Source organism: Carassius auratus, chromosome 37 (genome assembly GCF_003368295.1).
Source record: "Carassius auratus strain Wakin chromosome 37, ASM336829v1, whole genome shotgun sequence".
NCBI classification, from domain to species: Eukaryota; Metazoa; Chordata; class Actinopteri; order Cypriniformes; family Cyprinidae; genus Carassius; species Carassius auratus.
In genome coordinates, this window is record NC_039279.1 from 532,281 (window position 1) to 595,428 (window position 63,148).

The window sequence follows — 63,148 nt, forward strand, 5'->3', positions numbered from 1 at the left end:
AAAAGTCAGAATTGCGAATTTTTATATCGCGAATAATAGAAAAAAATCGGAATTGCAAGTATTTTGTGAGTTATAAAGTCAGAATTGTGACATACTCGCAATTCGAAGGAAAAAGTCAGAAATGCGAATTTTTATATCGCGAATAATAGACAAAAAATCTGAATTGCGAGTATTTTGTGAGATATAAAGTCAGAATTGCGAATTTATATTGTGAGTTAAAAATTCATAGTTGTGCATTTTTATGTTGCGAGTAATAGTCATAATTGCGAGATATAAACTCAGAGTTTTACGACGTAAACCAGCAATTCTGAGAAAAAAAGTATGAATTGCGAGTTTATATTGTGGGACATAAAGTCAGAGTTGTGGGATATAAAGTCAGAATTTTGAGTTATAAGGTCGGAATTGCAAAGTCTAAATTCTCTGAACTTTATATCTTGCAATTCAGATAAAAAAAAGACTTGTGAGAAAAGAAAAAGAATTGTGAGATAAATAGTCGCAGTCACCTTGTTTTATTTTTTAATCAATGGCGGAAACTGTCTTCCATAGAATAGAGACCTGAGCCATCAAGATCCAAATAAAGCCTTCTGAAGGCATACACTAGCTTTGCGTTATTTACATTTTAATTAAAACTTATGCAGACTCATCTTGAAATGTTCTAATGCGCACAATTAGCCCCATTGAATGGCAAGAGCTCATTATTACAATTACAAGAGCTGCATTGAAAGTTGTGATTTGTGGGTTTAAGTAGCTCCATTAAAGTGATTACCAGCAGTTGATAATGAATTGTGTATGTTTGTGTTTTGCAGTTTTGGTGTGTTTTGTGTTCAGTGCTCTGGGCGTCACCGCCGGCGCTCACAGGCTCTGGAGCCACAGATCATATAAAGCATCATTACCTCTCCGGATCTTTCTCGCCTTCGCAAACTCCATGGCCTTCCAGGTAACAAACATATCTGAAGGAATACTCTGTCATGATTGCATGCGTCAGTATAGAGTATAATTAAAAAAGAAAATAATTTCAGTTTAACGTTCATTTTATCTGAAGAAATGTTTTTCTTAGTTTTAGCATACTTTAACAACCCATTTGACTGTTAGCGAAACTGTAGAAGTTGTAAATAGTGGTTAATCCCTTTCTATAAAGTTTTGTTACTTATGCATTTGATTGTCATTTCTGTGTATTCGCTGCTTCACAAAAAAAAAAAGAAACGTTATATCTTTGATTGGAAGATTTTTATGGAAGCTCGTTTTGCCACTGAATAAAAAATAAAAAGGTAATTGCAACTTTTTATCACGCAATTTTAAGAAGTCACACTTGCGAGTTATAAAGTGAGAATTGTGAGAAACTCGCAATTGCAAGAAAATTGTGTTTTGTTTTAGTTCGTATCGCACAATTCTCAGAAAAGAAGTCAGAATTGCTAGAAAAAAACTTGCCATTGAGAGAAAAAAACTCAAAATCGCAATTACCTTTTTTTATTTTGGGGTTGAAACAGGCTTTCGTAGATGTTTGTGTTAAAGATGTAGTATTTAGTTTGTGCACAACTAGTGGCACAAAGCAGAATTGCAGTCGTTTTTTTTCTTTTAATTAGTGGTCTATAAATGGCACACTTCTCCTGATCTCTCTGTAGAATGACATTTTCGAATGGTCTCGTGATCACCGCGTTCACCACAAATACTCCGAGACGGACGCCGACCCTCACAACGCCGTGCGAGGCTTCTTCTTCTCTCACATCGGCTGGCTCCTGGTGCGCAAGCATCCGGACGTCATCGAGAAGGGACACAAGCTGGAGCTCGGAGACCTGAAGGCCGATAAAGTCGTCATGTTCCAGAGAAGGCAAGTCTGAAATCACTTCATATGTGACACTGGACCACAAAACCAAGTCATAAGTCTCAATTTTTCCAGATTGAGATTAATGCATGGTTTGAAAGCTGAAGAAATATGCTTATCATTGATGTATGGTTTATTAGGATAGGACAGTATTTGTCTGAGATACAACTCAAATTTGAAAACCTGGAATCTGAGGGAGCAAAAAAATAAAAATATTGAGAAAATCATCTTTAAAGTTGTTCAAATGAAGTTCTTATCAATGCGTATTAGTGCTAAAAAAAATGTTTTGAGATCTCTATGCTAGTAAATTGACAAAATATCTTCATGGAACATGATCTTTTGGCTAGAGTAAACCGTTTTAACTGAGTTTGATTGAACTGTCTCAGGTTCTACAAGTCGTCTGTTCTGCTGATGTGCTTCTTCGTGCCGACGGTCGTGCCGTGGTACTTTTGGGGCGAGTCTCTGTGGGTGGCGTATTTCGTCCCTGCCCTCCTCAGGTACGCTCTTGTGCTCAACGCCACCTGGCTGGTCAACAGCGCCGCGCACATGTGGGGAAACCGGCCCTACGACGTCAAAATCAACCCCCGGGAGAACCGATTCGTGGCCTTCAGCGCTATAGGTACGTCTGAGATACAGCGAGGGTTTCAGGCTTTTACACCCACAGCATCAACACAACTCAAGAACTGCTTGAACTACCTATGAGTTCACAATAAATATATGGTCAAGGAGCTGAAATGTGTTTTTGGGACAGTTAAGCACTCTTACATAGCTATACGTGTTTTGAACGCATAGGAAATCAACCATCGTCTTGCCCTTGTTGCATTTGTTTGTTTTTTTTGTGATGTGATAGGACCGTTTTTGATCGTTTTGTGATTAGCTGAGCACAAAAAAATTATCTCTCTCTTGACCTTGAGTTTGCAGTAATGCAAAATATTTTTATTGTAAAAAAAAAAAAAATAATACAATATTGAAAAATACAAAGAAAAATTATATAAAAAAAAAAAAAAAAAATATATATATATATATATATATATATATATATATATATATATATATATATATATATATATATATATATATATATATATATATATGTGTGTGTGTGTCTTTCTTTTCTTTTTTTTTGGTGGGGGGGTGGTAAAATGACCTTACTTGCCATAAACTAACATTGAAAATTTTATAAAAACTATATTTTTGTTATGAAAAATACATTTATAATATATGTATATGTTTGACCACATTAGAGGTTATATTTATATTATATATATATATATATATATATATATATATATATATATATATATATATATATATATATACACATTATAAATTATATATACACATTATAAATTATATTTTGAAATACATATATATTTACTAAATATTAGAAATTATATGATTATTATATTTAGAATATATATTTTTGTAATATGCAAAAAGGTATGAATTTATATTTCATGATATCATGACGTAATTTTGGAGGAAAATTGGCTTAATTGTCCTAAAAATCTGTCATGGGAAAGTAAAATAAATAAATACTTAACTGGCAAAATATAGTTTAATATAAAGTAGAAATACAACAATTATTGTTTTGATATATAAACATTTTATATATATAAACTGTTTAAAAGTATAAATAGAAAAAATAATTTGTTATAGTTTGCATTTGCATGGATTGATGAATTCTCCTGTTTTCATTTCCCAGGTGAAGGCTTTCATAACTATCACCACACGTTTCCCTTCGACTACGCCACCAGCGAGTTCGGCTGCAAGCTCAACCTGACCACCTGCTTCATAGACCTCATGTGTTTCCTGGGTCTGGCCCGAGAGCCCAAGCGTGTGTCCCGAGAGGCCGTGCTCGCTCGAGTCCAGCGCACCGGAGACGGCTGTCACAGGAGTGGCTAACCACCGCCCTCCGTTCATCCCAACGAGCCGCACACCGGAAAACAGAAGGACGTCCGCTCCTCCGGCGACGGAGAGTCTCGACGCTGCTTCCGCTCTACCTTCACGTCAGATGCGAAATGTTGTGTTTCCCAGTCTAGCCTGTGAAGCTTTAATACGGGGATCTGACCTGTTTGTGTAGCTCTTATTCCGGCTTCCTCTTCTCGACAGCAGCTGTAGATATTTTCGAGTCCAGTCTGAGCTCACGTAGATGATGTGATGTTCACTCAATGCAGTGCCCAAAAACCCTGTAGCCCTCCCAGTCCTTTATTGTGCGCGTCTTACCAAATCTAACAGTGCAGTTAGGTAGAATTTAATTAAAGATGCACATCTATTTAATATTGAACAGATGCACCTTAACTGCATCCGGACTACATAGAGTTCTGATGCAGATATAGTTTAAAATTTAATAATATTGCCAATCTATTTTGTTGCCATACTTGCACAAATGGTTCATTCGGAGAATTGCGTGAATAGTTTGGAATCTGTAGTCATGATTCGTGATTTTTGGTGAATTTTTGACCACACGGCACAAATGCGACAAACAGCTGTGAAACGTGAGTTCAATTTGATGTCTAATCTGTAAACACACTTACTTGAGTAACACTGAATTACATTTAACAGAAGGAATCTGTCGCTGGATTGAATGGTTGAGCTTGTGTGAGAATGACGGCGTGCATTGATTCCTGATCGAATGTGGAGTTTGGTTTTGTATTGTAATTAATGGTGCAACACCATGCTTATCTTTCAAGTCCCAATTTAATGTTAATAAATCTTATAAATACGTCTGTGAGCATGCTGTGTTAATACAGAACTCTTTTCTACTGCAGAATAATACAGACGGATTGAATCTGTGGATTCACAGTAATTATAATAATTCATGTGTGTTATGAAGCCAAAAGCCATTGTGTTGCATGCAATCCGAATTGGTGCAAACTGAGGTTTTTTTGCTCTAGTTCAATCTGTATGTTTAATCAAACATAATGTATTTTCAGAGTGCTATTTTTCCATGTTTGGATTTCATTTCACAAGTTGCTTGTAATTAAACTGTTTGGTAACTTTAAAAGTATTTGGATTGCATTTTCTTTGAAGACTTTATACTGTAAATCTCTCTCACCCGGGACACAGATCGCCTTATTTCTGACACTTGTGAGTCAAGATGCCAAAAATGCAGTTGTGATATTTCTCATGCTGCTTGGAAAGAAGCCTTCGGCTCTTAAAACTAAAGTGATGTTCCTGTTAGAGATAACAGTCAGTATAAACACTTGTTTAGTTATCATTTACTACAAAATAAAGTCTCAAGCAAAGATCTTGAGTGTTCTGCACTTCATTTCTGCCATTTTTCTCAGTTCAGGGACATTTTAAAATAATTCAAGCACATCTTCCTAATCTTTGAAACATATCACAATTTGTATCATTCAATTCTAAAAAAAAAATAAAATCTAAATTGCTAGATCTACAGCCCTGATTGGAATGTTTTCCTGCTGTTAAAGACGGTGCATTTTTTGCACAGCTCATAATCATGAACTTCATGTCTGTACTTGTGTCTGATTCTCTCTGGAAGCTTCTCTCTGTTTCTGTCAGAAGCGCAGTGTTATTATTGGCCGCTGAGACGTTACGTCATCACGGCGGAAGGTTACAGAAGTTCACAACATCGCCGGAATGCCAACAGCAGATCAGCGGCAGCCAATCAGCAGCGCCGTATGACCCCGCCGGACCAATCAGCGATCTCCTTGGATGAACTTATACAACGGCGCCAAAATGAGACACTAACGGTCGCGGTTTCACAGGAGCACATTCATTTAGAATCTTTCGTGTGGAAACTCAGCCGTTGTGTGTCACGGCATGAAAAACAAACCCAGCGGCAACTAGTCAACTAGTAAAACTGAGTTAACCATGAATCAAAGTGCAGTTTTTTTCCTGTTTCTGTCAAAGCGCGAATATTACTGAATTTGCTCATTTATATTTATCTTCATGAATATTATATTCATATATCAATATTTTAAATATACAAATATTATTATAATAATACCATAATATTATTGTTAGTTGTTATTTATTTATAAAAAGATGGTCGGGCTCATCATTTACTAATAAATCAAATCGCGAATTTCATTATGAAATATATCTATGGAGTGAAACGCACGGTATACAGTCTATGATTGAAACGCATGTTGCTTTTAGGTTGATGAGGAATGTTTTCTCGCCCTCTACAGGATAAACTAAAAACCAAAAGAACTTCAAACTGAATTAAACCCTCATGTTCTGTTGAGATTGCCTCCAAATGTTGTTTTTTCCTTCAAAATTAATACCAGAAGTGTTGGAAATAAATCTGTAAAGAAATAGCTGTGACACTGAGCACTTATGAAAGTGGTGTATATTTTTCTTCAAGTGTTTTCAAGCATGTAAGAGCTCAGAATGAACTGTTTTCTGATGCACACGGACACAAAACGGCAAGATTCAGAACCAGAACATGAACACATCTTACCAGGTTAACTGTATTCACTTTCTCTGTTCTGTTAAAGCACCGAAGAATCTCACAAAAGCTGTCCAGGTCATATTTCACCTGTAAATTAAATAAGAATATTTTTAGGAGCATTAATGTTTAATGACAAATGTTTAATTTGGGGATGAAATAAGACCTGGACACTTTCTCTCCAGGTTTCATCGCACTCACTTCAGCAGAATTCAGAGACATTCATCTGTTGAATTTACATGATAATTTACAATCATTGATTCTGCTATTTTTTAGGCTAACTGTTGCATTCAATTCAATGCATTTTAGTGAATTGAATTCAACAGTTTACAGAGGAATTATTTTACAAATGATTTGCCTTTTTAATTCAATGCAATGCAATTTATAAAATAACTCCAAACAATTACAAACGGAGTGCAATAACTTAAATGAATTGGTTCTGCTTGGCCCATTTTTAGGTAAACTTTTTTTTATTAAACTTTTTTTATGAACAATTATGCACAGAAAGTTGTTCTGCTTGAGTAGATTCTTACATTGAGTTAAATGTAACAATTACATACAGTAATTATTTAACAAATGATTTGTACAAATTTATTTTGCTTGTTATAAGGCCTTTTTTATACAAACCTGTGCATCCAATGCAACACAATGGTTTTACCAACAATTATTGAAGAAGTCTTTCTGCATGCATTTCATTACACAGTTCTTACATTTTCACACTGAATTAAATGTAACAGTTAGCACAAATAAGTTCTGCTTGGTTTAAGGTCTATTTTATTCAATGCAATTTATGCAAAAAAAAATAATGAACAATTATAAAGTTGAATCCCAAAATATTAATAAAATTTTACAAATTGCTTCATTTAATGCAACACAATTATGCATTAACAATTATGCATGGTATTCTCGCTTCGACCTGAATGCAATAATTCACAAAAATTGGTTCTGCTTGTTTTAAGGCCTGTTTTTAGGCAAACCATTGCATTCAATTCAATGCAATTTATGCAATAATATTTATGAATAAATCCTCACAGAAAGTCGTTCTGCTTGTTGTGTGATGAGCAAGGCCTGCTGCATGGAAGAACACCAGTGATGGAAAGCGGGACACATGACAGGTTTATTAGGACGCATTAGAAACTGAAGAGACTGAATAAACGTCCTCAACTCACCGCTTGGTCTCGCAGCTTGTCACACAGTCACCAGACGCTTGGAGGCATCGTCCAGTTTGTGCTTCGTTTGCTGCAAGGGAAGTTAATTTATAAAATATATAAATCCAGATCATTTCACAAGACACATTGGATGTTGTTGCACATCCTGAAAATATTCTGACTCAATATAATGAATTGCATGTTTTGTTTTTAAACAGAATATTGAAATGGTTTTTAAAAATGAAATGATAAATATGAAACGGATTCTGCTTGATTAATTCAGATAAATGTCATGTCCATTAACTTCAGGATTCTAGATGTAACCATCTACAGATAAAATAACCATCATGTATTATTTTTATCCATTCAGTGAAAAGTGGGATGTAGAGAAAGAAAAATAAAATACATCCTTTTACTAATATGCCTTTCACATTGTGGCAGTGTTACTCAAAGACAAAGAAAAGCATTGAAAAAGAATTAAAAAGCTGAGTAACCGAAGAGGAATAAAACTGAGATTAGATTGTTATATTTGCACATCTAATGAAGTAAGTGTAGCTAGACTCAACTAAATAAGATTTGAAACATACCAAAACTAAATCTAAATGTTATTTCACTGCTGTGTTTGGACGGGGGAACATGGGCTGGTTGAGCAGGTTTTGAGAGGGCTTTGTGCTGGAAACTGTTCTGGGATCTGGCAACCCTGACGCTGAAGGCCTTTGATACAACTAACCTGAGGCAAACCTTTGGAAGATTCAGTGACTAGTGCAACAATCCCAGGTTATATAAAGACAGATTGAGAAAGCTCTTGGCAGGTTCGTATGTGATCAGTTTCGTGTGTGTGTGTCTGTGTGTTTGATAGAGTATGTGTGTCTGTTTGTTAGTGTGTGTGTGTGTGTGTGTGTGTATAATGACACGGGTATGACACAGGTATTACAAGGAGAGGGTGACTTATGAGGACATAACCCATGTCCCCATTTTTCAAAACACTTATAAATCATACAGAATGAGTTTTTTTGAGAAAGTAAAAATGCACAAAGTTTCCTGTGAGGGTTAGGGTTAGGTGTAGGGTTGGTGAAGGGACATAGAATATACAGTTTGTACAGAATAAAAACCATTACACCTATGGGATGAACACACTTTACACAAAAACAAACGTGTGTGTGTGTGTGTGTGAGAGAGAGAGTAAGTGTGTCAGTGTGTGTGTGTGTCAGTGTGTGTGTCAGTGTGTGTTAGCGGGTCAGCGGTGGTCAGCTGAAGGTGGTCTTGAGGATCATGTGTTCTGTGGGGGTTTCCTTCTACTCCACCTGCTCGGCATAATGCTGCTGTAAGGACTAACACACACACACACACACACACACACACACACACACACACACACACAGAGAGAGAGTTATGGTGATGAAAACACAAGCTCTAACATCATGACCTCACCTGTATGCTGGGCTCCTGAGGGGCTCCGGGCGGCACCTGGACTCGATCCTGAGGACCGAGATCCTCTGCTGGGAAACCCATCACCAGCGCTGTGACTGGAGCAGGGACACACACACACACACACACTCAGCACCAAGTTTAATGACACTCTGTTCAAGTACTGAACATTCAATCTAACCATGTTTCCACCTGAGAACTGAACAATGAAGCAGCACGACCTGTCCATTTTCATAAACAGTACATTGTGCACTGTTTGCATATTTATTTTTTTTTAAAGTAATTGCAGATAACTTGAGATAAACAAATAGCAGTTATTTTAAACTATAACAAGGAAAATGTGTAATATTTCATGCAAATGTACATTTTACTGGAAACATTTTGTTTTATATTTCTGAGAACACATGTTAATTCAATGTTTTTATGCAATCACAGAATTTCATTCGACAAACAGCAGTTATTTATTTTAATACATAATAAAAAGGTCGATATTTCATTCAAATGCATGCAAATATGTAATTTTACTGGAAAAATTTAACGTTTAGAATTTTTTTTTACATTTTAATATTTAAAATACATTTAATTCAGGTTTTTATGCAACCACAGAACAAACAGCATGCAATATTTTTAATAATTTTACGGACATTATATGTTTTATACTTTGGAGAACATGTAATAAAATTCAGCTTTTTTTTATATGATTCGTGCATGCAATATTTGTAAAAAAAAAAAAAAAAAATTTATTGCAGACAGACCGATGAGGTAAAGTAGAGCTCACTCATCTTATTTCTTATTGAATCTCAGACAGCAGACCATGGCGCTTGCAACATCAAAGTCATGGGTTCCATCCCAGGGAATGCATTAACTATGTATATCTTTAATGCAGTGTAGGTTGTTTTAAGTTAAAGCGCCTACCAAATGCATCAAAGTAAATGTTTATTTGGTAGAAACATGCAGAACGGAGCCAGACTGAGAATCAGCATCAGCATCATGTCAGTGGAAAACAGGTCAGATTGTTCCCTGCTTGATTATTATAAGCAACATCATTATGCAAATGATAAATAAATACCTTTTTTTTGTAATTGTCCTGCGCGTACAGCTGGAGGGTCGTTCCACCCACCCTTAACTGAAGAGACAATATTCATACAATCACAGGGCATCAGTCACAAAAACATCTATGTGCATTTAGATAGAAACACATGCATCCATACAGCAGCACCGACACATATCTGCACACTCAAGTCACACTGATTAATGTCTGACTGATTTAAGTGTCTCTGGAGCTTCTCTTTCTGACTGACTTACACTAACAGTCAAAATTCATCTGTGAATCATGAAAAATAAAATGTATCTCAGTTGTGCAGCACAACTGAATCTCCCGTCCTGAGGATGACAGACGCTTGAAGAGCCTCCACATACTTTTTATAATTTAATTTCTGTAATATTAATCACAATTGCACAGACACTATCGGACGAGAGCTGAACTGGACGATGACATCACTGAATCATCAATGAACTGACTTTATCTGGAACACGACTCGGTTATTGACTTCTTGCATCATTGACAAACTCTTTTCCTGTTTGTCTCTGTAAAGCTGCGCTGACTCAGTGTTGTATAAAGCGCTATACAAATAATGCTGACTTGACAATATTTTTTCCATATCATACGATATCAATATATATGATGATATTAACCTCTTAAATTTACTGTAAATTTAATTAAAAATTAATTTACTTTTAAATTCTAGATTCTGTTTTATTATTTAATATAAATGTATTAAAACTTGCTTGTTGATAATGTTTTTACATGATTAGCATGTTTCTATCATGATCAGCAAGTTCACGAGTTCACCCTTACATCTAATCTGAAGGCAAATAGTAGGCATATTTTGGCGTGCTGTCCTGGGGGAGGGGTCCGGGCCCGGAGCATAGCCCGAACCCAAATAACTCCCCCTATCCCAATTTGGGATAAATAGATTAGAAGTGAGGAGTTGGGGTGGAGGAGGGTTGCCGAAAAACTGTCGTGGGACAGGAGGTAGGAAGACTGGATATATATACGCGTGCGTGCTATAAGATGATTAGCTAAACGAGATGCACCTGTACCAAATTGGATGATTATCTGATCGTGCTTCTCCCGAACTTTGTTAATAAAACCACATTTCACGAGTTCACCCTTACATCTAATCTGAAGGCAAATAGTAGGCATATTTTGGCGTGCTGTCCTGGGGGAGGGGTCCGGGCCCGGAGCATAGCCCGAACCCAAATAACTCCCCAAAAGAAGCTTAAAGCCATAGGACAGCAGCCAGAGAGATAAAATTTAGTTGCCCCCCAAAATATGCGTGTTGGGAAGAAAATGCAGAGCGACCTGGAGAGCCCGTGCAGTGTTCGACGAGAGCTGCGTCTCGCAACGTCTTACCAGCGAGCCCTCCGTGCCGCTTATGGGAGGAGCACAATGCCAGATATCAAGAAATGAGGGACTCTTGCTGCCTCCGAAGGGAGCTGCGGCTCTGCTGCACCGGAAGGGAGAGTCCCTCTTGCGGCTGAGTACGAGGCGCGGTTTGTTGCATCTGATGGAGGGCTCTCACTGCGACTGAAGGGAGCCAGCGACTGTATCCCATCGGGAGGGAGATCCCTGGCCGCCATAGAGTATGCAACATAACTCGGACGGGGGGTTCACACTGCGACCGAAGGGAGCCGTGGGTCTGCTGCACCAGAAGGGAGAGCCCCGTCAGATGCTGAATAGGCAATGAGATTCGAGCCGCGGTTTGGCGCGTCGGATGAAGGGCTCCTAATGCAACCGAAGGGAGCCAGCGGCTGTACCCCATCGGGAGGGAGATCCCTAGCCATCGTGGAGCATGCAACATAACTCAGATGGGGGGTTCACACTGCGACCGAAGGGAGCTGTGGGTCTGCTGCACCGGAAGAGGAGCCCTAGTCCGATGCTGAGAAGGCAAAGAGACGCGACTGTTGGAGGGACTCCCGCTGCATCCGAAGGGAGCTGCGGCTCTGCTGCACCGGAAGGGGGAGTCCCCCATTGCGGGTTTATGGAGGCACGGTTTTTTGCCTCTGAGGGTTCTCCCAGCCTCCGTAGGGGGTTCGCAACTCTGCAGCAGGAGTGCTGCCCCGGAGGGGAGAGCCCTGATTGACGCTAACTAGAATACGACTGTTGGAGGGACTTTTGCTGCGTCCGAAGGGAGCTGCGGCTCTGCTGCACCGGAAAGGCGAGTCCCCCTTGCGATGCGAGGCATGGCTTGATGCGTCTGATGGAGGGCTCTCACTGCGACCGAAGGGAGCCAGCAGCTCTATTTCCCCGGGAGGGAGAACCCTATCCGCCCTTGAGCATGCAACATAACTCAGACGGGGGGTTCACCCTGCGACCGAAGGGAGCCGTGGGTCTGCTGCACCGGAAGGGAGAGCCCCATCAGATGCAGAATAGGCAAGAAGATTCGAGGAATGGTTTGATGCATCGGATGGAGGGCTCCTGCTGCGACCGAAGGGAGCCAGCGGCTGTGTTCCCCCGGGAGGGAGATCCCGGTCCGCCCTTGAGCATGCAACATAACTCAGACGGGGGGTTCACCCTGCGACCGAAGGGAGCCGTGGGTCTGCTGCACCGGTAGGGGAGCCCCGTCCGATACGGAGTAGGCAAGAAAACGCGACTGATGGAGGGACTCTCGCTGCGTCCGAAGGGAGCTGCGGCTCTGCTGCACCGGAAGGGAGAGTCCCCCTTGCGACTGTATAAGCGGCTTAATTTGATGCATCGGATGGAGGGCTGTCACAACGACCGAAGGGGGCCTGTGGCTCTGCTGCACCGGGAGGGATACCCCCATCTGCCGCTGAGCGCGCAGCGCAACTCAATGACAGATGAAAGGCTCACACTGCGACCGAAGGGAGCCACTGCCCAGCTGCACCGGAAGGGAGAGCCCTGTCCGATGCTGAAATAGGCAAGGAGATTGTAACGATGGCTGGAGGGCCCTTACTTTGGCCGAAAAAACGATAACTGAGAGGCTTCTATTATTCAAGTACACAACATGATTTAAGGAGGAATATATAAAAATTTTTTTTTTTTTTTTTAATGTCTGATGAACAACAACCGAGGGCATCTATCGGATTATGTGAGAGGCCCCTTTTGAGCTGCTTAAGATTAGGGCTGAAACGATTCCTCGAGTAACGCGATTACGAAAAATGATGTAGGCAAATTCCTCTGATTCGAAGCCTCTTTTAATTTATTCTAAATCTCACGTCCGGTTCTTTCGCATTTTTTTTTTTTTTTTTTTTTTTGAATGAATTAATCAAAATAGGTAATTGCACTTACATCCGATTCACGAATTAATATCTCTAAATATTAAGACGGAACAGTGTTTAAATGTAAATCCTGCATGTTCTGTGTGTCTCTGTTAATGAATGGAGCAGGAGCGCGACTTCCTTTTTCACACACACACTGAAGCGCGCATTACTCTCGCGGTAATTTCTGCGTCTGCTGTCTCACTAAATGAGGACTTGAACACATGAACAACATCTCCAGAACTGCTCTGACAGTCAGTTCATGAGCATTTGACTTTAAGTAAAACTAGCGTCACATCACATACACAGAACTGAAAAGGTACGTCAACCCGACTAAATAAAGGTCCGGGGTCCTGACATTTTATCCTACCCATCAGATTTACTGTGCATGCGCACATCAGTATAATTAAGCAACAACACATTTTGTTACTCGATTAATTTTTTTTTTTTTTTTTTTTTTTTTTAAACCAGAGTCGTTGATGAAATGAGGGTCCATCGTGAATTTAGATTGGGCGTTCCGGAGTTAGACAAAAGCGAGCCTGATGAGGTTGAATTGGAGAATGGACATAAAATATATATTTTTATTTATTTATTTATTTATTTATTTTTGAGGCTCTTGCGGCAGCGAGAATTGCGGCAGTAGGGAAGGATGGACAGGGCTCCTGCGGGAGCAGACACTGCTATGGCAGTGGTGAAATATAGGTAGAGGCTCCTGCGGGAGCAGACACTGCTGCGGCAGTGGTGAAATATAGGTAGAGGCTCCTGCGGAAGCGGAGACTGCTGCGGCAGTGAGGAAAAAACAGAAAAAGCTCCTGCAGGAGCGGACAATACTGCGGCGGTGGGGAGATACAGAGAAAGCTCCTGCGGAAGGATGGCTGAAGTGAGGATTGACCATTACAGATAGATAGGGCATGTTAGGAGAGTTAGCTATGGTAGATTAGGAGTTTTAGTGAAAGGGGATGAGCTGGCGTTAGAGGGGTTGGCTGAAGAGGGTTCGAGATAGATATATAAATAAATAAAATAATCGGCCTGACCAATAATAGGTCTTGGTACCCTCTGCCTTCTGGCAAATCTGGAGCTGGAGGCCACTGAACAGAAAAATGGTTAGTAGCATGAGGGAGCGGAAGAGTTGAGGGCGCGTTTACGAATGGAGGCGGCCTCACGTTTGCTTCAGCTGCTGTAGCTGTGGGTCGTGGGAAGGGGCTGGGGTGTGTGATGTCTTGAAGAACCTGTGTAGCCTGCACTGCTATTAGAAGTAACAGGATGGAAATACTGAGATGTGCAGGCCCGTGTTGCAAGTAAAAGTAGCTTCATGCTTGCTTTGGCTGCTGTAGTTGTTGGCTGATTTGACAATTGCTCAAACCTTGTCTGAATTAATACAGTCCTGTTGGAAAAGCATCTTTTCCTCTTGTTTTGGCCTTCGGGCCCTTTTAAACAGCCTCCGGAGCAGATAAATTTGGGATGCTGTTTTCCTGTTGTAGTATGGACTGTGAAAATAGAGGCTTTGAAACAATGTAGCATGTTTAGTTTTATAAACCATTGTACCAATAGACATGTCTATAGCAGTAACGTTAATTGCAGTAATTCAAATTCAAGCCGTTTCTAAAGACATTTACTTTGCATGCTTTTCATATAACAGTCCTAAAAAGACGATAGAAAATTTACTCACACTTGTTGTTCTGCAGCCAAACACGAGGCAGTAGCGTGAAAAATTCTGAATAATCATGCCAGTAAATGGTGAAATATGTCCCTAAATAATCGATCCTGCCGGAATAATTGCATGAAACTTATGTCTGTATCATCTCAGTGAGGTTTAAACATGCACAGTAAAGCAAATGTAATGTCTTTAGACATTTCGGTGTGGATGACAACTCTGCAAAAAGCCTTTGCTTCGTGGTTAAAAAGTGGCATCGTCATCGGACAGAGTTAAGTCATAACGCCGTTTAACAAATTTTGGCGTCTTCATAAGCGCATTCTATATATAACGTCTATTTAAATTGTTCAGATGAGCAAATCACGAGGTTTTCTTGCATGATTAGCATTTTAATTGTTTGGTCAGACGGTTCATATATTGATCTATATATTCACGTTCATAAATCGGGGATTAAACGTGGAATTTATCTTTTGTATGCTAAATATGTAAACAATATGTGCACAGTACCTATAACTGCGCTTTACATTTTGCAAGATTGACATGCTAAATGGCTAACTGACCCGGTTTACTCTCATCTTAACAAAATTGATAAGAGTTCCTTGCGTTTACGGACGACATGTATCTGTTTAATCAACTCGACATGTATACCGGTTTAGTCCTTTCGTTCACGAATGAGAGCTCTCGATCTCTGAGACTCATATGAAACTCGCTCATTGTGGATGACAACTCTGAAAAATTCTTCATGAATGAGTGTAAACCGAGAACGATTCGTTCGCCTAGAAGATTCATTCGAAAAAACGATTCTTTCACGAACGATATGCCACTACAACAACGCACGGTCTTCGCCGCTAGTGGAGGCAGCATCGAACTGCGCCACGGCTGAAAAAGCGAGAGAGGTTTACTGCGGGGAGAACTGGAGCACGGCTGCGATCCAGCATTATAATAGAGCCCGGTCCTGGCGAGAAAATCGTGTTGCCGAGTGAGGCGAGCTCAAGGATTTGCACGAGCTTTTGGCCACAACGTGTGGCTTGGCGAGAAGAGCAGCTGACGCGATGACGCTTGTTGGTGTTCGGCGGATAGATATCTTCGTCGGAAGGAAGATTGGGCCTGTGATAAGATGACGGACAGCGCGAACCGAATGCTGACAGAGCGAACCGAATGCTGACAGACGGTCTATGCCAAAAAACTGTCGTGGGACAGGAGGTAGGAAGACTGGATATATATACGCGTGCGTGCTATAAGATGATTAGCTAAACGAGATGCACCTGTACCAAATTGGATGATTATCTGATCGTGCTTCTCCCGAACTTTGTTAATAAAACCACATGTGTTTGCATTATCTACACATTTTGTTAGCATGATTAGCATGTTTCTAATGTGTTTCTAACACCTCGCTTGCATTGGAGACTGGAGTAATGATGCTGAAAATTCATCTTTGATCACAGCAATAAATTGTATTTTAACAGATATTCTCTTAGAAAACACTTATTTTAGATTTTAGATTTTTTACTGTATTTTTGATCAAATAAATGCATCTTTGTTGAGAAAAAGAGATTATTTTAAGAATCTTCCCGACTCAGCAGTGTGCACATCAGCGTTTGAATGACTGGTGTCTATTGTGAGTCTGATTTGATTGACAGGTACACGGAGCTGAAGCAGGGTGTTGTGGGTAAGTGTGTTTGAGGAGTCTAGAGACGGGGCATCTGAGGAGAAACTGCGACCCCGTACAGCCCCTGAACACACATTACAAAACATGGCTAAAATAACTACTGGATTACTGTTTAACATCCACAAATACGTGATGATGTGAACTTCACCGAGGCCACGAGGAAGAAAATCATGTTTGCTGATCATTAGATGATGTGCACATCTTCATCAGAGAGAGAGAGAGAGAGAGAGACTCACCTGTGTGTGTGTTTGTGTCTGTGTGTGTATGAGAGTGTGTTTGTGTATGAGAGTGTGTGTGTTAGTGAGTGTGTGTTAGTGTGTATGAGTGTGTCTGTGTGTGTATGAGAGTGTGTTTGTTTGGGTGGGTGGGTGTGTGTGTTTGTGTGTGTTAGTGTGTTTGTGTGTGTGTTAGTGAGTGTGTATGAGAGTGTGTTTGTTTGGGTGGGTGTGTGTGTTAGTGTGTATGAGAGTGTGTTTGTGTGTGTGTATGAGAGTGTGTTTGTTTGTGTCTGTGTGTGTATGAGAGTGTTTGTGTGTGTGTGTGTGTACGAGAGTGTTTGTTTGTGTGTGTGTTAGTGTGTATGAGAGTGTGTTTGTTTGTGTTAGTGTGTATGAGAGTGTGTTTGTTTGTGTGTGTTAGTGAGTGTGTATGAGAGTGTGTGTGTGTGTGTGTGCTCTTGTTTTTGTGTCATATCAGGACACAACTCTGTATAATGACATGGGTATGACACAGGTATCACAAGGAGAGGGTGATTTATAACAGAACTGAACTAATGTGAACAAAGAATGCTTCCGTGCGCTTTGGGAGATTTTAAACAAACACTTAACACACTTGCAGTTAACCAAATGAAACAATCCATGCTATAAAAGTGTGCACATCGAGAGAAATAAACAGCAGATGTTCATGGTAACAACTTCTTTAACTTGAGCAAACGTTGCTAATGCACATATACATGTGTTAATAAAGTAAATGAAACGAAAACATGCATGTTTTAATGCTAGTGAATAAAAAGAAACGATCCATTCGCAAGCCTCTGCTCATCATGACAGGACCTATGTCATGATGAGCAGAAAAATATGTATTGCAAAATCATTGCTTTTGCGCTGTTTCATTTATGTTTTGCAATTCTTTATTTTTGTTCGGAACACTTCATTTTTTTCTCCCAATTCTTTATTTTCTTTTGCAATTCTTTATTTGTTTGCAAAAAGCACATTTATTTTCCTAAATACTAAAATTTTTGTTAGTAAAACTATTTTCTTTCGCTAAACATTATGTTTTTGCATATATACGGCATTATATTGACTCCATAGGGTCTCATCTGTGTGTGTGTGTGTGTGTGTGTGTTTGTCGGTGCTTTAGCGCCTCCTGCTGGTGCAGACGGCTGCGGTCTCTGCAGGATCTTACCTTGTGACAGTGGCTCTCACATCTGAACATCAGCCTAACACACACACACACACACACACACACACACAGTCACACACACACACACACACATTTCTGTATATAAATATTTCTTTTAAATTATACAGCAGTAATACTACCATAGTGTAAAATACAACTTGAGTATTTAATAATTATTATAATGATTGTAATTATAATAAATTATTTACACATATAATTTGGCTAGATTATAAATTATAACATTTATTCAATAAAAAATTATTTCTATAGCAATAACAATATTTTATTTGATTATAAAACTGAAGGAAATTGCTATAGCAACAATATTACATTGTAACAATAACAACAATATTCAAAATTTAAATGTTTTATTAAATCGTACAAAAATTAAATATCAATAATTCTACTATACTGTATTGTAGCTATAACAATATTTAATATAAATATAAAACATTTAAATCAATAAAGAAATAAATTACTATTGCAATATTAATGGCACTCTAAAATTAAATTAGTATTTAAAAATAATAATGTAAAAACATAAATATAAAAATAATATTTTTTTATTGTTCATTTAAATATTTGTATGTGATGAAACAAAATCTATAATTATATTGTATTGTAAAACTAAATAATAACAATAATAATACAATGTTAATTAATAATAATAAAACATAATACTAATTTATTTTAGTGGAAGACCAAACCAAATTCTATTGTTGACAACAGCTGGCTTATAAGTGCTAGAGGATGCTTGATGCATGTTATAGATCCGACGTCCAGCTCTCCACCAGACACTCGATGTTCCCCGAGCAGAAGAAGAGCTTCTCTGTGCCTCCAGCCTGCAGATGAGTGCCCAGAGTATCTACACACACGCGCACACACACACACACAGAGAGAGAGAGCTGTCAATCACTCCAGACTCTGAGCTCTGATTGGACGAGCTGCATTCAGACTAGATCAGCTGACCAGGAAAAACAACTCATTAATACACATACTCTACTTCCCCAGTCATAAGAAGAACGATAACAGTTCAAAGAATACCAGGACTAATCTTTTTATCTTGTTTAATAATAACAATAATAATTAAAACAACAAAAACAACAACATATCGGCGCTATAAGCTCTACATATATCTACGTTTTAGTTTTTATATCACATTTTAAAATAATTTTTATCCCAAAAATCACTTATAGATTTCCATATCAAACATTATCCGAAAATGATCATTTTGTTCAGTTTCTCAGACTTAATTTTATTTATTTAGCATCTCAAGTAAATGCATCCTGATTTTATGATGTTTAGATATATATGTGTGTGTGTGTGTGTGTGTGTGTGTGTGTGTGTGGGTGTAAAACTGAACTGTGCAGTGGATCACATGAACTAACAACCCAAGAGGAAAAACTGGAAACTCTATTTTTGTGACCATCTGTAAATGGACAAACAGATAATAGTTCAGTTAGAAGCATTTGCTAAATGAATAAATGCTACAAATGTTTTCGCTGTTCTTTTGAACTTTCTGTTCATCTGTGAATCCTGAAAAGTAAAATGTATCACAGCTTCCACAACAATATGAACTGTGTTCAACACTGATAATAATCAGAAATGTTTCTTGAGCAGTAAATCATCATATTTTCATGATTTCTGAAGATCATGTGACTCTGAAGACTGGAGGAATGATGCTGAAAATACAGCGGAGCATCACAGAAATAAATTATACTTTAACAGAGATTCATATTCAAAACAGCTGTTTTACATTAGAATAATATTTCACCTTTTTATGTTATTTTTGGTCAAGTAAATGCAGCCTTGGCGAGCAGAACAGACTCAAATCACGAAAACAGCAGCACTAAACTCATGTATATACAGATATTATGTCTTAGATTCGTATTATATGTAGTCTAAAATTTATTTAGCATCTTTATAAAATAGATGTCTAATAAATGATGTTTCTGTAGAGCAGAAGTATGTTTGTAATCACATTTGTTTATTACCGAGTATCTGTTGTTAGCGTTAGCATTAACTTTCTGTTCTCCGCTTTCCCTCCAAAAACACATAAACAGACTCGATTACACGCAATAAAACAGCACAAGATCCCGAGATGATCTTAAAAGCGTTAGAACACAGTAAGTTTTGTGTGTGTACTTACGGCTATTTGCGATTATTGGGCTGGTTTGTGTGTTGAAGAGAGTTTATCGATGCTCCTCGCGGCGCGCGGCGCTCATGGGGAATGTAGTTCTGGGTGGAGTTGTAGTCCAGTACGGCAGCCGACGGGGGACATCGTTTACTAAACGATAAAGACTCGAAATCTTATCGACGAGGTTTGTATGTTTCTACTAATGCCAACATCGCTTAAAGTAAAAATAATAATAAATAAATTATTCTCTAAAGCTAAATTAGGCCAACATTACCCGTGTAGATTTTCATTCAATATTTAGGATATTTTGGTTCAAAAACGACAAAAATGAAGCTAACTTACATCCAGATTATATACAGTTATACTGTTTGGTGTTTAACACTTAATGGTGTTCTTATGAACTGCATTTTATTTAGTCATTTTAGACTGACTACTGACATCCCAAAATAGATATTTTTTAATTATTGAAAATAAAATCATGAAGTTTATTTAAATATAATGTGCATATTTATTATGCATATTTAAATACTCACATGCATGCAGGTATTTCAAGTCCAAAACACACAACATTTAAATAAACTTTATTAGAGACAGACACAGAGAGGATTCTAGCATTATATTTCAGAATGTTTGACACGTTCTGGTTGTTCTTCAGGATCTCCACCTATCTCCAGAAACAGGTCGCTGTAAGGATGCTGTTTGGGATCCTGGAAAAAAAAATATGAAAACTTTAAGATTGAAGCATGCAATTAGCAACTAGTTTCAGCGGCTTGCAATTCCTAATTTTCTCGTGGTGCAGGATTAATACACTTCTCTTCTCCCTGGACTTACCACGGACTGATAGAAGGGGAACATCTCGCCCAAACCAAACATCAGCAGCATGAAAAATACACTTATTCATTCGTTCATTTATTCCAAGAGAACAAAAAATTATTTTGTTTCCGTCAGTGCTGGCTGCAGTTCTTCTCGACATCCACAAGATGGCAACATTGTTAGCATAACTATTATTTATTTATAGTAGTGGTATTTTTTAAATGTTTTTATGTATTTTAACAACCAACCATATTCTGTAAATTATGTATTTTATTATGTTAACTCACAACAGTGATTTCAGTTTATTAGCTGCATGTCAGTTCGATTTTACTCTTAACTGGAATTGTTTTACGTGAATGTTATGAGAGCTTCAAAACTGCTGACGTATGATCTCATAAACTGAATACAATACATTCCCACGACCTTCAGAGTGTCAAATTGTAGGCCAGTGTGTCTCGCAGAACTACATTACCCATAATGCCCCTCCGCCCTGCCGCCGCGTCACCGGAGCTCAGCGGAGCATCCCGAGTCTCGAGCGACGAGCAGAACGCGCAAATGATGATTTCTGGCGTTTTCGTTCGCTGTAGGTGATGGTTGCAGGCCGAAGAGGAATCGTTCGTTATGGCCCGAGCCGTGGAATATCTCCTAACGGTTGTTCTTTAAGTGAGGAATGTCAGCTGCTGTTTCTTCCATCGGGATTCACGCGCAAATTGTAGGAAGATGAAGAAGCAATTCAACCGAATGCGACAACTGGCCAACCAGACCGTGGGCAGGTAAAACACCTTCATCTGTCACACTCGCTGCTGCTGATGGGCGACTCATGAATATATGATCAGCTTTACCTTACTCATTTACATATGCATGTGTGAAAACATGATGCTTGGAATGAGAGAGATAGAATCGGTCTGGATCTGATCTGATGTGTACCGCGGTCCTGATGTGGGCCTCTCGAGCATCCTTCACCTGTCCTGACCCCAGACCCATCTATCTATCTATCTATCTATCTATCTATCTATCTATCTATCTATCTATCTATCTATCTATCTATCTATGTGTGTCAGTGTAGAATAGCTTTATAGACTGAAAAACTGTATATATATATATATATATATATATATATATATATATATTATATATATATATATATATATATATTATAAAAATATTATTCTATACAAAATTATTCTAAAATAATAGAATATAGTTTTATTAATTATTTAAATTAATTTTTATAGCTTGCTGAAATGTTTCCAAATATTATTTAAATTGACATTCACTGTATTTCAGGTATAAATGTATGTTTTTCCAAAATTATTTTAAATTTAGTTTTAGTTTTAGGTATTTCAGTGCATCAGGGCAATAATTAGAAATATTGCGATGGCAACTAGCTTAATTATATATTTTTAATATTAATTTTTTTTTAGTATTATTGAAATATCTAATGTCTAAGTCATTTAAATATTTAATATTTTAGTATTTAAAATTTTTGTTTTATAATAACCCTGAATGGGATATATATATATATATATATTTGTGTGTGTGTTTGTGTCTGTTTGCTCAGTTTGATACAAAAAGTTGTGAAATGAATGGTTTCTTACGCCTGTCAAAACTCCTTTTTTTTGTATTCATTAAAGATTAGATTATGATGCATTCCAGTGGTTTTATTCTGCTAAATCCATTCGGACTGGAATGGACCCTCTTGAAGTTTGTGTGTGTGTGTGTGTGTGTCTCGTTACTACGGCAACATGATGTGATGCTGTTGTGGAGATTCCCTGGAGATCAGTGACTAATGACGGAGACGAGGGACGCCCGATTTAATGAAGGACAGACCGAGATCACGCCTTCCTAGACGCTTACACATAATAGTATGCACTGCAGTGATATTAAATTATTTAGATTAACCAAAATGCATGGATATGGGTAGATTATGAAACTGTTAATCAGGTTATAGTTTCTGTGTCCCTGGCAGTGAGAGTGTCGTGCCACACGAATGCTTACACAACAGTAACCTCTGATTAATTATTAATCACGGTGTCATACGCCACGCTTCCCCAGCCGAGGGTTTCACACAATGCAGTGCACTATCAAGTGAAGACGCATGACGGGAAAGTGCAGTCTTCTGACTCAGACACCTGCAGTGCACTAGACACTGAAGCTAGACGTGTGATTGAATACAGAGCTTGTTATTGGAGAAAGGTCAGTCACTCTGTGCACATTTGATTGCTGTCTTTTAGTGCATATAACATATAGCGTCAACTATTAATCACTCAGAGTAAGACCAGGGACATGAATCAGGAAGTAAATAGAGTGCGTTTTGAAGTCATGTGACTGTTTTGTTTGAATTCTTTCTCTTGAATGCAGATGGACTGAACACAGCACTGTAGGAGAATAATAGCAGCGTGCATTAAAAATGCAAGTCATTGTGTTTAAAGCACGGGCGGATGGCTTGTGAGGCGTCTGATGCTGTTATTGTGCTCTAATGTGTGATGAATGATGGAAGGGTAACACCTTCTTCAGACTCGACATTAAAACTGTACGAGATCAGACTGAGTCAAATACAAACTCCTCATGAAAGTACAGTTGCATAGACTGTAATATTACTATTAAACTTCTGTGTGCAGATCTAATGCAGTGAACAGATGTTCTCAAAAACATCTAGAAATGTAGCACTGCATCAGTGTCTCAGTAATAGATGCTCTGCAGTGAATGGGTGCCGTCAGAATGAGAGTCTGATAAAAACATCACAATAATCCACAGCACTCCAGTCCATCAGTGAACATCTGGAGAAGGTTTAGATCTGTTTAAACGCTGCTTGATCTGTGCAGATTTCTCTCCTGATTCAGACCAGAACACTTTTTCACTGGAGGAAGCGTTATTATGGATTATTTGAGTTAAAATCATCTTAATGCTGGATGTGTTTCATCTTTTGTCTTCTCCAGATGTTCACTGATGGACTGGAGTGCTGTGGATTATTGTGATGTTTTTATCAGACTCTCATTCTGACGGCACCCATTCACTGCAGAGCATCCATTGATGAGACACTGATGCAATGCTACATTTCTCCAAACCTGTTCTCGATTGTCCTGAGGATGAGCACAATTTCAGCAGTTTTTATTTTTAAGTGCACTATTTCTTTAATGCATTGTTGGGTTTTGCATAGCAGATTTTAGTTGTAGTTTTAAATGTGAATATTTAGTCGGCGTGCATGAAGCAGCTATTTCAGTCGTGTTTTAGGTTTATATTTGCTTCTGTCTGACAGTATGTCATGGAGATGTTTCTTCCAAGAAAGCAAAACCTCCATCTGGTTGTGTCGCTCGGTCACAGATCCTGAAGCTTGAGTATTTATAATTTTTTGAAGTTATTTTGTTGAAGACCCTTCGGTCGGGGCTTGAGACTGAAGAACGGCTCTGTTCTCACAGCCAAACATCCTGTGGTGTTTCTGACATTAGTTTGTGTTCGAGCCGAACATGAGCTGAATGTCCATTCATGTGCATTCATGTGCATTTGTTGAACGTCACATTCAACTTTTATTATATTTACATGCACATTGGAATTGTGCAGTTATGTAAACACTAGATATTCCCATCTATATCTGCTTGTTTAAAACGAAAGGTTACTTCCAACAACAGCTGCAACATACAGGCAGAAATGTGTTTTTGAGATCAATTCTTTATGCACATTTTATGCAAATGAGCTTAAATTAGATTTTGGTCATGCATGAGAAAAAACGAGATGAAATAGCTGTGCAGAATCAGTACTGATGCATCTGAAGGAAGAGAATGTGCATGCAAACGATGAAGGTCGTTATGCCGATGACGTGTGTTGGTTGTGATTCAGACAAACACAGCAATGTGACGTCTCTGGACCGGAGACTCGTCCAGTGTTTGTCTCGTCCAAACCGAGCGATCAGTCTGTACGGGAACTAGAGCATGCTGGGAAACAGAGAGCCACTGGTCATTGGGAACAACGGGAGGGTTTGGACTTGTGTGTCGACTGTCAAAAACTTTAATTTATTTGTACAATGCAAATATTACAGCTGAATGATTGATTATGGCAAAATTGTATTCACAATTACTGGAAAATCTGAACATCATTCTATTATTAAGGTAAAAATAAAAACACTTTAACAGCAGATGTCCTTTAACTTGAAATATAACAACTGAAAAACAAATAAAAAAATCAATGTGTAAATGAAACAAATAAATATTATATATAAATATAAGTGATAAATAAATATAAAAAATACATATAATGCAGTATATTGTTATATATCAATTATAATCATAAAACGTTTTATATAATATTTATTTATTTATTATTAATTAGTTTTTCAGTTTAGTTGTATTTCAAGTTAAAGGAAATCTGTTTTTTATATATATTTTATTTATATATTTAAATTAAATCATTACATCTCCACTATTAATTTTTTTTACATTTATTTTATTTTCATAATTGTTTACAAATCACAAAAATTACATCTGACTAGCAAATATATTTAAATGATCCAATCATGAGGTGTATTGATTACAGAACAAAAATTAGTTTTAGGGGTGTGCGATATTACGGATATTACGAGTAAAATATCTCCATGATTTGCTTTTGGAGAATTATGTTAGTATTGCTCGACAGTGGTTTAGTTTACTGTACAAGGCCACAAAACAACTGCTTGTGCTTCAGAGTCTTGCTGGTTAAACATTTCATTGGCGAGCGCATACACACTAAAAATCCTGTCAAACAGCTACTGATTATTGGAGTGAGTGTGTATACTGTCAGAAACACACAAGGTTTACACATAAACACAGTTGGTCATGTCTAAAGTAGAAGTAAACAGAGAGAAACACATGCATGTCTGAATATTAGATGCATGTAGCTCTTAAAGTGACAGCAGTCTAATAGTACTAAACATGCTGCCGCTTGTCATTAAAGGATTAGTTCACTTCCATCATTTACTCATCCTTCACTCGTTCTAAACCTGTATGGGTTTCTTTCTTCTGTTGAACACAAAAGAACACATTGTTAGTTGCTGATCAGTTGATGGGAACCATTGCCTTTCCACGATGTGACTTCAAGCCAGCGCAAGACATGCATCTGTGGAAGTATATAAATGTTTGTCTTTTTATAAAATAACCAATGGTTTCTCTAGGTTAGACTCTTATTCCTTGGCTGGGATCGTGTAGAGCTCTTTGAAACAACCCCTTGGTCTCCATTGAAGTCCATTATATGGAGAAAAATCCTCAAAACCCTTAATTTCTTTGCGACTGAAGACAGAAAGACGTGAGCATCTTGTATGAAGTGTGGACGAGTGAATAAACCAGAGCTGTTTATTCTGGATGTGAACCGATGCTTCACTGTAAATCAACAGCATGTTTTATATTTACAGCTCTGTTTGACCCTAATAAAGAGTCATTAGCTGAGCTCAGAGCGTCTGTTAGTGGCACTAATTACTGTAAACCGTGCTCACCTAAGTATGGAAATGACAATATGTTCCTTATGTTCCTCGTATGGCTTTTATTACGCTCTCAGAGGCTTTATTTACTGTGTGATGTGAAGCTTTCGTTTTAGCTGTAGGTGAATGCGACATGAATCTCCTCCTGCTGGTGTGTGTGTGTGTGTGTGTGTGTGTGTGTGTGTGTGTGTGTGAATAAAGAAAATATGTTGTTACATAAATATTCAAAAGTTTCCTGAGAAACTGATATTTGAAGTGACCAAAACAAACACGCCCATATCTCGGTAGCTCCGCCCCCAAACATGCTACACACAGGCACCTCCCCCTTCATGAGTGACAGGCCACAAAAGTGTGTTTTGGCGCTCGGTCTGACTGTGTTTCTCAGAAATCGTTAACTGCACCTTTAAATAGACTATTATAAACCTATTATTAGATGAATTTACTGACTGCTAATGCAGGAGCTCTCTGCAGCGCTAATTCAGTTAGACGAGACGGAGGAAAGGAAAGTGGAGCACAACCGCTCATGTGTCTTAATGTGCAGCCGCTCGTCTTCCTGACGGCCGTGAAGTCGAGCAGAACGAAGGAAGAAGAGAGAGAGAGAAGGGGATGCTGTCGTACAATACTGAAATATTATTCTAATGTAAACATCTGTTTTCTGTGTGAATCTGTGTTAAAGTGTAATGTATTTCTGTGATGCTCCGCTGTATTTTCAGCATCATTCCTCCAGTCTTCAGTGTCACATGATCTTCAGAAATCTGATTGTACCTCATAAGTGACTGCAGGCAGCTCAATGGCTTTTAAAAGTCTGCAAGCGATAATGCAATATCTTAATAACCATCAAAATACACACAATGGATGTTTAGTTAGATTAGACAATCTTATGAATTATTATATATATTTTAATTAGTTTTAATTACATGGATGTATTCATTTTTTTGCATTCAGTTATAGTATTATGTTCAGTTGTACTGTTAAATAATTAAGTAATAAATTAATTAAAATGTATTTAATAAAAACATTGTATCCAATAACGTTTAGTTTTTTTTTTTTTTATGTATATATATTTATATTTAGCTACCAAAAATGTTATTATATTTTTGGTAGCTTTTGAGAGATATATATATCAATATATATTTTATTAATTCTCAGAATATTATACTTACAGAGTGGTGTTTTCATTTCAGAATTTTTTTCAGTATTTTGTCAGATTTCTTTCAGAATTACATTTATTTTCCAAATAATTCTGTTTACATTTCTGAAAATATTTTCTTTCCGATATATATATATATATATTTTTTTTGTTTTCAGAATAAAATTCACTTTTTACTTTGTTTCATAATTAAATTCCTTATTATTTTTCATATGTTACTTTCCTGATAAAGTTTTTTTAAGAGAATGTGTTTATTAACTTTTCATTGATCATCTCAGACGTTCTTGTCAATGTCATTTACATTAATGATTTTTGTCTTTATGGATTTCTTGGACATTTTAATGACATTGAAGGTCAGTTTAGCTTCTCTGTCTTTGCGCATCAGATTTGTATTTTTCACTGAGCTAGTTGCAGTGCATTCTGGGATTGCTTGCCTGGACACAGAACCCTATCATAGCTTGTCTTAAACCCCCTGTTACGATCATTAGCTCCAGTTTGAGATCCCAGATCTCGATGTAATGGAGCTGTGCTGATGGATCTGTGGTGCAGCTGGCCTGAGGGCAGAGCCTGTGAAACAGTGCAGGTGTGTTTGTGAAAGAAACACTACACTGTGAAGGTGACACGTCTCCTGAGAGAACAGGTGTGAGTCTGACACAGGTAACCTGAGAGAGAGTGAGAATCCGGTTTAAGTCACACACACACACACACACACAGCCGAGAGCTTTATATAGCCGTCGGACTCCCGCTGAACCCATCACACACACACACACACACACACACACTCACACACACACACACTCCAGCCTTTGAGATCTTCATCAGCTCCTCTCTGTTCTTCAGACATCTTTATCAGAGTCTGACAAGGAGCATAAATCGCTCTCAGTCATATTTCTCTCATTTTTGCTAGCTTACAGAGAGAACGCTTTCTATTGGCTGGCTGTGTTCATTTATTTAATAATATTCTAAGTTTTCTAAGTTTTAGTATTAGGTTTACAATAAACCAATAAATTAATTAATGGAAATACATTTTATATAAGCAGTCTCATCTACGATGAATGTTTTACAATTCTATTTCAATTATATATATATATATATAAATATATATATATATATATATATATATATATATACATATATTTTTTTTTTTTTCTTTTTTTTCAGAATGATATTTGTTAGATAACATTTAAAATAACTTGTTATGATGTATAGTAAAAATACTTTATGGTCATCTTCTCAGATATCATTATTTGGCAATTGCAATGTCATTTGCATTAGTGATTTCTTGAAAATATCTGAAAATATTTCATAATTTGTTTATGACGTGGAAGGTTCGTTTAGGTTGTTAAATTTAAAAAACTTGATTAAGAATATTTTGAACGGTCATGTATGTTCAAGGTATATACAAAAATACATTTGCATCTGATGATTACTTCTGCTGAAAATTGTATTGATATGATATGAAAAAATTAAATGGCAAGTGACTTGGCAAAAGTTTTTATGAATTTTAATAAAACAAAAACAAAAAATAAATAATCATCCTTTTTGACTACATTAATGACCAATTTCTAAAAAAATGTGAGATAATTTGACGTTTATCAACCTTTTTTATGATCTGGAAGGTTAGTTTAGGTAATCAAATGAGAAAGATTATTAAAGTAAGTTCAACAAAATTATTTGGATTATTAAGAACTTTTTTATTCTGTAGATTCAAGGTGTAAATAATATAATAAATGTTTACCTGATGATTATTGTGAAAATTAAATCAAATCTTCTGTTGAACATTGTGCAATAGGGTATGAAAATGTTTGAAACCAATATGAATGCTAATTCATATGCAATTATAACTATTTACATTTCAGACGTGGCGTAATGTTTTTAATGCCTTTTTAAAAATCGGAAAAATCTTTGAATCTTTGTAAGTTTCAGTAAATGTCGAGTGAACATTAAGCTATAAATATCCCTGTGTTTTACCCCAGTGTGTGTGTGTGTGTGTCTCAGAGGAATGGGTGTGTGTGTGTCTTATGGCAATGGGTGTGTGTGTGTCTCAGGGGAATGGGTGTGTGTGTGTGTGTGTGTTCTCTGTGTCATTCTCAGGATGCTGTAATGTGAAGCGTGGTGTGAATCAGTGACTGATTTCATGAGAATTCAGAGACTCGTCCGCTCCAGTGTTATTCTGTGTGAATCAGATGACTGACACACACACACACACACACACACACACAGTTAGCAGGTGAGCTTCAGCTTTAATCAGATTACACACACATAAGAAGTCACTTTACGTAACTGCGTGTCAAACACAGATGGGTGGAGCGCTGGTTAATGGTTGTTTGACGTGTGTTTGTCTGCTCCACCCAGCTGTGCAAAGACCTGAAGAGGAACACCGCCAACTTCAGTTCCCACAGTCGGGAAGAAAGGGAATAATCCTGTTTGTGATGAAAGCACAGCTGACTTGAAACATGTTTTACACTTTCTCCTTGACACCTTGAAAAGTGCAGGACTTAGAGTTAATATAGCTTGTTTCTAATGAGTGCATTTTTTATTTTAACTTGTTTATCCTTCAAAATACACTCATATTAAAGATATATCTATCTATCTGTTTTGCTTTCCAGGTAAAACGTCTAAAATACTTCAAACAAGATCACTGTACAGCATGTGCGATGTACAGACAAAGGTCTGTTTGTCAATACAATCTCAATTAAACTAAAAAAAGGAAGAAAGAAAGAAAAGGAAAATCAGGGAGAAAAGCTCAGGTGGATGTACTTCATGATACACATTGATCAAATGCATCATAATGCTATATTTAGCACAAGTCATCTCTGGATGTTGTAAAACACGGTAAATGACTCTTTCTGTTGATAACCGTCCAGCATCACAGCGTTCATTATCCCATCTGTGGAACATCTTTATGGCCAGAGGATCATAAATGTGCTCCAGTTCATCCAAATGAGTTTTCATTCATGAAGATCTTTAATATTTGTTTGGTTAATGTCTCGGATGATGACACGGCCAGCTGTAAGTCATCATCATCGTAACCAAATTCACAATATTTTATGCAGTGTTGCTTCTTAAACATGAACATTTCATTATAATGACTTTAATCTCAAGATTTTTTAATTTAATTTGTATTACCGCTTGGCCCTCATCCTCTTCTGTATATGTAGCCTATTTATCTTAGTTTCAAGATTTAAAAAAATAAATGGTTGAACTTTATTTCAAGGTGTCTTTGTAACAGTGTTATTATACGTATGAGTATTGAGTAATATTAATGAACTACATGTACTTACTATATGGTTAAGTTTAGGAGTCTTGATCTCTCATAAAGCAAACAGTTTCCGTAGATATCTAGCACCTCCGAGCCATATATGGAGAGAGGGGCGGGGTCTTCAGAGCTCATTAGCATTTAAAGAGACATGCACCGAAACATGTCGCTGTGGTCAGAGCTGTTTCTGACAAGGTGAAAAGGTGTTGTTTTACACAACTTTTGAGGAGTTTGAAGAAGTGTGTGACTGACATTTCATAAAGACCTTGAAGAATTATACTAACTTGTGGAAAATGAGCATCCAACATCTCCTTCAACTGTTTATTTACATTTGACAAAAAAGTTAAATAATCCATACTGTATATTACATTTCATATATGTTGTACTATTGAGTGATTCAGGGATTCAGATCTTATAGAGTTGTTTAAGGCTGCGAGGACTGATTCTGTATCTGTGTGTGTGTGTGTGTGTGTTTGTGATTAATCTGGTTTTTATTTTGTATTGTGTGTTTGAGGAACTCGTCTTTCCGGTCCGTGTTGTGAACACATCAGTTGTTTGTTTTGGATCAAACAGGTTAAAAGGATCCTGACACACTTTAACTACAGCACACACACACACACACACACACACGTGTGAGAACACACTCTGGATTGTCAGAGTAGCTGAGGTGAAGGAACAGATTAAAAATCCTTTAACACCCTTGGTGATTTGTCTCTTTACATTTTATTTAATCAGTTTTTAGATATTAAAGGGCAGATTTCTATTAGATTTTAAGTAATATTTATTAGAATTAATAGATTTAAATATAATATATATATAACACTGCTGTTCAAAAGTTTGCGACCAGTAGGTTTTTTTATGTTTTTTAAAGATGTCTCTTCTCACCAAGGCTGTATCTGATCAAAACTACAGAAACAATACAGTAAAAATTTTGAAATATTATCATAATTTAAAATACCTCTTTTCTATGTTAATATGTATTAAATGTTGTTTATAAAAAAATCTATTTTCAGCATCATTCCTCCAGTCTTCAGTGTCACATGATCTTTATTCTAATATACTGATTTTTAATTAATGTCGGAAACATTTGTACTGCTTAATATTTTTTGGGACCTCTGATACTTTTTCAGGATTTTAAAACTTTTTAACAGTTGAGCAATTTGTTACAAAATACTCATTGTTGCAATTAATAGATTTAAACAATATATATTTATCTGTTCATTCACTCTTTCATTCATTGTCAGTCAGTTCCAGGTTAACATCAGAGCGCCACCTGCAGGATCAGTAACACAAACACACACACATAAAGCCTTAAAGATCTTCTGTGGATCCTGACAAATAAAATACATCACATATTCAACAAAAATATTGTGCAGCACAACTGTGTTCAACACTGATAATAATCAGAGATGTTTCTCGAGCAGTAAATCATCATATTATTATGATTTCTGAAGATCATGTGACACTGAAGACTGGAGGAATGATGCTGAAAATACAGCGGAGCATCACAGAAATACATTACACTTTAACACAGATTCACACAGAAAACAGATGATTTACATTAGAATAATATTTCATAATTTTACTGTATTTTTGATCAATTAAAAGCAGCCCATGTGAGCAAGAGAGACTCTTTCAGAGGCGCTGGAGATCTTCTATCTGAGGCGTGTGTGTTGCTGTAGAGATCTGAGTGGAGATGTGTGTGTGATTGCTGTCGTTCCTGTCGGTCTGGTCTCATTCCTGACCCGTTCTCTCGTGCGTCTCTGTTCTCATCATGGCTCTGTGGAAGAGAAAGTTTCAGATCTCCACCAGACGTAAGAGGAAAGCGCTTGAGTAAGACTTCAGTGTGATTTTACTGATTGATTTCTGCTGTTATTAGATCAGGAGTCTCCTGCGGGCCGTGAGTGTTTGTGTGGCGGACACACACTTGTGTGGTGTGTATTATGTCTGTGGTGTGTGTGTGGCTGGTCAGGATGCTTCAGTGTAGCTCAGGCTATCTTATTTCATATTTCATCAAATATCTTATTTTTGCAGAAAGTAAAGTCTGTTTTTTGGACTGTAAATATGTTTTCTGTTGTGACATTACGTTCATGACTATTCCCCCACAATTTGAATTGTTTTTTCCTTTTTTTGGTATAATTCTCATGTTTTTCTCAGTGTGGTTTGTCATGTAAACTGCAGATCGCTCTGGATGAAAACTGTAAATATATTAACTTGACCTGAGCTGAACTGGATTGATTTCAGCTGTTGTTATGATTTCTGTCACGTGACACCGACATGACTAAATTCCCCTCTCTCTCTCTCTCCCTCTCTCTCTCTCTCTCTCTCTGTCTCTCTCTCTCTCTCTCTCTCTCTGTGTGTGTGTGTGTGTGTTAATATGCTTGTCTGGTTCCCAGCATGTTCAGTGTTTCTCTAATCAGTGATCACTGTGTCTTTCAGGGCAGAGAAGACTGAAGTGCTGAGTGAAGATCTGCTGCAGGTGAGACACGTGTGTGTGTGTGTGTTTGTGTGTGACTGTGTGTGTGTGTGTGTGTGTGAGAGAGAGAGAGTGAATGAGTGTGTGTGTGTGTGAGTTTGTGTGTGTCTCTGTGTGTGTGTGTGTGTGTGTGTGTGTGTTCATTATGGAGTGTGTGTGTGTGTGTGTTCATAACTGAGTGTGTGTGTGTGTGTGTGCAGGTGGAGAAGCGTCTGGAGCTGGTTAAGCAGGTGTCTCACAGCACTCATAAGAGGTTGACCGGGTGTCTGCAGGGTCAGCAGGGTGTGGATGTGGACAAGCGCTCCGTTCGCTCACCTTCAGTAAGTCACACAGACAACCAACGATTCCTGCACTGGTCTGAATCAGTCCAACGAATCATTCACTGAATCAACTCACTGAATCAACTCACTGAATCAACTCACTGAATCAACTCACTGAACTGCAAGTCATCATTATTTCCAGCAATTAAAATGATGGAAATTTTGTTACTGAGATTTCATGAATGTTGTTGTTGACTTTATTTTATTTAATTTACTTTAATTCATTTAATATATTTACTGGTTTTGTGGAACTGACCTTCATTGTGTTTGCATTTCTCATTTCTCAGTTTTGATCCTAATTATTAAAATTAATATTTAAGATTTAAAATTAGTTGCTGTATTACAATTAAAATATAAAGTATATATATATATATATATATATATATATATATAATTTTTTTTTCTTCTATAAATCCAACACAAGAATCTTTTAGTTTGGGGTTTACCTGCAGTCTGCAACAGTATTTGAAAAGCAAATAAAGACATGTTTGTTTTCATTTTTCATTTTTATGAATAGATTAAACTGTATAGTATTTTTTTATTTTTTTATTAATAATATTTATTTTTTCATTTAGCTCTTTCATTGCAGTGCCCATGACAGTAAAAAAAATAAAAACAGCAAACAAACAAAAGTATCAGATGTGTGATGGCTGCACTATCCCTATTTTTTAAATTGTTGCTTTTACAGTAATTATTTTCCATAACATTTCCATAAAAATGTGTATACTGTGATATATATTTTGATACACATTTTAGGACAGTGTGTGCATGTACTGATGTGTGTGTGTGTGTGTGTGTGTTTCCAGCAGAAGAAGCTTCCTCTGACGTCTCTGGCTCAGTGTCTGGTGGAAGGAGCAGCGGTTCTGGGTGACGACTCTCTGCTGGGGTGAGAGATTTAACAATGACAGAAAGCATGCTTCTAGGGTCTATATGTCATTCTCAGTGTGTGTGTGTGTGTGTGTGTGCAGGAAGATGCTGAAGATCTGTGGAGACACCGAGGACAAACTCGCTCAAGAGCTTCTGCTGTTTGAGATCCAGATCGAGCGAGACGTCACTGAGCCGCTCTTCACTCTCTCTGAGGTGTGTGTATGTGTGTGTAATAATAATAATATACTGTAATTCTGATCCGCAGTAATGTAGTGAAATAATGTAAATAATACAACAGAATATTTTTTATTTATTTGAAAATTATTTATTTACTTTATTTTTTATTAAAATAAACAATTTATTTAAATATGTAAATTATATTTTTATTAGTATAATCACAAATATTTTTGTATTTATTTAAAAAAATATTTTATTTAATTATTTTTTTTTTTTTCTCCGTTAACCCCAGTTTTGGAAACATTGTGCTTGAGTCAAAATATTGTGTTATATTTGCATAAATATTTTGTAAAAGCAGTAAAACTTAAATTTTTCTGTTTCAATGTGTATTTATGCATTGTTTCTCAAAGGTTGAGATTCCCAACATTCAGAAGCAAAGAAAACATTTAGCCAAACTCGTACTGGACATGGATTCTGCTCGCACACGGTGAGAAACTCCGGACATCTAAACACGGACATAAAATTATAATTGCTAATTAAACTTGAGATCACATTGACATCAGATGAGATGTTCAGAATGCTGATTGATATTACTGCTGGTTTAGTCGAGTTGCATTGTGGGAAACAGTATCTCCTCCAAACCTCTAGGTGGCACCAGTCGACCAAATCTTCAACGCTGACTAATAAGGACACGCCCACCGGGGCCAAAGTCGACGCCCTCAGGGAGGAGATGGAGGAGGCGGCCAATCGCATGGAGATCTGTAGAGTGGGTGGAGCTTATCAGACTCTCTTTCCCTGTGATATCATGCATACTGTAAAAAAGCAGCATCATGTTTAATGTCAATGTTTTTCAGGACCAGCTCTCGGCAGACATGTATAGTTTCGCGGCCAAAGAGATTGACTATGCAAACTACTTCCAGACGGTGAGTGTGGTGAGTGTGTTCAGACGGAGAGCTTGCCTTTTTATCGTTAACATCTCTCTGTCGCTCCGTTCAGCTGATCGAGGTCCAGGCCGAGTACCACAGGAAGTCTTTGGAGCTGCTCCAGAACGTTCTGCCACAGATTAAAGCGCAGCAGGGTGAGAATCATGAATGAAACAGAAGGAATGGAATAAACTTTTTTTGTGATAAATTTTGTAAAATTTAATGTGATAATATATTACTGTAAATTAATTAGTTATATATCATTTAATATTATAATGTTATAATAATAAAATGATTATTTAATATAATATGATTATAACATATCTTAATATTTTTTATAATTTTGTAATGTTAATATAAATAATTGTACTAGTTTATTAATTTAAAAATATATAAATATTATGAATAATACTTTAATAATTTAAATGTATATTTTTTAATAATATAAATGAATTATTCATTTAATTAAATAATATTATATAATATTTTATTTTTGTATGATATATTATTATTATATAACAATTATATAATTTAATATTATTACACAATATTTTATTTTAATTTTGAAATTATTATAGAATGTATAGAATTTTATTTTATTATTATAGAATATTTTTATCATTTGGTTAATAGTTAAATTATTATATAATATTATCAAAATTATATAATATTTTAATAGTCATATTATTATACATTAATTAATTATATTTCATTTAATGTTATTTAAAATATTATTGTTATAATAATAAAATGATTAGTTAATGTAAAATTATTATATCATATCTTAATAATATTGTAATGTTTATTAACATTATAAATAATATTTTAATAATTAGAATGTATAATTATAATAATATTAATTTATAATACACATTTAAAAAATGTAATAATAGTATATTTTATTTTAATATGATGTATTATTATTATTATTATATAGTAATTCTGTAATTTAATTCTGTAATATTAAATAATATTTTATTATAATTATTATAGAATTGTATATTATTATTATTATTATTATGTCATGTTTTTATCATTTGGTTAATTGTTAAAAAATTATATTATATTATATTTTAGTGTTAGTATTATCATATAATATTTGTAAAATTATATAATATTTTAATAGTCATAATCTGATCCCTAAAGGGGCTGTTTGGTGTGGTTTTGTCAGTAAAGTGTGTGTGGTTTGTGTTTCAGAGTCGTGGGTGGAGAAGCCGTGTTACGGGAAGCCGTTAGAGGAGCATCTGTCTCTGAGCGGGAGAGACATCGCCTTCCCCATCGAGGCGTGTGTGACCACGCTGCTGGACTGTGGTCTTCAGGAGGAGGTGACCAATCACTGTCCACAGACATCACTACCTCTATATGACCGCTGGGAATGCTTGTGGTTTGCAGTTTGTTCCTGGTGTGGATCTGAATCCACCTGTGCATGAGTGTAAATGCATGTGATTATATTAAACGCGAGCATATTTTTGTGTGTGTGTGTGTTTGTGTCAGGGTTTGTTTCGGGTCGCTCCGTCTGCCTCGAAGCTGAAGAAGCTGAAGGCGTCTCTGGACTGCGGCGTGATGGACTTTCAGGAATATTCTGCAGATCCTCACGCCATCGCAGGTGAGATTCCCCTCCGCTTGTTTTTAACCATCAGGTTGACGCTCCTGTTCATAGCTCAGCGAGTGTGTGTGTGTGTGTGTGTGTGTGTGTGTGGGCTGCGCAGGTGCTCTGAAATCATACCTGCGGGAGCTGCCCGAACCCCTACTGACCTTTGACCTGTATGAGGAGTGGATTCAGGCATCAAAGTGAGTGAAAGTGACATTAATATTAACAGAAGTTTCTGGTATGTACTGTAGTTATTCAGGAAGTGTGTGTGTGTGTGTGTGTATGTGTGTGTGTTGACTGCAGTATTGCGGATCAGGACATGCGTCTGCAGGCGTTGTTATCGACCAGTGAGAAACTTCCTACAGCAAACAGCAACAACTTCAAGTGAGTCCAAATATATTTATACTCTATATAAGGAAACATTGTATGATTCATTAAGATATAATTTATATATAGAATATTAATATATACTTTAATGGAATCATATGATTCAAAATGTAAACAAAATAAATGTATATTATACATTTGCATATATTATTATAGTATGTATATATATAATGTTAAATAATAATTGAATTAAAAATAAATGTAAACAACATTGTGTAATATATAATTGTTAAGTTGTAATGATAATACTTATATGTAATTATTTATTTATTAACATTGTAATTGATTGGTAGATAGACTTCACACTCTCATGTGTCACTGATCTTGTTTGATTTCCAGGTATTTGATCAAATTTCTTTCCAAGCTGAACGAGTATCAGGATTACAATAAAATGACGCCAGGAAACATTGCGATCGTTCTGGGGCCAAACCTGCTGTGGGCGAATACAGAGGGGTGAGCGACACACACACACACACACACACACTCTCACACACACACACACACACACTCATGACTCACTGTGTCTCAGGAACATGACGGAGATGATGACGACCGTCTCGCTGCAGATCGTGGCCATCATTGAGCCGCTCATCCAGCACGCTGACTGGTTCTTCCCCGGAGGTCAGCAACTTGACCCTTCACTACAATTACAAACATAAAAAAACAAAAATATTTTGTTACTCGAAACAAAATAATCTGAAATAGAAACTTTTATTTCAGCTAGTTGCCAATACAATTACTGAAATGACTAAAATAAATAAATTAATAAATAGAAATTAATAAATAGCTATTTAGACATTTAAAAAAAAACTATCAAAATGAGAAACAACAAAAACATTTTTTTACTGAAATTAATTACAACTGAAAATAGTAAAATAAAAATGAATAAATAGCTATTTAGAGATTAAAATAAGAGAAACAACAAAACTACTCAAATTAAACAAAAAATCAAAGTGAAAACATAAAATAATAAATTAATATATTACATAAAATTAATAAATAGCTTTTTAGACATTAAGAAAACAGTAAAAATTAGAAGCAACACAATTACTAAAATTAAACAGAAATTACACACATTAATCTAGTCACAGTAATTTGCATAATGTAGAAAAATTTGTTTATATATATACATCATATAATTGTATTTAAAAAAATTATTAAAATTATTAAAATTATTTTATATGTAACGTTGTTAGTATAAATTATTAATAAGATTTAATTATATATTTAATATACTTGCTTATAATTATTAATTTATAAATGTATGTAAGTGTGTATTTTGGTTTTACTTTACATTTAACATTTTGGAAGTATGAACTGATTGGTATTTGTTGTTGAAGATTTTTATTTTATTTTATACATTGACATAATGAAATGTTTAATGCACTTCATGATTTTATAATAACAACAAATGCAATATTTTTTCTTTATATGGTACAAGATTAAAAGCAGTCGGATTACATTTCCTACAATGTGTCTTGTTGTTTGGAATCAGTAACGGATTACAGTTTCTCTGACAGCTACTGCTTTTGCGATACGGTGACAATACTATCTATTTTCTGTGCGCAGAAATTGAGTTTAACGTCACAGGAAACTACGGCAGCCCCGTTCACACCAATCACAACGCCAACTACAGCTCCATGCCGTCGCCAGACCTGGACCAATCAGATCGCAGACAGCAGGACCAGAGCCGACGCCCACTCAGCGTCGCCACCGACAACATGATGCTGGAGTTCTACAAGAAAGACGGGTGCGTTGTGTGTGCTTCACGTGTCCGTGTGCATGCGCTCCTCTCCTCACTTTGGGTTTGAATCACTGATGCTTCTGCTTTTCTTCCACTAATGCAGCATTAGGAAAATTCAGAGGTACGGTGAAGCTTTATCTCGTCCTGTTCTGTCCTGATTTACTGCAAACCTGCTGATTCTCAACGCTGGTGTTGCATTTCTCAAATTGCTAATTAATTCATTTTAGAGGTGTTTTAGTATATCACTCAGAGTAGGCTATTTAAGATTAAACGTTTTTAATGAAAGAAGTCTTATTCTCATTAAGGCTGCTTTTATTTGATCAAAACTACTGTGAAAAATGATGAAATATTTTTACTATTTAATACAGCCATTTGCAATGTGTTTATCTATTAAACTGTAATTTATTTCAGTGATGCACTGCTTTATTTTCAGCATCATTCCTCCAGTCTTCAGTGTCACATGATCTTCAGAAATCATGAAAATATGATGATTTTCTGCTCAAGAAACATTTCTGATTATTATCAATTTTGAAAACACTTAATCATTTTGTGGAAACTGTAATGCATTTCATTTTTCAAGATTCACAGATGAATAGAAAGTTTAAAGAACAACATTTATTGAAAACAGAAAGCTTCTGTAACATTATTTATGTCTTTACTGTCACTTTTGAGCAATTGAATGCATCCTTGCTTGAAACAAATATTGGCGAGCAACCCAGGAACGAAAAGTTACAAACGTTTTTTTTTCTTACCGGCCCAAATGCAGCAGATGGGGTGTTTGTTGTTGATAAAATGTGTGGGATGTGATTGGCTGTGCCTCTGCCCCATTGCAGTATGGGAGTGCGAGTGATGGACACCTCCTGGGTTGCTCGCCGAGGCTCCTCCTCCTCGTCTCGTAAGAGTTCCTCGACTCCGCCCAGCCTTCAGCCACCCTCTGATTCGCTGAACCCCGAGCAGCCGACCGACGTCTCCGCCTCCCCCTCACAGACCCCGCCCCCAATCACCGGCGATAGGACCAGGTAAACAGAGGCGACCAATAGGAATCAACGCACATGTCACATGACTGCTGCTCGTTTCAGTTCAGCCAGCTGAGATCATCACGAATATTAATGTCAGATTATACAGTATTTAAATATCATCAAATACAATTTGTGATTGAAAGCAGATATTAAAGCGAATAAATATTACATTTCGATAATATTAATGAATTAGTTGGCTGAACTGGAACTGGACTTATTCTTCTTCTTCCTCTCTTTAATTCAAATTGTAATCATGTTTTCTAAAGCATTTTTCACTGATTATCTTTCTCTCTGCTGTGGTACATGATGACAGATTTTGCATTTCTGCATGAACTATTCCTTTATTTATTTTCTCTCTGTTCTGTTGACTGTGTGAATCCACTTTATTTTGCAATATTTTAATATCCTTGATATCTCATCATCACACGCTCCTCCACGCTTTATGTTCAGAGTCACTCTTCAAAACATATCAATATATCTGTGGAAAATTATACAGTAGATCAGTTAACTTAAAGCTAAAATGTATTATTTATTTTAATTATGAATATTATATAGTAGTATTAATATGAATCATAAATCATCTTAAATTTAATTATAATTAATTAATATATACTAATAAATATTAATACAAATAATTATATTAATATTGATTCATAATAAATATTATTTATTACATAAATATTAATAATGATTTAATAATTGATGATTAAATCCTGAGAATTTAATAATTGATCATTATAATTAGTATTATTAGTGCTGGATAACGATTAATTGCATTGAAAAAGAAAATTAGGTTTATGTGTGTGTACTGTATATTTATTGTGTATATATAAATACACATATATGTATATATGTATATATTTAAAAATATATAATTAATCCATAATATATATAAATAAAAAATAATCATTTATTGATATTTATTAATATTAAATAATTATATAATTGATGTGTAATATGTAATATTTAATTTATAGTTATTGATTATTATATTAATTATTAATTAATTTAATTATAATGAATAAATATGATTAAATTGTAATTGAATTAGTTACTATTTTATTAGAACTTATGAATTATTTTACATAATAATAATTGACAATTATTTATTAATTGACTGACTGTTAAATAATAATTGAATCATTGAATATAATGAATTAATATTTATAAATATTAAAATAATAAATGATTGAATAAGTATTAATAAACATTAAAAAATTACTCATTGTGATATTCATTAATATAAATTAAACTAAATCAGTAAATTTAAAATTTAAAGAGAAAGTTTAAAAATATTAAACTTCTTTTTTCAAAATGTACATTTTGAGAATTTGTTAAATGATTTTTAAATAAATATTCATTCACTAATATTATAAACATTTATTATTTACTTTAATTAGTTGAAGAACGTCAGCACAGAAGATAAAATTGCACTAATGTTGGGCTGATAATGACACGAATGCTGTTGATGGAGCTGGATGCACAGTTCTCAGAGGACCCCTGTTTTATCTCCCAATCTTGCGAATCTTTTCAGCTCTGACGAGGCGTCATCCAATCTCTTGGACTCCTGTCTCGTCTGCCCCTCCCCTGAGGAGGAGCGTCCACCCCCTCCGTACCCGTTCCCTATCTCCTCCTCTTCCTCCTTTTCCTCCCCCTCCTCCTCGTTCTCTGTCTCTCACCTTCGAGTGCGTCCCGAATGCGTCCCTCCCTCGGCGTTTACCCGCTGGTCCGTGTACAGCCCTCCGCCTCCGCCCCTCCTGTCCTCCACCTCTCTAGACATCAACTCCAACCCCAAACCCAGCGTCCTGCACCTGTCCAAGCAGGGCTCTCTGCCCACCGAGCCGTCCCCCCCGCACGCACCCGTTTACATCAAACCCCCCCTCGCTCCCTGCCTCTCCACCCTCAGCCCTCATTCTGCTGCGCCGCTGTGGGCCGCCTGCAGCCGAGAGAGGGGACTCAGAGTGCCTAGGTAACTACCACTAACCCCACTAACTAGTCCAGCAGAGCCAGCTGGACCACTAAAGACAGATTATAAAGTGGAGAGTTCCGCTCCTTGATCCTGATTGGCTGAGCCACGTTCGAAGCTGATGTAAATTATGCTACAAAGTAACATACAACTTTGTTTACGTTTGTGTGTTGCTCGGCAACCACTTTGTTGCAACCACAACTGATTCTGAAGAGCTACATTGTTTTGTGGAAGAATAATATCATTACACTTTATTTGCTCTGTTTTATTTTGTTTAACCGTACTGCGTATATGAAGGAACTGTTTAATAAACCCCCGTGAAGCTGTGGTTTACAGTGAATTTGTAACCGCTAAGGGTGCATTTGTGTCGTGCCTAACAACAACGCCCCTTAGATGTTATAAATTCACCATAATCCATGGTTTCTTGGGGTGTATTGCTTTATTTGGCAATATACTGATTGTAAATATTATGGATCAACATCATAAAAACACTTAGCGCCCCCTATTGCTCAGCGACTGCACAACATTTTAATACGGAGCATAAAAGTTATATTCAGTGTGGATTAAAAAGCAAATAGATTTATTTCAGGACTTCAGACTTTCCCCTGCTTTATGCATTAAAATTTTTTCTCTTTCTTTATGAACAGCTTTTTGGGATCTATATACCGTATTTTTCAGACTATAAGTCGCACCTAAGTATAAGTCGCATCAGTCCAAAAATACGTCATGACAAGGAAAAAAAACATATAAGTTGCACTGGACTATAAGTCACAATTATTTATAACCAAGAGAAAGCATTACTATCTCCAGCCGCGAGAGGGCGCTCTATGCTCTCAGTATAGACTACAGGAGCACAGAGCAGCATAGAGCGCCCTCTGGCGGCTGGAGATGGTAATGATTTCTCTTGGTTCTTGTCAAATTAATTTTGATAAATAAGTCACACTTGACTATAAGTCGCAGGACCAGCCAAACTATGAAAAAAAGTGCGACTTATAGTCCGGAAAATACGGTACACATTAATTCATTTATATATATATATATATATATATATATATATATATATATATATATTTTTTTTTAGATCAAATATTTTTTATTAATATTTTATATATAATTTAATTTAACCCATAAAATATGACCCATAAAATATAACTTCTATTTTTTTAATAACCTCATACACTTAATTTAATTAATTTATTCATTATTGTATTTTATTACATTTTTTTCTCACCTGAGGACATCAATGAGTGGAGGTTCTTTGAGCTTTATTTTATTCTTCTCAGTGTTCTTATAATCAGAACAGAGACTGTGTGTTTGTGCAGTTATGGGATGTTTGTGCACTTCTGTCATCAGCACTCAGAAGAATAAGGAGCCTTCGCCTGTGATTGGTCAAAGAGGCATCTCACCAACGGCTCCCTCTGCTGGACAGAACCAGCTTTCAGACCAGAGTCCTCTCACGCTGCGCAAAGGTGCGTTCATCATGTGCTGTATAATACAATCATCCTGCAATCAAACCAGAAATCATTGCAATTCAAGTGATTTTTATACATGTATTTATACAAGTCATTCACGTTCTGATCAATGTACAAACACTGTCCCCTTTCCTTCAGTTTCCAAGAAGCTGGTCCCCATCCCTCCCAAGGGTCCGTATTCTCCGTCCGGGTGCGTGTCGGATCTGTCTCCGGGTCCGTCTCCGGTCAGTCTGTCCCCGACGCCCCCCAGCACCCCGTCCTCCTACAGCTTCAGTTACCCTCAGGGCTCCGTCCTCACGTCGCCCGGACACACCCACAGCCAGACGCTCTCGTCCCCGCCGCCGCTCGCCAGCACGCTGCCCAGGTCACGGCCCATGCCCAAACCCCCCCGCCAGAGACCCCCCTGCCCCCGCCGCAGCCCCCCCCGCAGCCGCTGGAGCACACGCCGGGCCTGATGGACACGCTGTCCCCCGGAGAGAGCATGTCTACAGGTACAGCACACTGACTTCTGCGCTTCATCAGGCTCTGTTCTCAAAGACGGAGAGATTTCTTCCTCTGCTCCCTTCTTAGACAGCGCACGCATTAACATGACACCTCAAACGAAACAAATCTGAAAAGAAGCAGTGATACAGTTCACAACAAATGTGTGTGTGTGTGTCTGAGAGTGTGTGTGTGTGTGTCTGAGAGTGTGTGTGTGTGTGTCTGAGAGTGTGAGTGTGTGTGTCTGAGAGTGTGTGTGTGTGTGTCTGAGAGTGTGTGTGTGCGCGTGTGTGTGTGTGTGTGTGTGAGTGAATGTGTGTCTGAGAGTGTGAGTGTGTGTTTGAGTCTGAGAGTGTGAGTGTGTGTGTGTGTCTGAGAGAGTGTGTGTGTGTGTGTGTGTGTGTGTGTGTGTGAGTGTGTGTGTGTGCGTGTGTGTGTGTGTGTGTGTGCGTGTCTGCGTATGTGTGTGTGTGTGTGTGTGTGTGTGTGTGTGTGAGTGTGTGTGTGTGAGTGTGTGTCTCTGTGTGTGTGAGTGTGTGTGTCTCTGTGTGTGTGTGTGTGAGTGTGTGCGTGTGTGTGTGTGTGTGTGTCTCTGTGTGTGTGTGTGAGTGTGTGTAAGTGTGTGTGTGTGTGTCTCTGTGTGTGTGTGTGAGTGTGTGTCTCTGTGTGTGTGAGTGTGTGTGTCTCTGTGTGTGTGTGTGTGAGTGTGTGCGTGTGTGTGTGTGTGTGTGTCTCTGTGTGTGTGTGTGAGTGTGTGTAAGTGTGTGTGTGTGTGTCTCTGTGTGTGTGTGTGTGTGTCTCTGTGTGTGTGAGTGTGTGTCTCTGTGTGTGTGAGTGTGTGTCTCTGTGTGTGTGTGTGTGTGTGCGTATGTGTGAGTGTGTCTGTGTGTGTGCGTGAGTGTGTGTCTCTGTGTGAGTGTGTGTGTCTCTGTATGTGTGAGTGTGTGTCTCTGTGTGTGTGTCTGTGTGTGTGTGTGTGTGTGTTATATCCCGTGTGACTCTGCGCTGGTTCTTCTCTTCTCTCCTGTGCTTGTTGTGGTGCCTGCAGCGGTCTGATCTCTGATCTCTGATCTGGGGGGCTGTGGTTCAGATGGTAAGCAGTAGTGTGTGTCTGTATGTAAACTCACCCGTCGTCAGTCAGCGTCCCGGGTCTCACTAACACCGTCTCTGCTGTGTGCATGGCTCTGTCTTGCCCCGCATGGCTCTCACTCGTCTGCTCCGTCCTTCACTCCTGATTCACTCAGACTCACCCCGTGACCGTCTCAGTGCTCCTCTGTCTGTGACCTGACGTCCTCACGACCAAACATTCAGCTACAGCAGTTTCCTTCTTCAGTGGAACAAAACAGGAGCTGATTTCTCACAGAGCCTCGCTGTCATGCTGTCAACTCACATCACACACATTATCTGTTGTGTTTACCAGTATATTTCAGATGGACGGTTGAATGCATCTGCTAAAACTTACACAACGGTTCAAAAGTTTGGGGGATAGCAAAGATTTATTTGAAATAAATTAATGTTTTGTTCATCAAGGATGCAATGAATTGATGAAAAGGGACATTTATAATATTACAGAAGATATCTATTTCCAATAAACGCTGTTCTTTTGAACTTTCTGTTCATCTGTGAATCCTGAAAAATAAAATGCATCACAGTTTCCACGAAATTATTAAGTGTTTTCAACACTGATAATAATCAGAAATGTTTCTTGAGCAGTAAATCATCATATTTTCATGATTTCTGAAGATCATGTGACACTGAAGACTGGAGGAATGATGCTGAAAATACAGCGGAGCATCACAGAAATAAATTACACTTTAACACAGATTCACACAGAAAACAGATGTTTTACATTAGAATAATATTTCAGAATTTTTACAGTCGTTTTGATCAAATAAATGCATCTTTGGTGAGCAGAATAGACCGAAAAACAAAAAAAAATCTTACCAACCCCAAAACATTTGGCCGCTAGCATATGAAGCATATTGAAGAGAAATCACACTAATTATTCATGTGAACTGTCTTGTATGGTGTCGAACACTTGTTTATATTACTGTATGACAGCTCAGAGCTCATTGACTCTCTTTAATAAGTCAGATGAACAATGTTCACTCTTTCCTCTCGTCTTCTCACGCCGTGTGTTGTGTGTTCTCCTCAGACTCGTGCTGTGATTTGGACGTTCCCATAACAAGCGTTGAACTGGACGGGAGATACAGGAACTCTGTGGATCTGCTGGATTCGGACGAGGAGGAGGAGTCGGAGAGCACCGCCCTTTGACCCCTGGGGTTACCCACAATCCTTTGCTCCCCCCTTCACCGCACAAGTGACGCTGTATTGTCCGTGTGATCCTCTGCACTGAGCCGCAGACGGGATCTGAAGCGTGGATCACGTCACTGTGCCGTTCTGGTCACGTCTTCTTTGTGTTTTTTATGTTTTTACGGTTTTCCCATGTGGTTGGTTTTCTATTTGCCTTATCTGAGTTCTTGCACTTTTGCCTTGAAGTTTGTGTTATGTGTGTTCAGGGGGAAGAAATCACCCTGAAACCTTGTGTGTAAACCCAGACCAACTGTACAAACTGATATTATATACATCATATATATTATATGATATTGATATACATATCTGAAATGAGGATGGATGAGTGTGTGTGTGTGTGTGTGTGTGTGTCTGTGTCAGATTTTAAGTTGATTGGGCCGTTCACACATGTATTTACCATTCAAAATTTTGGGGTTGGTAAAATATTTTAAACGTTTTTCGGTCTCTTCTGCTCACCCAAGATGGATTAATTTGATCAAAAATACAGTAAAAATAGTGAAATATTATTCTAATGTAAATCATCTGTTTTCTGTGTGAATCTGTGTTAAAGTGTAATGTATTTCTGTGATGCTCCGCTGTATTTTCAGCATCATTCCTCCAGTCTTCAGTGTCACATGATCTGATGCATTTTATTTTTCAGGATTCACAGATGAACAGAAAGTTCAAAAGAACAACATTTATCTTTTGTAACATTAGAAATGTCTTTACTGTCAATTTTAACCAATTAAATAAAAATCTTACTGACCCCAAACTTTTGAACTATTGTGTAAATAAATAAAAAAATGACGGCAGAACTTTATCTTGAAAGAAATGTTAGTTTTTAAAGTGCTGTGTGTGAACGGACCCTCAGTGTGAATGAATGAATGAATGCTGGATAAAATAAAGCGCGTTTGTACTAAAAGATAATACATAAAGTATCAAATCACAGAAAATATCAGATATATAACAGATATAAATTATTTATATTAACAGTAACATTAATATGACTATATGTTAGTGAGAAGAAAATATTTCTCAATGTGTTTATCATCATTTGGATAATCCAATTACTGGATAATAATTTTCATTTAGCTTTTTAAGCTTTTAGGAATAATTTCCATGAATCTTTCCTTACCTGGAAATCATGTTAACCCTTTGGATGCATTAACTAATAAATCAATATACAAAAAAATGCATCAATGATTCAAAACAACATCATCATTCAACTCCAACAAATATAATCTTCTGTTTTTAAATGAAATATGTGTACGTATATGCACATCTGTCTACAGCAATATAACATAGTAGCAGATATAATGCATCATAAATAAAAAATAAAGAGGAATTAGGAATAAAGGTCAAAGATCATCATCTTAAATGTCTGTTCTAATAGACACATCATACATCTGAAGGTTAAAATTCCCTGATGTTAACATGTTTTCCATGATTTGGGAAGCCTTACTGACCGAACGAAGGTGGCTGGCGTGTTGTTCGTCTGATGAATATGAAATATAATAACACCACAAACTCTGCTGTAAGTATTAGCACGTGTAAATGCTGTTCACTCTCCGCTGTACATAGTCTATAGAAGCAAAGGTCCGATATTTACCAATCGTTCTCTCTCTATATAAACACATATATATGTATATTACAGACAATATTATTTTTGCTTCAGACACAATGCTGGAATACGAATCGCCGCGGTTCCTGTGAAGCTGAAGTGTGTTTGCTGGAGAATCAGACGCACAGACGAACTGAAAGCGATCCGGATTGCGACAGAGATTAAACCGAAGTCACACGTTTACCTCTTTACCTCGAGCGTCGGGACGTGGTTTGAGACCATTCTGTAAAGTCAACATGAAACCTGTTTTACCTCCGTGATGTGACGTCATGAGTTAAACAGGAGAACGAGACATCGTAAAGAAGGTCATGTTGAGTTTAAAACCTCCTGAATGTCTGATGATGATGATGTGTGTGTGTGTGTGTGTGTGTGTTGGGTAATTTATCATCAGTCTTTGTGGATTTGGCATCTGTTTGTGCTTCTGTTTGACCATCCTAAACAAAATTTGACTTCAGGTGACACATTAATCCAGAAGAATATGAGTAGATCAGGGAAACGGTGAAGAGATTATAAACTCAATATTGTTTCATTTTCACGATTAAACGCTCTGATTTGGTTTTCCTCGCAGATGAGAGCAGATCTGTCAGGAGAAGATGAACTTTCACATGTTAGTGGATCTGAATAGAATTGTTTTGTGTATTTTGATATGGTGGTTTTGTAGTTTTTGTTGGCTGAAGCTCATTTTTATATGAGGGTGTATTGAGAGAAGTGCATTGATGGCAGGTTGAAGGCAGTGCAATGTGTTGAATTGACAGCTAAAATCATAATGTAATGAGCAAACACGAAAGGGTCGGGAAACGTGAATGAAGTGCATTATTCCTGTGTTTTGGGGATCAGTCTGGATTATTGTAAAGATGCTCTGATGTCTAGATGTTTGTGAATCTGCCGCATGCTTTGCATTCATTACCTACAATGTACTGTATCTCAATTTGAAACATTTTATACATGCTATTAGAGCTTTTTGGCAAAAAAAAGAAGAAGAACAGAAGTAATGCAGATACTCCAGCCCTCAATATCAGCTGCTATTCGAGACTATATCGACCGCTCAAACTTCTGTAGATCGCATGCAGCCTCCTCCGAACGCTGATTTACTACCAAGAAACTTTAAAAGCAATAATTCACCCAAAAATGAACATCCGAGATCAGGATGAGTTTGTTTCTTCATCAGGTTTGTAGAAATGTAGCATTGCATCAGAGTCTCATCAATGGATGCTCTGCAGTGAATGGGTGCCGTCAGAACGAGAGTCTGATAAAAACATCACAATAATCCACAGCACTCCAGTCCATCAGTGAACATCTGGAGAAGACAAAACCTGAAACACATCCAGCATTAAGATGATTTTAACTCAAATAACCCATAATAACACTTCCTCCAGTGAAAAAGTGTTCTGGTCTGAATCAGGAGAGAAATCCGCACAGATCAAGCAGCGTTTAAACAGATCTAAACCTTCTCCAGATGTTCACTGATGGACTGGAGTGCTGTGGATTATTGTGATGTTTTTATCAGACTTTTCATTCTGACGGCACCCATTCACTGCAGAGCATCCGTTGATTAAACACTGATGCAATGCTGCATTTCTCCAAACCTGATGAAGAAACAAACTCATCCTGATCTCTGGATGACCTGAGCACATTTTCAGCAAATTATTTTCCAATGAAAGTTTAAAATCACAGACTTTACTCATTTACTTTTACAGTCTAAACACAACACACACCGTAAGACTTGGCTCTACAGTATATTAGACTGAACTCTTTCACTCACAAGCTCTTGAATACCTTCTTTCCTCACTGTCTGATGTAAATCTGATCCGAATCACTTCTAGCAGACTAGTTAATGACTCAATAACCACACAAACCGCCGCAGACGCCGTGTGTATATCTGTGTGCTGGAGCTTCTGATGCTGCATGCTCTTTCACTCATACTGTCCTTACCTTCTGTTCCTGGGGCCAAATTAACGGAGCGTCATTTACTCAGAGAATGATATTTTACATTTTGTTGTTTTTTATGAAGAGGTCCTGTGTGTCAAAATGTGTGTTTTAAATGGAAAACTGGAATAATTTGAGACGGGATGTTCAAAGTCTCATGAAGCTTAAAGAACAACATCCTTCATCAGAATGTGTTATTGACAAAAAAATAATAATAAATCATTTTTAATGACTTACATTTGTACATGCATTTTATTCCAAGCTGTTTCTTCTAAAAAGAAAAGTTAGTTGAATCATTCACAATAAGACCATGTGTTAAAAATAAACTAGGTCAGTTTTAAGTTTATGCATAATGCATTTGAAAGGTATTCATAATGTACATGTAATGCATTATATATAATTGTAAAGTTAAATGCATTATAATATTTGCACATTCCTTTTGGTTATTTGTCACATTTTAATGCATTATACTGTGTACAATTAATAGATAAGTATGATCATTTATTCAGAACCATGCAATGCATTATAAAGTCCATTAATTAATGCATTAAAAAAAAATTCAATGCATTGCATTTAAAGCCTTCAGTCATTACCAAAACTTAAAAAAAATGTTTAAATGTTTAAAATCGTTCAAACGATCTGAAGATGTTCCCCTGCAGGCCACACAGATTCTGTCAAACACACAAAAACAGCAAAAATGAGCACATATGCATACATACGTATGTTAGTTAACTAGAACGTTTTTTTGATATGTTCTAGTTTGTCAGGTGGTTTATTGAGTCCTAGACAGGTGAATGCAGTCCGGTTCACATGCACGCATGCAGACTCTAAACACGCATGCACCACAGAGGATCAAACAAGACGTACCTCCTGACCCTAAATCCAAACCTACACTGTGGTGGGACGAAAACTCCCGAAAACATGTCCTTGAACAATCAGATGCACAAAACAACACGTTCAGGAAACATGACTATGCAGAAAAACTGATTCTCTTTGCTGTAATAACAGTATTTTATACACTAGCTACAATGTAAAAATGACTAGAATACAATGATTGCATTTAAAGAATAATTAAAATATAAAAACTCTGTTTTTTAAATAGTATGCTGATGTCATATCCAGAAAAAAAAAAAAGAGACAGTTCACCCAAAAATTAAAATTCTGTCAAACAGTTGACGGTAGCCATTGACTTCCATTGAATGGAAAAAACTACTCGGTAGCTGCCGTCCACTGTTTGGTTACCAGCATTCTTCAATATCTTCTTTTGTGTTCAACAGAAGAAAGAAACTCTTAACTTGAGGGAGAGCAAATGATGATGTTTTAAATTGTTTTGTGTGTACTGTCTCTTTAAGCGGAAGGTGAGGTGTGTTACCTGAGTCCAGGCGCAGGTGTAGCGGTGTGTGGTAGGTGCTGATGTAGCGCGCGGGACTCAACAGCGTCTCCATCTGGAGCAGACGAGTCACTGCGGCCTGCGGAGGAACCGCATCCGATGCCTCCTTCAGCACTTCATCCCCAATCACTTCAGATCCCTGATCACACACACAGAACAATATATTGTTAATTTAAAAAATATATTTATTTGAACTTTACTAATTAAAACATATACTTAACATTCATTTAAGATATATTTTAACCCCCAATTTTTTTTTTATTGCCAGTTGCATGATTCCAGCGATATTAGTCATACTCTTATTACTCGTGGGGAACTTTAGGAGAGACAAGGAAACGAAGTCCTGAGCAATGAGAGATCTTTGGTGTGTATTTGTACCGTGGTCTGCTGTGTTCTGTTGAGCAGGAGGCGTCCGAGCCGCAGGATCTGATGAAGGGTGTCTCTCACGAGTCTCTCCGGGCTCAGTTCGTCTGAGACCAGCGTCCTCTGACTCTCAGACTCGTCCAGAAGCTTGTGGCTCCAGCGCTGGAAGAGTCTTCTGGGAAGGTCGTGGGACACCAGCAGGATTCGGGGCTCCAGGATCGGACCGCTGCGGGGCAGAGAGGTGCTTCTGCACATTATTTCACATTCATACACTTTTGTTTAACCTGTTAGGTTCTGGAATAAATCATGCATGCTTTTAAGAGAGTCTCTAATAAATGCACTAAAACAATTAAATAACTATATTTAAATATACTTTATTATATTTTTTAATTAATAAAAAAATAAATAACAAAAGTAATGCACCTTGCAAATTTTGTTATTATTATGCTCAATAAACAACATAAACCATTTATTGATATAACAAGGCATCCAGATGAATAAACTAGAAGGAACCATTGCAAATACAAAGGGTTTACGTAATAATAATAATAATAATAATAATAATAATAATAATAATAATAATAAATATTATTAAAAATTTTAATTAAAAACACTATCTAAAAAAATATAAATATATATATATTATAGTATAGTATAGTATATATATAAATATATATATATATATATATATATATATTTAGTTTTTGTTTTGTTGATATGACTATATAGTTTTATTTTTTTGTTTCAGTTTTACTTAATCAAGTTAAACTAAATTAAAATGTGAAATGTTGCCTTAGTAACAAGCTAGTATTTTATTATCTTTTATTTATTTAATTTTAAGTAAAAAAAAAAGATTTTAGTTTTAGTGAACTCTAATAACCCTGATATAATTATGTTTTTTCATCTTGCAGATGTATCTAAATGTAAATGACCTGTAGTGCACTAACTGGGGTTCACTATCTAGGGAAGAATGATTGTTTTATCAGCAGTGCAGCTGAGAATGATGGTGTTGTTGATTAATACTCACCTGTTCTCCTCCATGTGTCGCAGGTCTTGCAGGACAGACAGCAGAGCTTCAGTCGAACACTAGTGCATGAAGGATATTTATGGATTAACATTTCCCCATCACTGCGTCTGTTTATGACACGCTCCTGACATACAGTGCTCCAGATTTAGGAATATGATCCATCATTTACTCACTCTCATGTCTTTCAAAAAACTGTCAGATTTTCTTTCTTCTGTGGGAAACTAAAGTTTAGATGTGTATCATGCAGAAAACCTGAGGCTCTCCAACCTCAATTTAAAATATAGAACCGGCACTTGTGTAAGTAATATTTTCATACTTTTTTTTTTTTTTTTTTTGCATAATTTGGCAAAATTGCAGCTTGACTGGAAATGGTGCACAATTAATTATTATTTTTTTTACTTTTTGTTTAGGTAATTGTAATATTAATATATTTTTCATATTTTAGTTTGGAACAGTGTTATTTTAGTTTTGTTGATATTACTATGGTATTTATTTATACTTTAAATTAGCTTTATTTTAAGTTTTAGTAATTTTAATTTAATTTTAATTTTATTTTAATAAGATATAATAAAAAAAAATCATTGTTACATGTTCCCTGTAATATTTCTATATACAGTAGCTTTAATGTATTTTTATTACAGTTTTAGAAATTATGGAAGTTTTTTTCCACAACAGAAAAATAAATGTAAAAAAAGCGATAGCAACTTTTTAATCTTGCAATTTAAGTCTTTTAAAGTTAAATTTTAAAGTAAATTTTACTTTTACTTTTAACTCTAATTCTTGCAGTCCTGTCCACTGCGAATAAAAAAATTAATTGCAATGTTTTTATTCTAAATTGCAATTAATTTTAGCTCACAATTCTGACTTTTCTTCACAGAACTGCAATTGTATATCATGCACCTCTGAGAAAACGGTTGTAGATGCATGAATGTTCAGTGTTTGTGTTCCACAGATGAAGCAGATGAAGCACCTCGATGACGAGCAGCACGTGCTGAGGGTAAAGCAGCAGGAGACCGGTGACGTCTTCACCCGCTCGGATCCTCTGCAGACTGAGAATCAGCTTCTCGTAGTGATCTGACACACAACACACAGCAGAGAAACGTCTCACAGAGTTCATTTCTAAACTGAACCATTGTCAGGTCAGGGTTTGGATTGTGATGACAGTCTGGAAACCTGAGACGCTCAGACGGACCTAACACAGCTCTCCTGTCAGCCGCTCCACACGACAGACGGCCAATCACAGTCAGCCGGTGTAACAGGAACTTCTGCAGGAGAGACAGGAAGTGACACAACACAAACCTGTTGAGTGACTGATGAATATGAGAAACACTCAGCGTTTGTTTGAGCTGTTGACTGGAGACAGAGAGCGTCTGTGCGTTTGATTTATGAATCTACAGCAACCGCTCATTCAAATAAACAATTACACTTGTACATTTACAGTTTGTTTTTTAGGTGTTATGAAAAAAATGTATATCACACTTAGGAAAAAACTAATTAAAGAGACAATAAAGCTTAAAATTGATAAAATTGATAAAAAATTAACAAATAAAAAATATTTCTTGTGTCTTCTATTTTTATAGCAATTATATATATATATATATATATATATTTAATTTTTTAATTTTATTTATATATTTATATATATATATATATATATATATATATATATACATAGCTGTTAATTCTTTTGATTTCAGTTTTAGTAATTATTATAGAAGCTAAAAAAGGTAATTGTGACTTTTTTCTTACAATTCTGAGTTTATATCTTGCAGTATGTATATCTTCTGAGATAACATCAGAATTGTTAGATAAATAGTCACAATTACCTTTTTTATTCATTTTTTTATCCAGAGGTGGAAACAAGCTTCCACACTTTTTAGTCTATTTAGTTATTTTATTTAATTTCAACTTGCATGATTATTTTCCTAAATGAAACATTATGTAAATGTAACAATATATAGAATTCAAATGAACACATAAAATGTAACAATCAAAGGTTATGTCACTTGAAATGTAACTGTCTCTCTCTCTCTCTCTGTCCCTCTCTCTCTCTCTCTCTCTCTCTCTCTCTGTCCCTCTCTCTGTCTCTGTCTCCCTCTCTCTCTCTGTCCCTCTCTCTGTCTCTCTCTCTCTCTCTCTCTCTCTCTCTCTCTCTCTCCCTCTCTCTCTCTGTCCCTCTCTCTGTCTCTGTCTCCCTCTCCCTCTCTCTCTGTCTCTGTCCCTCTCTCTCTCTCTCTCTCTCTCTCTGTATGTATATTTTAAACTCCCTGCTGAAGCTCGGTGTTGTGTGTGGTTGTGTGCACTGACCGTCTCTGTGCGGTGCTTCAGCCGTCGGTGGAACAGACTGGAGCCGTTCTCTTGATCTGCTTCTGTCCTGGAGCTCTGTGTGTCTCTCTCCATGCTGCTCTTCTGTCCGTCTGCTGCTAACTAACCTCCCTCACTGTTTACCTGCTTCATCTCAATCTCCAGGAGACCAGAGCTCTGCCCCGGGGAAACACAAGCGCTGCAGTTACCCCCGAAGCATCATCAAACACTCGTTCTGTGAGGGACGTGGCATTTAAAACTGTTTTTGGAGCCAGCTCCTTTGTCTTACTAACACTCATCTGAAAGCTAGCAATCATGTAAGTATTAAGTTACTGCTCGATTGGAAACAATGCACCATTAAAATATTCTGATGTTTTTCTTTTAACTCACACTTTGTTTAGAAAATTGTGAGTAATAATGTTTTTAAAATTCAGTTTAATAGTTTAAAGATTATAAGTCGGGAAAAGTGCTGCTTTACATTTCTTTATGTAACATTATTAATATATTTAAATTTAATTTTTGTTTTAGTAATTTTGTTATGTGCTTTTGTTTTTATGATGATATTTCTGTTTCTATAGCTTTTTAATTGATTTTTATTTTGGCTTTAGTCATTTTAGTATTTCAACTTCATTTCATTTATTTTGGTAACATTTCTAAATATTGTACATCAAGTTTTACATCATATATATAATTTCATCAATTATACTTTTTTTTATTTCATCTTTATTCTACATAGTTAAAATGTTATCTTAGTCGTTTTAGCATTTCAATATATATATATATATATTTTTTTTTTTTTTTTTTTTTAAGTGCGAGTTTTTGACTGGTATTTACATTTTGTTTAATTTTTTTAAATCTGTGTAGATTTTTATTATTTAAATGTCATTTTTTTTTAAGTTTAAATTATTTATGTTTTGTTTTATTTTTGGCTGTATTCCTATTACCAAAAAAAAAAAAAAAGAATTCAGACACGTGATTTAATTTTTTTTAGTTAACAGTAGCAACACTGACAAGGGTAAAACAATAAAATAAATTTTTTAATACATTTAAAAGTAGCAAACATAGACAAAAGTACATAACGTTTGCTAAATGGTTGAGTTCCCCGGGACACAGAGCTGCAGTGTGTCCTCGGGTGTGTTGTATGTAGTGTACTTCTGCTCTGATGAGGAGAAACATGTAAGAGCATGACAAACCTTTCTGCCAGTCCTGTGTTTGTCCATCAGCCGGACCAACAGAGACTCCGATCTGACCAACTCTGCGTCCAGATCCCGTGAAGCCATGACTGCCTGAGTGTGTGTGTGTGTGTGTGTGTGTGTGTGTTTACACTGGTTACTAAGCAACAGCAGCACTGGACACTCCTGCACCCTTCTGAAGCTCTTAAGGGAACAGTGCACACTTCTGAGTCAAACACTCCTGAATATAGACAGGACATCTGTGTAGATTATGCAGTATATTGGTGCCATGAGAAACAAAGAAAGACACAAATACAAAGATAATTTCTGATTGAGCTGTTTATGTACTTATTTCTATTTTCTGTCTGCTTGCAACATTATATATACACACATTACATACCCATAAAACAATTTTAATAAATCCTTCTTGTGCTATAAAAATGAGAAATTATTATATATATATAGCAAAACTTTTTGCACAAGTTAATAAGTGCAAGGTTATGTTCAAAGTGGATGTCATGATAAATGTCAGTAGACTGAAGGTTTTAAAAGCAGAAATACACACAATATATAAATGCTACGAGAGATTAAAATGATACACACTAGCAGTCAAAAGTTTCTGAACAGTAAGATTTTGAATTTTTTTTAACAGAGGAGTCTCTTCTGCTACCAAGCTTGCATCTATTTGATCCAAAATACAGCAAAAGCATTAATATTGTGAAATAAGATCATTCCTCCAGTCTTCAGTGTCACATGATCTTCAGAAATCAGGAGAATATGATGATTTACTGCTCAAGAAAACAACATATTTTTTATTTTTATTACATTAAAAACAGCAGACTTGTTTTTTTTTCTGGTTTCTCTGATGAATAGAAAGTTCAGAAGAACAGCTTTTATCTGAAATATAAATAACATTATAATTGTTTTTATCATCACTTTTGGACAATTTAAAGCATCCTTGCTAAACAAAAGTATTAATTTCTAGAACTTCTTTCCAAATAAAATAAAATGAATCATCAAAGAATCCTGAAAAAAATTTACTCAACTATTTTTATGATTATGAATAATAATGTTGTAATACATTTTTTTTTTCTTTGAGCAGTAAATCATCATATTATTCTGATTTCTGAAGATCATGTGACACTGAAGACTGGAGGAATGATGCTGGAAATACAGCGGAGCATCACAGAAATAAATTACACTTTAACACAGATTCACACAGAACACAGATGAATTACACTAGAATAATATTTCACTATATATTTATATTTTTTGCTGTATTTTGGATCAAATAGATGCAGGCTTTGTAAGCAGAAAAGACTTCTTTAAAAAAAACATTTCAAAATCTTACTGTGTTGTGTAGATCTCAGTATTTTTTTTATTTCAAGCTATGGGAGAGACTTGAATGGATCCTAAAAACCCGAGCCTGAAACCAAACCCCGGATAGACAGGCTGAGTGAATGTGGTCTGGACTTTGTGGATGAGGCTCATGGTGTTGGAGACACTGTAGAAGGACAGATTTCCTCTACCATGATCCAGATACACTCCTACTCGAGATGAGCTGGGAATTTTAAGGGGTTTCGTCTCAGTGTTACTGTGCCAGAAAGTGTACTGAGAAGATGTGCAGCACAAACACCAGGACTGATCATTGTGTCCAAATCCACACTCGTTTCCAGGACCTTTAGTGTTAATGCTCTTGTATGAAACCGCTATGACGACTGTGCCACTCCACTCCACCTCCCAGTACCAGCAGCCGGTCAAACCCTCTGTGTTTAAGACCTGCCACCATCTATCAAATCTCTCTGGGCGATCTGGATTTGACTGTACTGTACCCCACGTGAGTTTGGTGTTTCCCTCCGAAAAATGAAGATTGTTATGAGCCGTGTTGAGGTCCAGTGTCAAGTTATAGGAATCTGCACAGGAGAAAAATAAACTTTTATTTCAGCTGTGTTGCATAGTATGAGACTTGTATAAAATAGAAATGCCTGAAAATTATAATTTACACTGCAAGAAATCTTCTCGGTGCTTGGGGTGGAGAGGCAGGAAAATCTGAACTTTTTGAACTGTGGAGACAGGAATGCAGAAAAAAGTCATCGTAAATATAGTTCTCAACGCTTTACAAAAATGTGACTGCGTACTGTTACTGTCCATTTTAGTTTCATATTTAAAGTATCATTTCATATTAAAAAATGTTTTTTTAAATTTTATATATATATATAATAATTATTATAAAACATGAACAAAAACATAATTTTCATATCATTATTTACATTAAAAATTAATTTAAATTAATGCATTTAGCAGACGCTTTTATCCAAAGCGACTTACAGTGCATTCAGGCTATAAATTTTTACCTATAATGTGTTTCCAGGGAATCGAACCCCCAACCTTGTGCTTTATGTGCAGCTAATTAGCATTTAAGTTAGATTAATTAATTAGATTTAAATTGTAATCACCTGACAGACTTAGTTTAAATTCTCAAGCTCTTTAAAGTCGATTGGTTATCATTATAGTTGCATTCCTGTTCTTTTAGAGTTAGAGTGTATTATTAAAATGTTCAGTTATCGTAATAATCTTTGGTGTGAACAGGTCTTTACAGATCTGAAATTGTAATGTCTTACAAACAGCTGAAGATTTTGATTCAAATTGTTAATAAGATATTTGAAAAATGGTGTCAGTGTGGTAAGCTCACCTTTCTCCGATAACTGCACGTGACTCTCTTCAAGTAAAGCCATTATTCTGTTTTTTCTCTCAGAGCCCGATTTCCTCACATGTCCAAAGAAGCCGTGATGACTCAAATTAACTCTGGGTGAATTTTCACACATTGGAGGATTTGACAGAGACCTAATACTCTACAGCAAAACACAGGACAACAAATCGAGAGCATTTTGTTAACAGGTCCATTTAAAAGCAGTGATCCACAGGAAGAAGGATGGAAATGAAACCTGGAGGAACAGGAAGTCGTCCTCAGAACGTAAAAGCATCTGAAGGTCAGCATCTCTCTGCTGAATCTCTGAAATCTCATGCTGGAGCTGCTCTTGAACTGACTCAGCCTGACGGATGGTGGTCTCCTCCTGAGCTCTGATCAGATGTGTGATCTCAAGGCTTTGGGCTTTAATGCAGTCTGTCAGCTCAATACAGAGTTTCTCCATGTCGTCCACTGCTTCCCGGGCAGAGCTCTGTTTGCAAACACAATGGATTTGTTGAGAGGGTTCTGTAAATAATGTCCAACTCCCTTTAACTTAACATTTTAAAGGGATATTTCACCCAAAAATTGAATTTGTCATCATTTAAGAATTTCAAGATGAGTAAATGATGACAGAATTTTTATTATATTAGTATTGCAGGAAAACTCACTCGGATTGTCTCCATTAATGTTGTGAGTTTGGTTAATTCACTCTCTCTTCTCTGAATTCTCTTTTCCGAGTTCCTTTGCATCTCTTCAATCTCTCTCTGTGGAGGATTACATTACATCAGTTTTTAATACCAACAAATGATCTCTGATTCTCTTATTGTCCTGTTTATTACTGTGAAGCTGCTTTGAAACCATGTGTATCATGTAAAGCACTATTCATGTAGGCGTCTGCAATAAATGGAGAGTGCATTTACCTGTTTGGATTGTCTTTCTGATGCAGCAGGCACAATGTCATGCTCTCTGTGTTCCTTCAGGACACAGAGTAAACACACAAACTGCTTCTCTGTCTTGCAGTAAATCTCCAGCGGCTTCTTATGAGTCGGACAAATCATCTCCTTGATCTTACAGGATGCCGTGACTAATTTATGGCCTTCGTATGCTGGAGACACACGGTGAGGCTTCAGGTGGAGCTCACAGAAGGACACCACACACACCAAGCAAGATTTCACAGCTTTGCATTTTCTCCCTGTGCAGACATCACACGGCACATCATCGAGCTCAGCGTAACAGAGAGAGACTTCAGGCACCAGATTCTTCAGTTTCTCTGCCAGATCTGCTAGCATTGTGTTTGTTTTGAGAGCAGGTCTTGGACTGAAGGTCTGTCTGCACTGAGGGCAGCTGTAGACACTCTTCTGATCTTCCAGATCCCAGCAGTCTGTAATACAGCTCTTACAGTAACTGTGTCCACAGGGAATGGTCACGGGATTCCTGGGAACATCCAGACAGACCGGACAGCAGAGTGCCAGAGCAGCCTCCGCCATTTCACTGTACAAACAATGTCTGTTAAGTTTCAGTTTAGAGCTAAGCATGTGACTTCCTTCTTCTGGGTTTTATGGAATGGGCGGTGCCAGAAGATTCACTGTAAGCCTGTTTTAGCACTGAAAAAAAAGAAAGCAATTTTATTTTAAACTTTTTTTCTCAGAATCCTGACTTTTTTGTGTTTATTTCTCAGAATTTGCAAGTTTATAACATACTATTCACTTACAGTTTTACTTGACCATGTTTCCCTTTGCAGCTGGACTGCAGTACTTTTGCAGTATAGGAGAGCTGAATATAGTTTTTCTTGATTGCTAACACACACTATAACTGATTCGTTTGGCACACATTTCCAAATCATTTAGTTCCTGAATCAAAGACACGTTTCTTTTTTCTTCTTTTTTCACACACGCTCCAATTTGTTCAGTGTTTTCTGCATAAACTCTACACAAACACCATCGTCTTGCACGTTTAACAATGTCCTCATTCAGAAAACAAAAGCACACAATATACCTCAAGAATCACAATATGAATGTCTACTTTCTATGTACATTAAATACTGAAGCACAAGTTGTACAACCTCAAACTCATACTGTATACTTTGTTTTTGTTTTTCAGCAAGCTTGAATAGTTTTGAGTAGAGAGCTTCATTTTGACCTGAAAATAGGACCTATAAAGGAATTAGGTGAGAGGTTTTGGAAATGTGTTTAAGCAATTGAGAAAAACTGTAATATTAAAGTATTACCGCTTTAAAATGCAGCTCACGTGTTACATCTGAATGGAGTGTCTATTCATTCAGTTACAATGATCTAACTATCAATTGATATTACTGCTCAAAATGCAACAGTACTGTTACGTTACTCTTTATGGAAAATGAGAACAATATAAAATGTTTAGAAGTGTGAAGACTTGAGTATATTCAGGTTTGATCAGTTTCAAGGGGTCTGTTGTTGGGAGAAAAAAAAGGTTTTATTTTTTGTTTTCATTGTTGTCAGTAGTTGTTTTTCCTAAAATACTGTAAATGTATTTTTAGAGGGTGATGGTGCTGGAAGCTGATGAAAACCATTCATTATCTTTGGATGAGGCAGGCTTTATTTAATCTGGCCATGACAAACAAGTTTTGCTTAATGATTCCAGTATTTGGTTATTTACAGCTTTTTACAGACGTTAGGACATATTTCTTAATACCTAGGTCACTTTTGCAAAACTCTTCACACAGTGAGCACAACAGAAGTCTATGTGAGCTAAACTGAGGATTGATTATCATTGCTTTGGCACAAGATGCATTCAATGACTACATCTCTCAAATTTGATGAATTCTTTTCTCACTCAGACACAACAACTGCCAAAACTCTTTGTACGCACAGGCCAATTTGCACATGCTTACATACTGTTTTCACAACTTATGTTCAAAACAATAACAATACAAAACTGAATAAGACAGCAATTTTCAACATTTCTACAGTAAAATTTGAATGAAATATATTTTAAATCATAAATTTAAATGCTATAAAAACAACTGGACATTTAGTAGATGAGCATTACTATTGTATCTGTATCAGTGGATGGTGTGGACACAAATTCTTCTATTTTGGAATTACTCAGTACAAAAAAATGAAGTGTTTTGGTAGTTGTAGTGCATTCTGAATGTGAAATGAGCTGAAAGTTGTTTAGGAGAACTGTGTGAAAAGTTTTGCAAAGTTTTGAGAAATGTGTCCTTAGCATCTGTAAAAAACTGTAATGACTGAACTAAAACCATACAGTGAATCATGTGTGTGGAGGATATAAGTAATGTCCCTATAATATTTTATAATACAGTTTTTTTCAGTCGCTAACAAGCATTTGTCCAAGCAGTTGTCACATTTTCAAAACTCTAAACACAATTAGCACAGCATCTATCTATTGTGGCCATACCATTCACACATTTCATGTCGTTTTCACACAATATGGAGTCATTGAACACATTTCCACAATGCTTACATATTCTGAACAGACAAGCTATACCTCCCAACAAAATTATGGATCGTTTTTGTAGTATTTACAAATGTTAACACACAACATCCCACAATAGCAAAAACAATGTTCCAAACCTTAGATACAGTATAAAAACCTCTGCTTCTGCAATGATATCAGTTCAAAAACAATATATCTTAGCTGATTTATGTTGTGTAAATTGGGCAAACCACAACTGATTCCAATCCAGCTTAGACTCAATGGCAGGGGTTATTTTTTTCTATTACATTGACACTTATACAATAAAAGGAGGACTTTGAAGAGTGATATTTTTGGAAACAGAAACAGAAAAAGACAAACACTGTAATGTATGGACGAGGAAGAGTAAGAGCAAGGGGCCCAGTGAGAGGAGCAGTGAGAGGAGCAGGAGCAGTGAGAGGAGCAGGAGCAGTAAGAGATGCAGTGAGAGGAGCAGGAGCAGTGAGAGATGCAGTGAGAGGAGCAGGAGCAGAGAGAGATGCAGTGAGAGGAGCAGGAGCAGAGAGAGATGCAGTGAGAGAAGCAGGAGCAATGAGAGGAGCAGGAGCAGTGTGAAGAGCAGTGAGAGAAGCAGGAGCAATGAGAGGAGCAGGAGCAGTGAGAGGAGCAGTGAGAGATGCAGTGAGAGGAGCAGGAGCAGTGTGAAGAGCAGTGAGAGGAGCAGGAGCATTGAGAGATGCAGTGAGAGGAGCAGGAGATTGAGAGATGCAGTGAGAGGAGCAGGAGCAGTGAGAGATGCAGTGAGAGGAGCAGGAGCAGTGTGAAGAGCAGTGAGAGAAGCAGGAGCAATGAGAGGAGCAGGAGCAGTGAGAGGAGCAGTGAGAGATGCAGTGAGAGGAGCAG

General features: G+C 36.8%; 4 protein-coding genes and 1 long non-coding RNA gene across 7 annotated transcripts in view; 2 read left to right on the forward strand and 3 right to left on the reverse strand.

Annotated features, from left to right (window-relative positions):
- The window catches only part of LOC113055811 (acyl-CoA desaturase), a 6,588-nt gene extending 1,515 nt beyond the window's left edge, over positions 1 to 5,073 (forward strand). For both annotated transcript variants that reach the window (XM_026222178.1, XM_026222179.1), the window contains exons 3-6: positions 807 to 937; positions 1,623 to 1,828; positions 2,209 to 2,441; positions 3,528 to 5,073. In XM_026222178.1, coding sequence (XP_026077963.1) covers positions 807 to 937; positions 1,623 to 1,828; positions 2,209 to 2,441; positions 3,528 to 3,727 — 770 coding nt within the window. In that variant the 3' untranslated portion in view covers positions 3,728 to 5,073. The remainder of the gene's footprint in view (positions 1 to 806; positions 938 to 1,622; positions 1,829 to 2,208; positions 2,442 to 3,527) is intronic.
- Positions 5,074 to 6,690: 1,617 nt separating this feature from the next.
- On the reverse strand, positions 6,691 to 20,079 carry LOC113055837 (uncharacterized). The gene is made up of 7 exons (XR_003277582.1): positions 19,970 to 20,079; positions 18,528 to 18,685; positions 17,824 to 17,857; positions 9,885 to 9,941; positions 8,819 to 8,913; positions 7,409 to 7,478; positions 6,691 to 7,310 (listed from the first exon to the last, which is right to left on the reverse strand). It is a non-coding gene; the product is annotated as an uncharacterized LOC113055837 (long non-coding RNA).
- Positions 20,080 to 32,354: 12,275 nt separating this feature from the next.
- Positions 32,355 to 46,880, forward strand: LOC113055831 (rho GTPase-activating protein 44). The gene is given in 23 exon segments (XM_074559848.1): positions 32,355 to 32,458; positions 33,065 to 33,104; positions 33,302 to 33,421; positions 34,231 to 34,307; positions 34,390 to 34,501; positions 34,876 to 34,952; positions 35,114 to 35,231; positions 35,320 to 35,388; positions 35,462 to 35,543; positions 36,586 to 36,713; positions 36,883 to 36,994; positions 37,098 to 37,179; positions 37,283 to 37,363; positions 37,706 to 37,819; positions 37,896 to 37,987; positions 38,936 to 39,116; positions 39,214 to 39,231; positions 39,944 to 40,129; positions 41,664 to 42,098; positions 43,449 to 43,564; positions 43,706 to 43,966; positions 43,969 to 44,058; positions 46,203 to 46,880. Coding segments are annotated over 23 exon segments (2,769 nt in total). The 5' UTR covers positions 32,355 to 32,399; the 3' UTR covers positions 46,322 to 46,880.
- A 3,227-nt stretch (positions 46,881 to 50,107) lies between these two features.
- Positions 50,108 to 56,917, reverse strand: tex47 (testis expressed 47). 2 transcript variants are annotated; one of them, XM_026222187.1, is made up of 8 exons: positions 56,164 to 56,917; positions 54,974 to 55,147; positions 53,859 to 53,931; positions 53,637 to 53,740; positions 52,667 to 52,725; positions 51,655 to 51,865; positions 51,259 to 51,415; positions 50,108 to 50,557 (listed from the first exon to the last, which is right to left on the reverse strand). In XM_026222187.1, the coding sequence occupies exons 2-8, from the start codon at positions 55,064 to 55,066 to the stop codon at positions 50,517 to 50,519; spliced, it is 738 nt and encodes a 245-aa protein (XP_026077972.1). In that variant the 5' UTR covers positions 55,067 to 55,147; positions 56,164 to 56,917; the 3' UTR covers positions 50,108 to 50,516. The 2 variants fall into 2 exon arrangements, with proteins under 2 accessions (XP_026077972.1, XP_026077971.1); XM_026222186.1 differs by lacking the exons at positions 50,108 to 50,557; positions 54,974 to 55,147 and having other exon boundaries at positions 51,002 to 51,415.
- Positions 56,918 to 57,410: 493 nt separating this feature from the next.
- LOC113055793 (tripartite motif-containing protein 16-like) lies at positions 57,411 to 60,381 on the reverse strand. Its single transcript, XM_026222156.1, has 6 exons — positions 59,752 to 60,381; positions 59,500 to 59,595; positions 59,088 to 59,321; positions 58,835 to 58,994; positions 58,146 to 58,205; positions 57,411 to 58,055 (listed from the first exon to the last, which is right to left on the reverse strand). The coding sequence occupies exons 1-6, from the start codon at positions 60,364 to 60,366 to the stop codon at positions 57,526 to 57,528; spliced, it is 1,695 nt and encodes a 564-aa protein (XP_026077941.1). The 5' UTR covers positions 60,367 to 60,381; the 3' UTR covers positions 57,411 to 57,525.
- Between the last annotated feature and the right edge of the window lie 2,767 nt (positions 60,382 to 63,148).

Excerpts from the sequence above, each read along its gene's own strand:
- LOC113055793 (XM_026222156.1), bottom strand. The coding sequence starts at position 60,366 with ATGCTTAGCTCTAAACTGAAACTTAACAGACATTGTTTGTACAGTGAA. Across the intron at positions 59,322-59,499 it reads CATTAATGGAGACAATCCGA|AGCTCTGCCCGGGAAGCAGT; the intron begins GTGAGTTTTCCT and ends GTTTGCAAACAG. Across the intron at positions 58,206-58,834 it reads CGTGCAGTTATCGGAGAAAG|TTCAAAAAGTTCAGATTTTC; the intron begins GTGAGCTTACCA and ends CTGTCTCCACAG.
- tex47 (XM_026222186.1), bottom strand. The coding sequence starts at position 56,250 with ATGGCTTCACGGGATCTGGACGCAGAGTTGGTCAGATCGGAGTCTCTG. Across the intron at positions 53,741-53,858 it reads TGACAGGAGAGCTGTGTTAG|ATCACTACGAGAAGCTGATT; the intron begins GTCCGTCTGAGC and ends GTTGTGTGTCAG. Across the intron at positions 51,866-52,666 it reads CGACACATGGAGGAGAACAG|CGGTCCGATCCTGGAGCCCC; the intron begins GTGAGTATTAAT and ends TCTGCCCCGCAG.